At 44.5% G+C, this 54,811-nt stretch overlaps 1 protein-coding gene and 3 long non-coding RNA genes across 6 annotated transcripts in view; 3 read left to right on the top strand and 1 right to left on the bottom strand.

The window, feature by feature from the left end:
• Positions 1–736: 736 nt before the first annotated feature.
• ZNF850 (zinc finger protein 850) lies at positions 737–28,216 on the bottom strand. 3 transcript variants are annotated; one of them, XM_016935782.4, is made up of 5 exons: positions 28,121–28,216; positions 18,025–18,105; positions 17,735–17,861; positions 17,075–17,170; positions 737–6,221 (listed from the first exon to the last, which is right to left on the bottom strand). In XM_016935782.4, the coding sequence occupies exons 2-5, from the start codon at positions 18,034–18,036 to the stop codon at positions 3,184–3,186; spliced, it is 3,273 nt and encodes a 1,090-aa protein (XP_016791271.2). In that variant the 5' UTR covers positions 18,037–18,105; positions 28,121–28,216; the 3' UTR covers positions 737–3,183. The 3 variants fall into 3 exon arrangements, with proteins under 3 accessions (XP_016791271.2, XP_016791272.2, XP_016791273.2); XM_016935783.3 differs by lacking the exon at positions 28,121–28,216 and adding an exon at positions 27,988–28,076; XM_016935784.4 differs by lacking the exon at positions 17,075–17,170.
• On the top strand, positions 26,020–30,921 carry LOC746563 (uncharacterized). The gene is made up of 2 exons (XR_008541004.2): positions 26,020–28,705; positions 30,792–30,921. It is a non-coding gene; the product is annotated as an uncharacterized LOC746563 (long non-coding RNA).
• On the top strand, positions 30,919–33,747 carry LOC129138059 (uncharacterized). Its single transcript, XR_008541005.2, has 2 exons — positions 30,919–31,543; positions 33,569–33,747. It is a non-coding gene; the product is annotated as an uncharacterized LOC129138059 (long non-coding RNA).
• Positions 33,748–51,823: 18,076 nt separating this feature from the next.
• LOC129138058 (uncharacterized) overlaps positions 51,824–54,811 on the top strand; it is a 7,604-nt gene continuing 4,616 nt past the window's right edge. The window contains exon 1 of the long non-coding RNA XR_008541003.2: positions 51,824–53,255. This is a non-coding gene — a long non-coding RNA (uncharacterized LOC129138058). The remainder of the gene's footprint in view (positions 53,256–54,811) is intronic.

Raw genomic sequence — 54,811 nt, 5'->3', positions numbered from 1 at the left:
CCAGCCTGGGCAACACAGCAAAAACCTGTCACACATGAAAAAGACAACTGTGAACTGTAAAAAGCACTCCTCCATCTTCACCTTCTCTGTATATATTTATGTTTAAATATCTCCAAGGAAGCAGTTACAAAAATATGGAGAATAATAAATGACAGAGTAAGAATTTGAGAACAAACATTTGATTTGTTTCCATAAATTGAGACAAACCTCAACTGACTACAAATTGAGACAAAAGAATCAATTGAGCCGGGCGAGGTGGCTCACGCCTGTAATCCCAGCACTTTGGGAGGCCGAGGTGGGCGGATCATGAGGTCAGGAGATCGAGACCATCCTGGCTAACATGGTGAAATTCCATCTCTACTACAAATACAAAAAATTAGCCGGGCGTGGTAGCGGGCACCTGTAGTCCCAGCTACTAGGGAGGCTGAGGCAGGAGAATGGCGTGAACCTGAGAGGTGGAGCTTGCAGTGAGTCGAGATCACGCCACTGCACTCCAGCCTGGGCAACAGAACGAGACTGTCTCAAAAAAAATCGAGACAAAGCCTCAATTGATTAACCTTAAAATAACCTTCTTAAAAGATATGTGTGTGTGTGTGTATATATATAAATCATCCATAAGCATATTAGTAAAAGTACAAATCAACAGATATGTTTTAGAGAAGTGTTAAATTTTTATAACGCAAGTGTAATTTAAATAGAATGAAATACAACAATCTGAAGTGCATAGACGATGAGGTAAGATTTTTTTCATCAACTTTATTGAAGTGTAATTTACATATAATAAAATGCAACCATATGTCTACATTCATGCAAATACCACCTTGTAAGAAATGCCTTTCCTGACTACCTTATCTAAATTAGCCCTGCCCAGAGTTCAGAGACCAGCCTGACCAACATGGAGAAACCCCGTCTCTACTAAATAATACAAAAATTAGCCGGGCATGGTGGAGCATGCCTGTAATCCCAGTTACTCAGGAGGCTGAGGCAAGAGAATCGCTTGAACCCGGGAGGCGGAGGTTGCAGTGAGCCGAGATCGTGCCATTGCACTCCAGCCTGGGCAACAAGAGCAAAACTCCATCTCAAAAAAAAAAAAAAGAAAAAAGAAAAAAAAAGTCCCAGGTGCAGTGGCTCATGATTGTAATCCCAGCACTTTGAGAGGCCAAGGTGGGCCATTCTTTATATTCATAAGGTGGGAAGATTGCTTGAAGACAGGAATTCAAGACCAGCCTGGGTAACAAAGCAAGACTCCAACTCTACTGAAATAAAAAATAAAAACTTAGCTGGGTGTCATGGTGCTGCTGGGAGTATAGCAGTGAGGACGACCAGAGGTCACTCTTGTCACCATCTTGGATTTGGCCAACTTCTTTACTGCAAGATGTTTTCTCAGCAAGGTCTTTATGACCTGTATCTTATGCTGACCTCATATCTCATCTTGTGACTTAGAATGACTTAACTGTCTAGGAATGCAGTCCAGTAGGTTTCAGTGTTACTTTACACAGCTCCTATTCGAGAAGAAGTTGCTCTGGTTTACACGCCTCTGACATAACCATGCAGTGAACAAGTCTATTGGCTCCATTTATTCACCAGCATGTGCTCACTTTGTATCTGTGTCATATTTGGATGATCCCAACAATATTTCAACTTTCTCATTGTCATTATATCTGTTATGGTGGCCTATGATTATCTTTGGCACCACTACTTGTTTTAGGGCATCACAAACTGTGTCCATATAAGACAGCAAACTTAATTGATAAACATGGTGTGTGTTCTGACTACAAACTTAATTGATAAACACTGTGTGTGTTCTGACCGCTCCACTGACTGGCTCACTGCAACATCCGCCTCCCAGGTTCAAGCGATTCTCCAGCCTTGCCTCCTGAATAGCTGGGATTACAGGCATACGCCACCACGTCTGGCAAATTTTGTATTTTTAGTAGAGATGGGTTTTCAACATGTTGGCCAGGCTGGTCTTGAACTCTTAACCTCAGGTGATCCACCCACCTCAGCCTCCAAAAGTGCTGGCATTACAGGCGTGAGCCACCACGCCCGGCCTGGAATTTCTAATATAAATTGCCCACTAGATCCAAAGGAGAAGGTGCGCACAGACTTTAGTTTTGCTTGCTTTCTTTCCAGCAAGGACTTTCTTAGCCACCTTTGCAGTTATGGGCTAAAGTAGACAGGGAAATAGACAGGGAAGGTGAAGCTTAAAACAAAGTCAGTAGTCAAACATGAAAAATATAGTCACACTTATTTATTACAAAAAAACTATTACTAGCCAGGCGCGGTGGCTCACACCTGTAATCCCAGCACTTTGGGAGGCCGAGGTAGGGGGATCACGAGGTCAAGAGTTTGAGACCACCCTGACCAACACAGTGAAACCCCGTCTCTACTAAAAATACAAAAATTAGCTAAGCATGGTGGTGCATGCCTGTAATCTCAGCTACTCAGGAGGCAGACGCAGGAGAATCACTTGAACCCGGGAGGCAGAGGTTGCAGTGAGCCAAGATAGCACCACTGCACTCCAGCCTGGGCAACAGAGCAAGACTGTCTCAAAACAAAACAAACAAACAAACCAAAAAATACACAAAAACAACTATTGCCATCAACATTTTATCAATTAGTAATTTTGGCACAGAGAATTTACATAACTAGCCTAATGTCACGTAGGTAGTAAATGGTTGTCTTTTGTCATTGACCACATTCTCTAATATGAATTTGTATAACTTCAATAAGCTTTGAATCATGATAGAAAACTCATCTACATTCATTATCAATTTCTTTCAGTATTAAATGTCCTAATTTTGGTGGGTGGATCACCATGTCAGGAGATCGAGACCATCCTGGCTAACACAGTGAAACCCTGTCTCTACTAAAAATACAAAAACAAAAAAATTAGCCAGGCGTAGTGGCAGGTACCTGTAGTCCCAGCTACTAGGGAGGCTGAGGCAGGAGAATGGCATGAACCCAGGAGGCAGAGCTTGCAGTGAGCTGACATAGCGTCACTGCACTCCAGCCTGGGCGACAGAGCAAGACTCCGTCTCAAAAAAAAAAAGTCTTAATTCTGGAAAAAGTGAATATGAAGTAATACACATCCACTGTAATACACATCCATTGTATTTGACCCACATATGGAATCTGCTGATGATCCATGACAAATGGCATGAAAACAGTTTCCTACATTAATTATGTTAGGTCATGAATTCTCTGATGTCGAGTAAGCTGTGTAAGCTGTTTAAAGGCCTTCCCACATGTCTTACATTCATAGGGTTTCTCGCCAGTGTGAACACTCTGATGTCGGCTGAGTCCTGAGGCATAGAAAAAGGCTTTCCCACATTCCGGACATTGATAAGTTTTCTCACCAGTATGGATTCGTTTATGTTGACTAAGTTGTGAAGGACATCTAAAGGCCTTCCCACATTCCTTACAATCATAAGGCTTCTCACCAGTGTGAGTTCGCTGATGTCGAATTAGTTCTGAGCCACAAGTAAAAGATTTCCCACATTCTTTACATTCATAAGGTCTGTCACCGGTATGAATTCTCTGATGTAGAGTAAGGTGTGTACGCTGTCTGAAGGACTTCCCACATGTCTTACATTCATAGGGTTTCTCGCCAGTGTGAATACTGTGATGTTTGGTGAGTCCTGAGAAACGGACAAAGGCTTTTCCACATTCATGACATCGATAAGGTTTCTCACCAGTATGGATTCGTTGATGTTGAGTAAGTTTTGAACGACGTCTAAAGGCCTTGCCACATTCCTTACAATCATAGGGTTTCTCACCAGTGTGAATTCGCCGATGTTGGATTATTGCTGAGCGAAAAGCAAAAGATTTTCCACATTCCTTACAATGATAGGGTTTCTCACCAGTGTGAATTCGCTGATGTTCAATTAGTGTTGAGCGAGAAGTAAAAGATTTCCCACATTCTTTACAACTGTAGCGTTTCTCACCAGTGTGAACTGGCCGATGTTGAATTAGTGCTGAGCGAAGAGTAAAAGATTTCCCACATTCCTTGCAATGATAAGGTTTCTCACCAGTGTGAATTGGCTGATGTTGAATTAGTGTTGAATGAGAAGTAAAAGATTTCCCACATTCCTTACAATCATAGAGCTTCTCACCAGTGTGTATTTGCTGATGTTGAATTAGTGTTGAGTGAGAAGTAAAAGATTTCCCACATTCCGTACAATCACAGGGTTTCTCACCAGTGTGAATTTGCTGATGTTGAATTAGTGTTGAGTGAGAAGTAAAAGATTTCCCACATTCCGTACCATCATAGGGTTTCTCACCAGTGTGATTTTGCTGATGTTGAATTAGTCCTGAGCAGAAAGTAAAAGATTTCCCACATTCTTTACATTCATAAGGTTTCTCACCAGTATGAATTCTCCGATGTTGATTAAGGTATGTACGCTGTCTAAAGGCCTTCCCACAGTCCGGACATTCATAGGGTTTCTCACCAGTGTGAATTCTGTGATGTTGGGTGAGTCCTGAGACACTGACAAAGGCTTTCCCACATTCCTGACATTGATAAGGTTTCTCACCAGTATGGATTTGTTGATGTTGAGTAAGTCGTAAACGAAGTCTAAAGGCCTTCCCACATTCCTTACAATCATAAGGTTTCTCACCAGTGTGAATTTGCTGATGTTGAAGTAGTGTTGAGCCAACAGTAAAAGATTTTCCACATTCCTTACAGTGATAGGGTTTCTCACCAGTGTGAATTCGCTGATGTTGAATTAGTGCTGAGCGAGAAGTAAAAGATTTTCCACATTCTTTACAATCATAGGGTTTCTCACCAGTGTGAACTGCCTGATGTCCAATTAGCCCTGAGCGAAAAGTAAAAGATTTTCCACATTCCTTACAATGATAGGGTTTCTCACCAGTGTGAATTCGCTGATGTTGAAGTAGTGCTGAGCCAGAAGCAAAAGATTTTCCACATTCTTTACAATTATAGGGTTTCTCACCAGTGTGAATTCGCTGGTGTCGATTGCGTGTTGAGCGAAAAGTAAAAGATTTTCCACATTCCTTACAACAATAGGGTTTCTCACCAGTGTGAATTCGCTGATGTTGAAGTAGTGCTGAGCCCGAAGCAAAAGATTTCCCACATTCCTTACAATCATAGGGTTTCTCACCAGTGTGAGTTCGCTGATGTTGAATTAGTGTTGAGCCAGCAGTAAAAGATTTTCCACATTCTTTACAATCATAGGGTTTCTCACCAGTGTGAATTGCCTGGTGTCCAATTAACCCTGAGCGAAAAGTAAAAGATTTCCCACATTCCTTACAATCATAGGGTTTCTCACCAGTGTGAATTCGCTGATGTCGAATTAGTGCTGAGTGAAAAGTAAAAGATTTTCCACATTCCTTACAGTCATATGGTTTCTCACCAGTGTGAATTCGCTGATGTCGAATTAGTGCTGAGCCTGAAGCAAAAGATTTTCCACATTCCTTACAATCATACGGTTTCTCACCAGTGTGAATTTGCTGGTGTCGAATTAGTGTTGAGCCAACAGTAAAAGATTTTCCACATTGCTTACAATGATAGGGTTTCTCACCAGTGTGAATTTGCTGATGTTGATTTAGTGTTGAGCCAGAAGTAAAAGATTTCCCACATTCTTTACATTCATAAGGTTTGTCACCAGTATGAATTCTCCGATATTGAATAAGGTGTGCAGACGGTCTAAAGGCCTTCACGGATTCCTGACACTCATGAGGTCTCTCATCTGTATACATTTTCTGGTGTTGAATAAGATGTGAGCCAGAAATAAAAGCTTTTCCATATTCTTTACATGCACAGGGCTTTTCCCCAGTATGAATTCTCTGATGTTTAACAAGATAGGAAAAGTGATGAAAGGCCTTCCCACACTCCTTACATTTATAGAGTTTTTCACCAGTATGGGTTTCTTGCTGTTGTGTAAGTTCTGAGCCATACTTAAAAGCCATACATTCTGTGGATTTATACAGTTTCTCTCCAGGATGAATCCGATGATGCAGAGTGAGAGATGTCTGTAGGCAGAAAGTTGGTGTTTTTTCATAAGTCATTATTGCTTTTTCCAAATATCGCTCCTGATTTATATCTTGGTGCTGAAACTGGCCTTTGCATTCCCAGTCATCTCTGACACTGGAGCCCACAAGGCTATGACATTTTTCCATTCTCACCCACTGAGATGATGTTACTTCATAGATTTCTTTTGGCAAACATGAATCTTTGGTCTTACATCTAAACTCCGAGTCTGAAAAATAACCAGAAAGCAAAAACATAGCATTTCCTTGTTGAGTAGAAATAAAAACATCTATGGTAGAAAGGGGAGACAAACTGAAAATAATGTCCTTAAGAATTAAAGATGTGTTGGGCGTGGTGGCTCATGCCTGTAATCCCAGCGCTTTGGGAGTCTGAGACAGGAGGATTGCTTGAGCCCAGGAGTTCAAGGCTGCAGTGAGCTGTGATTGTGCCACTACACTCCAGCCTGGGCCACAGAGCAAGACCCTGTCTTTAAAAAAAAAAAAAAAATGGTGTACATACATGGTATACATGGTGATAGTATGTACCCTTATATGATGTGATGAGAACAGTATTTTATCTCTGTGATCTTCCTTCTAAAAATACTGAACTCCAGTCTAATCACTGGAAAAACACCAGACAAATCCCAAAATGAGAGACAATCTATGAAATACCTGGCCAGTACTCTCCAAAGCTATTGAGATAATCACAAACAAGGAAAGCCTGACAAGCTGTCAAAGCAAAGAGAAGCCAAGGGAAACATAATGACTCAATGCAATGTGTTATCCTAGCCAAGATCCTAGAATAGGAAAAAAGGACATTAGGTAAAAGCTAAGGAGGCCGGGCACAGTGGCTCACATCTGTAATCCCAGCACTTTGGGAGGCTGAAGCGGGCAGATCACGAGGTCAGGAGTTCAAGACCAGCCTGGCCAACATGGTGAAACCCCGTCTCTATTAAAAATACAAAAATGAGCCAGACGTGTGGCCCATGCCTGTAATCTCAGCTACTCGGGAGGCTGAGACAGGAGAATCACTTGAGCCTGGGAGGCTGAGGTTGCAGTGAGCCAAGATCGTACCATTGCACTCCAGCCTAGGCAACAAAAGCCAGACTCCATCTCAAGAAAAAATAAAAATAAAAAAGCTAAGGAAATCTGAATAAAGTAGGGGTTTCCATTAATAATAATAGATCTCAGCACCATAGGAAAGGTAAATAATAATAACAACATTGCTCCAACAATGTTATTATTGAATAGGATCAACATTCGTTCATTCATTATGACAAATGTACAAATATAAAATGTTAATGGGAAACTACATGTGATGTATATGGGAAGTCTCTGTACTAACCTCACAACTTTTCTGTAAGTCTAAAACTATCCTAAAACCTAAAGTTTACTTTTTTAAAGTGAGAAAGTAACATCTCATTAGCAAAAAGGCCAAGCAAATTTTTGTAAAAGACACAAATTGGGTATCAGTATCTAAAAATTAAAAAATGAATCACTGAAACTTAAAATTCAATGAATGAATTTGAATTGGCAGTATAAGAGTGCAATCATGATTTTTAAAAAATACTTTCCATCTTCATCCATTGAAGCCTTAGAAACAACCAATGTGGCAGCAATGAACACACTAATGACAGATTACTGTCTCTAAATACCATTTCTTACTACACAGAACCTAGGCTCCTTGGAGCATCTTGGGATTAGAACAGAAAGTGTGCATTATGAGCATGGAAAAAGCTAGCATATTAGAAAAGCAAAGAAGCTTATTCAAGACTCCTAGGGTCATGTCAAAAAGACTCAGGAACCATTGTGAAGAGGGTCCCATTGGCCAAAGATGGGACAAGTTGAGCATGAATTCAAGAATAATAACTGTAATCGTAATGTAATTACAATAAATCACATCAAATATTTTTTAAATCTGTGTGTTCATAAGGAGAATTTTAAAATTACCTAGTAATTTTTAGGGGATGAGATGAGGAATGGCTGCTAACATCACAAAAACAGAAACAACCAGATATGTGCTTCTTGATGAAATACACAATACTAACATCACATAGTCTGTTTATAGGAAAGAAAGGAGTAAAGGGAGGGGAGCTAAATGTTAAATGACAGATGATCCAGTTTCTTCAACATATAAATTTCAAGGAGAAAAAGAGAAAGAAATCAACAACAAAACCTCACTGGAATAGTTAAATAATTGGAAATGCAAAAGCAAGGTTAAGTCATAAAGAAAAGTCAAAGAATTCATTTGTCTTCCTGAAAGTAATACTGAAAGAACAGGGAGCAAACTGTATTCAAGATGGAACAGCTAAAATTTATTCAGAAGTGATGAGGTTTTCTAAAAAAAATCTGAGGTGCCATGAGTGCCATGGATGGTAAATTTTAAAAGTTCTACGGGGCCAGGTGCGGTGGCACACGCCTGTAATCTCAGCACTTTGGGAGTCTGAGGCAGGTGGATCACCTAAGGTCAGGAATTCAAGACCAGCCTGGTCAACATGACAAAACCCCGACTTTACTAAAAATACAAAATAAGCCAGGCATGGTGGTGCACGCCTGAATTCTCAGCTACTCAGGGGGCTGAGGCAGAAGAATTGCTTAAACCCAGGAGACAGAGGTTGCAGTGAGCCGAAATTGTGCCACTGCATTCCAGCCTGGGCGACAGAGCGAGACTTCATCTCAGGAAAAAAAAAAAAAAAAAAAAGTAAAAGTTCTATAAGCCAGGCATGGTGGTTCATGGCTCTAATCCCAACACTTTGGGACGCCAAGACTGCAAGATTACCAGAGCCCAGGAGTTCAAGACCAGCCTGGGCAACAGCCTGGGACACTGTCTCAAAAAAAAAAAAAAAAAAAAAAAAGCCGGGTGTGGTGGCATATGCCTGTAGCCTCAGGTACTCGGGAGGCTAAGGCGGGAGGATAACCTGAGCCCGGAAAGTCAATGCTGCAATGAGCTATGGTCAAGCCACAGCACTCCAGCCTGGGTGACCACGGGAGAACCTGTCTCTTGAAAAAAAATTATGCATGATGAAATCCCAATAATAAGAACAAAATGGACAGGAAAAAAAAAATAGCTTACACACCATGCTTGCTATATGCCAGGCACTATTTTCACTGCTTTACACATTTACTATATAAGCTCATTTAATCCTCAGAAGAATCCTGTGAATAGCATATATATTTGCAAATGAGGACCAGAGAGGTTAAGTAAATTGCCAAAAGTCATAGAGGTATTAAATAGCAGAGCTAGGATTTGAATGGAGGCAATCTGGCTCGAGAGTCCATGCTTTCAACTTCCAAATCAGTGGAATCAAACTAAGTATGGGCATCAGATTTTTTTAAAACCTCAAATCTAAAACAGTGTAAAATAAAACAGGCAACAGAAGACAGGAAAAGTGAGACAAATAGAATAAGCTGGTTAAAAAAATTCAAACAGGCCAAGAGAGGTGGATCGTGCCTGTATTTTCAGCTACTCGGGAGGCTGAGGTATGCAGATTGCTTGAGCCTAGGGGGTTGAGGCTGTGGTGAGCTGTGATTGCTCCACTGCACTCAGCCCGGGCAACAGAGAGAGAGAGACCCTGTCTCAAAAAAAAAAAAAAAAAAAAAATCCAAATACATCAGTAATTATAAGGAATGTAAACAAAGAAAAAGTAAATTTCAACCCTTTTAAAATAAGTGACTAAAAACATGAGGACACAAAAAAGTTGAAGTAAAAACTAAGAAAATGAAAATCAGGCAAGTATTCATGAATAGAAAGCTAGGGTCTTAGCACTGGAAAAAAATAGACTTTAAGGTGAAAACATTCTTGGGAATAAAGAGGATTACTACATAATAAAACGTTCATTCACCAAAAAGATATAACAATTCTAAATTTGTAAGCATCCAGTAAAATAAACTCTAAATATGCAAAGTAAAAATTGAGAAAATACAAAAAGTTTAGGCTTCATCTTGATTGTGGGAGATTTCTTTTTTTTAGTTATTTTTTTTTTGAGACAGAGTCTCACTCTGTCACCCAGGCTGGAGTGCAGTGGCACGACCTCAGCTCACTGCAACCTCTGCCCTCCGAGTTCAAGCGATTCTCCTGCCTCAGCCTCCCAAGTAGCTGGGATTACAGGCGCCTGCCACCACGCCCGGCTAATTTTTTGTATTTTTAGTAGAGATGGGATTTCACCATCTTGACCAGCCTGGTCTTGAGCTCCTGACCTTGTGATCCACCCACCTCGGCCTCCCAAAGTGCTGGGATTACAGGTGTGAGCCACCACGCCCAGCTGATTGTGGGAGATTTCAATATACCTCTTTTAATAACTGAGAGGTCAAGCACCCAGAAAATATAAAAGGATACAGAGGATCTTTACATCAAATTAACAAGCATGATATGTTGAACATGTGAGAATTCTACACGCAGCAATTAAAAGAAAGCACAGGAACACGTGAATCCCCACCCCAACAAAAACACTGACAATTCAGCAGTGCGTGAAGTAAGTCTGAACACACTTCCAGAAACTGGTCTCATACTGACCATGTAAATATTGACTATAGTGCAATTAAAGTTGAATTCAGGAATAAAACATGGGAAAAGAATTTAAATGCAAAACATTTACAAAAGCTTATGGGTTAAAAATGGCATCATGCAAATTAAAAAATTCTTTTTCAGTTTTTTTGAGACAGAGTCTCGCTCTGTCACCCGTGCCGGAATGCAGTGGTGCAATCTCGGCTCACTGCAACCTCCACCTCCCAGGTTCAATCAGTTCTGTGCCTCAGCCATTTGAGTAGCTGGGATTACAGGCATGCAACACCACACCCAGCTAATTTTTGTATTTTTCGTACAGAAAGGGTTTCGCCACGTTGGCCAGGCTGGTCTCAAACTCCTGGCCTCAAGTGATCCACCCACCTCGGCCTCCCAAAGTGTTGGGATTACAGGCATGAGCCACCGCGCCTGGCCTAAAAATTACTTTGATGCTAAGTGATGACAATAAAAATTGTATCATGGGCCGGGCTGTATCTTCGACAGCAGGCAAAAAGCAAACACAAAACCTCTGTGGATGAAATCAATCTCAACTCAACCCTCAAAATATTCTCACAAAGTTTCAAGGAAAGAGAGAGCACTTCGTAATAAAAAAAAAAAACAAAAAACAAAAAAAACTAACACATACAGGGAAATGAGAAATCACATGAAGAAAAAAAACAGAAACAAAACCAAAAGGCTTCAAATACTAATATTAAAGAGAATTATTATGTTTAATAATGCTTAAAGAAGTTAGAAAGTCTTGACACCACTAGTAAATAAAGTAACTACATAGTTTTTTTATATATCTAGTTTTTAGCCTTTTTTTTTTTTTTTTTTTTTTTTTTTTTTTATGGAGTCTCACTCTGTTGCCAGGCTGGAGTGCAGTGGTGTGTTCTTGGCTCACTGCAACCTCCGCTTCCTGGTTTCATGTGATTCTCCTTCCTCAACATCCCTAGTAGCTGGGATTACAGGCGCCCACCATGACACCCAGCTAATGTTTGTGTTTTTAGTAGAGACGGGGTTTTACCATGTTGGCCAGGGTGGTCTCAATCTCCTGACCTTGTAATCCACCCACCTTGGCTCCCAAAGTGCTGGGATTACAGGCATGAGCCACCGCACCTGGCCTTGAGCCAATGTTTTAAGTGCCATATCACCTACTTGTTCACTAAGATCTCAACTATACTTTCAGCACACTACATAACCTTATTTCCAGGAAGATGTGTATTTGCAAATGTTTATTTCTATTTGGAACACATGATTTTCTACCCCCAGAGGAATGCATTCTTGTCTGGAGTGTTTCTTTTCCCAAGTTGATGCACATCCACATATTCACCCATTCATATATGATGTATGTGTATCTATGTGTGCATTTTCTTCTTTTTATAAAAATAGAATTGTCCTATACATATTGATGTGCAACTTTTTCCCCCAGATAACAACAGATAAAGGATAGTTATAAAGTTACTATTTATAGATTTACTTCATTTCCTTGAATAGCTGCATAATATCCCATTATGTGGATATACCATAATGTCACTTTTTTTTCCCCCTCAAGACAGAGTCTTGCTCTGTTGCCTAGGCTGGAGTACAATGGCATGATCTTGGCTCACTGCAACCTCCACCTCCCAGGTTCAACCAATTTGCCTGCCTCAGCCTCCCAAGTAGCTGGGACTACAGGTGTGCGCCACCACGCCTGGCTAATTTTTTGTATTTTTAGTAGAGATGGGGTTTTCACCATGTTGACCAGGCTGGTGTCGAACTCCTGACCTCGTGATCCACCCGCCTTGGCCTCCCAAGGTGCTGGGATTACAGGCGTGAGCCACCGAGCCTGGCCTGTAACAGTTTTTGTTAATGCCCATTTAGATTGTTACTGCTGTTCCAGGAAATGTGTTTCTGTATATATCAGAATTAGCTACTTCTTTTATTTCTGTAGCAGACAGTCCAAAAAGTGAGATTACTCATTCCAAATGTAGGCACATTTTCATTTGACTGGCTAGTTTGATGCTTCCTGGCAGTGTCAGAGATGGTCTGTTCCTAGCCAGCAATGAATATTCCCATGCTATATAGTGTTGAATTTTTGTTTATCCGAGGGGCAAACTTTGGCAGGGGTCCATTGGGATATGCTAACAATAAGATAACTAGTAAATAGAAGCTTTTCTTAACCCAAATGGGTAGATCCGTCGTGATTATGTTGGAATTTCAGGAGTTCTAGAAATGAATGTGCAGATGGTTGCACAATATGAATACAATTAAAGATGGTTAAAATAGTAATACATTTATGTTATGTATGTTTTACAATAATTATAAATAAATGAAAAAAATGAATGAATGAGTCACTCCTAAAAATTAGTAAGAAAATAAAACCAAATAATGAAGTAGAAAAGATGAAACATAAAAAGGAAGCACAAACAGGAAATATAGTTTCTTTCTTTTTTTTTTTTTTTTTTGAGACAGAGTCTTGCTCTGTTGCCTAGGCTGGAGTGCAGTGGTGTGATCTTGGCTCACTGCAACCTCCGCCTCCTGGGTTCAAGCGATTCTCCATCCTCAGCCTCATGAGTAGCTGGGATTACAGGTGACTGCCACCACACCTGGCTAATTTTTTGTGTGTTTGTTTTAGTAGAGATGTTGTTTCACTATGTTGATTAGGCTGGTCACCATGTTGACCAGACCACTCCTGACCTTAAGTGATCTGCACACCTCAGCCTCCCAAAGTGCTGGGATTTACAGGTGTGAGCCACTGCGCCCAGCCTCTTTTTCTTTTTGAGACAGGGTCTTGCTCTGCCACCCGGGCTGGAATGCAGTGGTGCGATCACAGCTCACTGCAGCCTTGAACTCCTGGACTCAAGCGATCCTCCTGCCTCAGCCTCCCAAAGCCCCGGAGTTACAGGTGTTAGTCACTGTGCCTGGCCAAGAAGTGAATTTTTCATTTTAATTTCAATTACTTTACAGTTAAATCTAATTAGCCCCATATAGCTAGTGGCTACTGTATGGAACAGCACAGCTTTCATGAACCATCTGTTGAAACTGGATTGCAAGAACCTTTGTGTTGTCCCTTCACATAAAAAACTAAAACCTTAAATGACGACTCATGCCTTACAGGTGTAGTATGTATACAAAATGAGGCAGAACTCCTAGCAGGGTGCCCATTTTCAAACAAAATGCTTTGCCCTGCTATCAGAGACTAGTAAGTAAGTAAATAAATAAATAAATAAATAAATTCAGTAATAAAAACAACTATTAAAAATGGGAAAAAATTAAAGGCAAAACATTTACAAAAGCTCATGGATTAAAAATTGTATCATGAAAATTAAAAAGTTCTTTTTTTGTTTTCTTGAGACAGAGTCTCACTCTGTCACCCACACTGCAGTGCAGTGGTGTGATCTCGGCTCACTGCCTCCTCCTCCTCCTCCTGGATTCAATCAATTCCGTGCCTCAGTCATTCAAGTAGCTGGGATTACAGGCATGCAGCACCACACCAGGCTAATTTTTGTATTTTTAGTACAGAGGGGATTTTGCCACATTTGCCAGGCTGGTCTCAAGTGATCCACCCATCTATGATTAAATGCTCTCATCTAAAATCATATGGTTGTGGCATATCAGATCTTTTCACTTTAAACTTTTAAATTAACTAACCAGCTACAAATACTTGTCTGAACTGAGTTGGATGAGGCAGCTCCAGTGGATCATGCATTTCTGTCCTAGACTGTCATGAGCTTTAAAAAGTTAAAACCAGGCCGAGTGTAGTGGCTCACGTCTGTAATCCTAGCATTTTGGGAGGCCAAGGCGGGCAGATAATGAGGTCAGGAGATCAAGACCATCCTGGCCAATGTGGTGAAACTCCATCTCAACTAAAAATACAAAAAAAAATTAGCTGGGTGTAGTGGCGCATGCCTGTAATCCCAGCTACTCAGGAGGCTAAGGCAGGAGAATCACTTGAACCAGGAAGTCGGAGGTTGCAGTCAGCCAAGATCGTGCCACAGCACTCCAGCCTGGCAACAGAGCAAGACTCCGTCTAAAAAAAAAAAAATATATTGGCCCAGGCATCTCACATCTGAAAGATTAAATATGAAAATGTCCATTTGAATAAAGATACATCAGAGCAGTCATTTTAAATAGAAGAAACAGCTGGGCACAGTTGCTCATGCCTGTAATCCCAGCAGTTTGGGAAAGTGAGGCAGTGGGAGGACTGCCTGATCCCAGGAGTTCCAGACCAGCCCGTGGCACACAGGGAGAACCCATCTCTACAAAAAAAATTAGAAATTGACTGGGTGTGGTGGTGTGTGCTTGTAGTCTGAGCTACTCAGGAGGCAGAGGTGGGAGGATCACTTGAGTCCTGGAGGTCAAGGCTGCAGTGAGCTGTGATTGTGCCACCGTACTCCAGCATGGGCAACAGAGAGACCCTGTCACAAAAACAAAAAAAGAAGAAGAAACACTGAAAAGCCACCTATACATTTAATAGTATTGAACTCATGATATCCAGGACTTGCTTTAACATAGTTAAGGGAAGGTGCAGAGGTCAACAGGCATAGATCAAGTAAGATTGGAAACATGGAAACTCATTGATAACTACTGCAGCTAGGAAATGGATTCGGGGGATGTCCATTACACCATCCTTTCTACTTTTGTGTATGTTCAAAGACCTCCGTAATCAAGTTAATAATTAAAAAAAATTTTTTTGTAATGTTCTATGGATAAAGGGAAATAAAGTCATCTATATCCTACAATTAAAACGCTTTTTAAAATGGATAGTTTGCATTACTTAAAAGCACATTTTGAAAAACAAAATGCCTTATCTTTTCTACTTCAAAAGAAAAATCCCTCAGTCTATGCTACTTACAGCCCAATTTTTGTCCATGTTAACATTGTCACCAACTTATTGAAAATGGATCACTCCCTTTTCCTTGACACTTAAGTCTTCTATATTTAACTTATTGTCCTCTTTTATACACAATCATTTCTGTGTACCTTTTCCTCCTAAAAGCAGGCATATCCTATTCCTTCACATTTATATCTACAGTTCTTTCTTCTAAGCACCATATTAGAAATCTCCTGGTTGAGTCTACTTTTTAGAAAGTGATTTATACACATGATTTAGACCCTTTATTAGGCTGGGTGTGGTGGCTCACACCGGTAATCCTAGCACTTTGGGAGGCCGAGATGGGCAGATTGCCTTAGCTCAGGAGTTCAAGACCAGCCTAGGCTATGTGGCAAAACCCTGTCTCTACTAAAAATACAAAAAATTAGCCAGGTGTGGTGGGGCGTGCCTGTAATCTTAGCTACTCCGGAGGCTGTGGCACGAGAATTGCTTGAATTCAGGATGCAGGGGATGCAGTGAGCCAAGATCACTCCACTGCACTCCAGCCTGGGCAACACAGTGAGATATTGTCTCAAAATAAATAAATACATAAACCCTTTATTAGACTGTAATTCTGATAGCTTATATCTTCCATAACTGTCACCCACCAAGAAAAGAAGGCTTTATGATTTTTTTTTTAAGTCAATAAATGTTGACTAAAAGTGAATGAGGTCAGACGTGGTGGCTCACACCTGTAATCCTGGCACTTTGGGAGACCGAGGCAGGTGGATCACCTGAGGTCAGGAGTTCAGGACCAGCCTGGCCAACATGGTGAAACCCTGTCTCTACTGAAAATACAAAAAGTAGCCAGTTGTGGTGATACATGCCTGTAGTCTCAGCTACTCAAGAGGCTGAGGCAGGAGAGTTACTTGAACCCGGGAAGTGGAGGTTGCAGTGAGCCAATATTGCACCACTGCACTCCAGCCTGGGTGACAGAGTGAGACTCTGTTTCAAAAAAATAAAGTGAATGAATATCCACTGATGCATGAAATGTCTGCATCAAAGGAAAACTAGACAAGACAACACACACAAAAAAGTTAAGGATCAGTATGAAAAATAAATATATTTTGAAAAAAAAATTTTTTAAAGCAAGAACACAGGTTTAAATTTCAAAGGGAAAGAAGTAGCTTGAAGACAGAGAAAACAGGATGGCTCCCGAAGAAGGGAACTTTATTCTTTGAAATGGGAAGAAATTATGACAAGAGGGTAGCACAGACTGAAGAGGTGGAAGTAAAAGGGGATTCTTGGCCAGGTGCAGTGGCTCACACCTGTAATCCCAGCACTTTCAGAGGCCGAGGCAGGTGGATCACTTGAGGTCAGAAGTTCGAGGCCAGCCTAGCCCACATGGTAAAACCCCGTCTCTACTGAAAATACAAAAATTAGCTGGGCATGGTGGTGGACGCCTATAATGCCAGTTCCTTCAAAGGCTGAGGCAGGAGAGTCGCTTCAACCTGGGGACGGAGGTTGCAGTGAGCCGAGATCATGCCACTGCACTCCAGCCTGGGCGACAGAGTGAGACTCCATCTCAAAATAAATAAATAAATAATAAAATTTTAAAAAGTGTGTGTGGGGGTGTATCGTGACTTCTCTTCATGTGTCTTAGGCCACCAGCCTTACATGGGACCTTGAAGAAGAGACTCCTCAACCAATACTTGTATGGTGCTGTCTCCCTGACAGGCTGGCTTCTAAACAGCAGTGTCTTCCCCATGTGCTCAGTCCTTACTCACCTCGGCACCATCCTCCCAGCACGTCCCTTGAAACCATCCAGGGCTCTTTCCCTTGCTCCAGTAAGGAAATCACATCAGGCTTTGGGATAGAGAGACCTGTTTATAAGAAAAGAAGTAAGATGGCCAGGCATGGTGGCTCACTCCTGTAATCCCAGCACTTTGGGAGACCAAAACAGGTGGATTGCTTGAGGTCAGGAGTTCAAGACCAGCCTGACCAACATGGTGAAACCCTGTCTCTACTAAAAATACAAAAATGGGCTGGGCATGGTGGCGGGTACCTGTAATCCCAGCTACTCAGAAGGCTGAGGCAGGAGAATCGCTTGAACCCGAGAGACGGAGGTTGGAGTGAACCGAGATCATGCCATTGCACTCCAGCCTGGGCGACAGAGTGAGACTTTGTCTCAAAAAAAAAAAAAAAGAGAAGAAGTAAGACATACTCCTGCTGTTCCTGAATTCAAAGTTAGTCCCTTAGTCCTCATGAAGGACTAGAGGAAGGTGTAAAGATCTGAAGCATGGAGAAGATGGAGTGACCCCAAAGAGCTGCCCATCTATTAATCTACAAAACACAAAACAATTCCCTAGGCAACAGGTGAAAAGTCACCCAGACAATTGAAAGCTACACCCAAAATTCATGAGTTATTTGTGGATAGACATCCTTACCTAGTGAGACCAGGCTGCTGTAGTTCTCCATCATTACATCTCTGTATAAGTCCTTCTGAGCAGCGTCCAGGCACTCCCATTCCTCCTGAGAGAAGTCTATAGACAGATCCTGGAACATGACCAACCCCTGAAATGACAAACCCATGCAGCGCTGTTGAAATTAAAGGAAAGGTTTTTAAGATGAAGGAAGAGATGGAAGGGTGCTGAAGGATGGAGAGAATACAGTGAGCAGACCAGCTAGGATGAGAGTGGGGAAGAGTAAAAAAATTAGTGTAACTTCAACAAAGTACCTCCATGTTCATGAATATTCCTGTTGCAGCCAGCAATCCTCCTTCATAGAATGGGACATTCCGAATATTCCATGGTTAGAGCTGGGAATGAATAAAACACATTGATATATTATTTCCCAAATAAATGAACTAGAGTACAAAAGCACACAGCAAGCTGTAGGCCTAGCAAAGCTGAAAGAATATTACAGTAAACATCTGATATGCAAATTACTATTTACAACAAAAGCTTAATAAACAGGCACTCCTCCCTTACCACTTTCTTTCTTGTTATTTTTTTTCCTCTTGTTTCATTTTTTTGTTTTTGTTTTCGTTTTGAGACAGGGTCTCGTTCTGTTGCCCAGGCTGGAGTGCAGTGGCATGATCACAGCTCACTGCAGCCTCAACCTCCTAGGCTCAGGTGATCCTCTCACCTCAGCCTTTGTGTTAGCTGTGACTATAGGCGTGCACCACCATGTCCAGCTAATTTTTTGTATTTTTAGTAGAAACGAGGTTTTGCCATTTGGTCAGGCTGCTCTCAAACTCCTGGGCTCAAGCAATCCACCTGCTTTGGCCTCCCAAAGTGCTGGGATTACAGGCATGAGCCACCACACCCAGCCTTTCCTCATTTCTTAAAGGAAGACAGGATCTTTCAAAAATATCTACAAAAAGTTTAAAAACCTCTATTGGCTGGGCGCGGTGGCTCACACCTATAATCCCAACATTTTGGGAGGCCAAGGCGGATGGATCACCTGAGGTCGGGAGTTTGAGACCAGCCTGACCAACATGGAGAGACCATTTTAGTCTCTACTAAAAATACAAAATTAGCTGGGGGTGGTGGCGCATGCCTGTAATCCCAGCTACTTGGGAGGCTGAGGCAGAAGAATTGCTTGAACCTGGGAGGCAGAGGTTGCGGTGAGCCGAGATTGCACCACTGCACTCCAGACTGGGCAATAAGAGCGAAACTCTGTCTCAAAACAAACACAACAACAACAACAAAAAACCTCTAATGCACTTCACTAATTAGTACTTCCATAAAATAGTATAGATAGCACTTCGATAATTAAATGTACATTGGCTGGGTGTGGTAACCCACACCTGTAATCACAGCACTTTGGGAGGCCAAGGCAGATGAATTGCTTGAGCTCAGGAGTTCAAGACCAATTCTGGGCAACATGGCAAAACCCCATCTCTACAAAAATACATATCATATACAAATTAGCCAGATGTGGTGGGACATGCCTGTAGTCCCAGCTACTTGGGAGGCTGAGGTGGGAGGATTGCTTGAGCCCAGGAGGTCGAGGATGCAGTGAGCTGTGATCCTGCCACTGCACTCCAGCCTAGGCACCAGAGCAAGATCCTGCCTCAAACAAACAAACAAACAAACAAACAAAGGCCAGGTGCGATGGCTCATGCCTGTAATCCCAGCACTTTGGGAGGCTGAGTCGGGCGGATCATGAGGTCAAGAGATAGAGACCATCCTGGCCAACATGGTGAAACCCCGTCTCCACTAAAAATACAAAAATTAGCTGGGCGTGGTGGCACGCGTCTATAGTCCCAGCTACTCGGGAGGCTGAGGCAGGAGAATTGCTTGAACCCAGAAGGCGGAGGTTGCAGTGAGCCAAGGTCATGCCACTGCATTCCAGCCTGGTGATGGATCAAGACCCCATCTCAAAAAATAAAATAAAATAAAATGAAATAAAATAAAATACAAGAGTGAGTATCATGGTATAAACTGCACACAGGTCAGACAAAAGTTACAGGGGCATCTGCCAGTATAAGCAAGTTTCCTGTGAGACACCTGGTCATGGGTCAGACACTTGAGCATTAGGCTGTGGGCCAGGAAAAATAAATGTCTGGTGAAAGGCTACTGTAAAGACCCACAAGCCCCTCCCCTAGAGCCCCATTAGGGTGAGGCTAGAGTTTATTATAGCCATTCTCCTGAGAGACCTCAAGACCCAATTAGAAGAAAACTACAACATTTGTTACATAGAAGGCATTTTCCAAAGAGTAATTCAAAGATAGTCTTCCTTTGGATATAAAACAAAATCTCAAGATACGCCAAAACTGTTTTGTTTTTACTGAATAATTTTTGTGCATGTGTGTTGTTGCTTTAGCTGCAAGTGGCTAACAAGCTGTGATTTTCTTTTCTTTCCTTTCCCATTTTTTTTTTTTTTTTTTTTTGAGGCAGTCTCGCTCTGTTGCCCAGGCTGAAGTGCCTGATCTCAGCTCACTGCAACCTCAGCCTCCTTTAGCTGGGATTACAGGTGCCTGCCACCATGCCGAACTAATTTTTGTATTTTTATTAGAGACGGGGTTTCACTGTGTTGCTGAGGCTGGTCTCGAACTCCTGGCCTCAAGTGATCCACCCACCTTGGCTCCCGAAGTACTGGGATTACAGGCGTGAGCCACCATGCCCGGGCAACTCTGATTTTCTAACTTGCCCCATGTATTAGGGTCATACTAGGAAAAAAACAAGTCAGAACCACTGGAGCCACGTGTACAGATGTGCAGTAGCCCTGCTAGCAACATTGCTGCTTGCTTTGGCTCTTAGGAGAGATGAGTTCAGCACGTGTCTCCCCTTGCTCTAGCTGTCTCTGATTCCCAACAGATGCACAATCATTTCACTCCATTAGTTTCACTTTGGATATCCCATCATTAGATTAAAACCAGCAGGCCAAAAAGCTAACTTGAAGAAATGCTTTCACATCCACAGCGTTCTCATAGGGTCAGTATCATTTAGACATGACAGGACCGTGGTTGCAGGGGACAGAATGAAGTGTCATCCTTAACTGGCCATCCAATGTCATCAGCATGAACAGGAGGACTTTATATGATATTATCTGATGTTTTCTGAATATTACCTTACAAATGCTGCTTTATTTATAACTAAAGAATAGGGACCCTGTCTTTTAAAGCTTTATATATCCTCAAGTAAATGTTTTTCATATTAAATCCATTAATAATATCTAGTGGCTGACCTGGAAATTCCATTTCTAAGTACTTATCCAAAGTAAAGATTTTTTTTTTTTTTTTTTTTTTTTGAGACGGACTTTTACTCTTGTTGCCCAGGCTGGAGTGCAATGGTGCGATCTCGGCTCACTGCAACCTCCTCCTCCTGGGTTCAAGCGATTCTCCTGCCTCAGCCTCCCGAGTAGCTGGGATTACAGGCATGTGCCACCACGCCTGGCTAATTTGGTATTTTTAGTAGAGATGGGGTTTCTCCATGTTGGTCAGGCTGGTCTCAAACTCCTGACCTCAGGTGATCGGCCCTCCTCGGCCTCCCAAAGTGCTGGGATTACAGGCGTGAGCCACCACGCCCGGCCAATAATTTTTTATTTTTATTTTTTGAGACAAGTCTCAATCTGTTGCCCAGGCTAGCGTGCAGTGAGGTGATCACAGCTCACTGCAACCTCTGCCTCCTGGGTTCAAGTGACTCTTGTGCCTCAGCCATCAAAGTAGCTGGGAATACAGGCACACACCACCACACCTGGCTATTTTTTTTGGTATTTTTGGTAGAGACCGGGTTTCACCATGTTGGCCAGGCTGGTCTCAAACTCCTGGCCTCAAGCAATCCACCCAACTCGGCCTCCCAAAGTGCTGGGATTACAGACATGAGCCACTGAGCCAGGCCAGAGAATTTTAAAAGTATGAAGTTGTATGCAGAAGAATGTTCCTTGAAGACAAAACCAAAAAATCTGAAACAAATGTCTTGTTGGTAGATATATAATACAATACTTTTAAATGGGAAAGATATGCAATATTGAGGGAGACAGGGAAAAGAGAAAGCAGAAAAAAGAAAAGAGAGAAAAAGAAAATTACTATTAGGGCTTAAAGCTATTTCTCCCCAGTCTGTTTTCCATACACAGAACAATACAGATGTGACCGCAGTACACATATAATTTTGTATTCTCCTTTACACTTTGATTTTTTCTTATCAAAAACACTTTATACATGGCATTTAAATGGCTTATAACTTTCCTAAATGGCTACTGCACTGTGTACTTAACCATTCTGTTTCCTTCTACTTATGATTTTTGCTGCAAACCTTTCCCCTCCAATCTGTCCACATTTAAATTCCTTTAAGGAAGGGGGCTGTATAGAAATTTTAATTTATGTGCATTTTACTGAAGCCTACCTTTTTCTTTATGGGTTCTTATTTCTAAACGCTAATCTATTTGAATGTGGTCAACCATTCCTTAAAATGAACACAAACACACAGGAAAAAATTGGGGAACTATGTCCTTCAAAATATAAGTATTTTGGCCACGTGTGGTGGCTCATGCCTGTAGTCCCAGCACTTTGGGAGGCCAAGACGGGTAGATCATTTGAGGTCAGGAGTTCGAGACTAGCCTGACCAACATAGTGAAACCTGGTCTCTACTTAAAATACGAAAAAGGCCAGGCGCAGTGGCTCAAGCCTGTAATCCCAGCACTTTGGGAGGCCAAGGTGGGTGGATCACCAGAGGTCAGGAGTTCGAGACCAGCATGGCCAACATGGTGAAACCCTGTCTCAAATTAAAATACAAAAAGTAGCCAGGCGTGGTGGCAGGTGCCTGTAATCCCAGCTACTCGGGAGGCAGAGGCAGGAGAATCGCTTAAGCATGGGAGGCAGAGGTTGCAGTGAGCCAAGACCGTGGCACTGCACTGCAGCCTGGGCAACAGAGCGAGACTCCGTATCAAAATATAAATAAATACATAAATAAATAAATATAAAAATACAAAAAAGCCGGGCACAGTGGCTCATGCCTGCAATCCCAGCTCTTTGGGAGGCTGAGGCGGGCAGATGACTTGAGGTCAGGAGTTCCAGACTAACCTGGCCAACATGGCAAAACCCTGTCTCTAGTAAAACTACAAAAATTAGCCGGGTTTGGTGGCTCACATCTGTAATCCCAGCTACTCGGGAGGCTGAGGCAGGAGAATCGCTTGAACCCAGGAGGCAGAGGTTGCAGTGAGCAGAGATTGTGTCATTGCACTCCAGCCTGGGCAACACGAGTGAAACTCCATCTCAAAAAAAAAAAAGAATACAAAAAATTAGCAGGCTGAGGTGGCGCATGCCTGTAATCTAGGCTACTCGGGAGGCTGAGGCAGGAGAATTGCTTGAACCTGAAAGGTGAAGATTACAGTGAGCTGAGATCACACCACTGCACTCCAGCCTGGGTGACAAGAGCGAGAATCTGTCTCAAAAGAAAAAAGAAAATAAAAAAGAACTTTTATTTGGGAAAAAAAAAAAAAAGAACTCCAAAAAAACAAAAATGGAGTGAAAGGGATTTAAGGAAATTGAAAGTCAACAGGCTAATAATGCCAATAAATAAATAATGATGGAGCAAAGAAATCCATGTTGGCCAAATAACACCAATGTGTTTTTAAATAGTTTTTCAAAATTTAGACAGTTTTCCAGTACACTGAGACACTTCTACTATCAAGACTATAATAGTGGCTGAGCACAGTGGCTTACGCCTATAATCCCAGCACTTTGGGATGCCAAGGCAGGAGGATGGCTTGAGCCCAGAAGTTCAAGTCAAGCCTGGGAAATATAGGGAGACCCCGTCTCTGCAAAAATAAAATAAAATAAAATAATAAGCCAGGCATGGTGGTGTACATCTGTGAACTGTGACCACCCCACTGCACTCTAGCCTGGGTGACAGAGCAAGACCCTGTCTCAAAAAAAAAAAAAAAAAAGAAAACAAACAAACAAAAAACTATAATATAGAGTAAATGACATTCAGGTAAGTGGAATATTAGGTGTTCAATAAACATAGGTTATTCCCTCCCTATCTCCATAGAATCATCAATTTTTTTAAAAGAGAAGTTTTGATTAGAATCTTTAAAAATATCAATACTTCTCTTTCCAAAAAAGGAGGGAAGATTTAAATATAACAATTTCTCGAGTATTTCTATTTATTTTCATTGTTGCTTAATATTACTCATAATAATGAAAATGCATTTGCTGTCTTTCAAACATAGTTTTAATTAGTTGCACAAAATGCCACCTTATAGTCTGATGTACTTCAAATTTCCCTATCTATGAAAGCTAAATTTGGATATTTTCATCTCAAGTATATTGTAATCTCTGTCTTTAAATCTATCTAGGGTTCTACCTTTTCTGTAATCCTTAGTGAATCTCTCTATAGTCCTCCTTCCCTTTAAAAATGCAGTGATAGGCCAGGTGTGGTGGCTCTTCCCTGTAATCCCAGCACTTTGGGAGGCTCAGGTTGGAAGATTGCTGGAGCTCAGGAGTTCGAGACCAGACTGGGCAACATGGCAAAACCCCGTCTGTGCAAAAAATACAAATATTAGCCCAGCATGGTGCCATATACCTGTAACCCAGCTCCTTGGGAGGCTGAAGTGGGAGGATCCCTTCAGCCCTGGAGGTCAAGGCTGCAGTATGCCATGATCCTGCCACTGCACTCCAGTCTGGGTAACAGAGTGAGACCCTGTCTTTAAAAAAAAAAAAAAAAAGGCCAGGTGTGGTGGCTCACACCTGTAATCCCAGCACTTTGGGAGGCAGAGGTGGGTGAATCATCTGAGATCAGGAGTTCATGACCAGCCTGGCCAACATGGTGAAACCCTGTCTCTACTACAAATACAAAAATTGGTTTGGTGTGGTTGTGGGCACCTGTAATCCCAGCTACTCAGGAGGCTGAGACAGGAAGACTCACTTGAACCCGGCAGGCGGAGGCTGCAGTGAGCTGAGATTGTGCCACTGCAGTCCAGCCTGGGCAAGGCGGAGTAAGACTGTCTCAAAAAAAAAAAAAAAAAAAAGAAAGAAAGAAAGAAAAAGAAAATCAGTGATAGGTGAGGCAGCTCAGGCCTGTAATCCTAGCACTTTGGAGGCAGAGGTAGGAGGATCACTTGAACTCAGGAGTTCAAGACCAGCCTAGGCAACCTAGTGAGTCTTTCCTAGTGAAAATTATTTGTAATTATGCCAGAGTGCTGGTGTGTGCCTCTGGTTTCAGCTTATTTGGCAGGCTGAGGTAGGAGGATCACTTGAGCACAGGAAATCAAGGCTGCAATGAGCTGAGATCGTGCCACTGCACTCCAGCCTGGGAGACAGAGTGAGACCCTACCTCAAAAATAAAAATAAATAAATAAATAAAAATTCAGCGATGGAGTTGATGGATTCGAGGTTGAGAACCCCCAATGTGAACCCGTTTGGAAAAAACTCAAACTATGTTCTTCCTCTGCTTCACAACAAAACCACAACAATCAAACCAGAAGACTTCTGTGGCCTCAAAATCCAAGGAGATTTCTCCCCATCGGCAAGCAAGGAATCAGTTCTGCAGCAGACACCAGCTGGGTGTCCACCAATTCGATTCTGACACTATCTACCATGAGATACTGTCATCCCACAGGCTGAGGGCTCGGCCCCCAAAACTGGTCCCCTTTCAGACACCAGTCACAAGTCCCAGCCTCTACAACTTCTGACTGACGGGTTCAATTTGGGGTTCCTACGACCCCCTCTTTGGGTTCGATTAATTTGCTAAAATAAAATGGCTCACAGACCTCAGGGAAACACATTTACTGGCTGATTATAAGGATATTCCAAAGGATACAGATGAAAAGATGCCTAGGGCGAGGTATGGGGCAAGGGGCACAGAGCCTCCATGCCCTCCCTAGGCACGACCCTCCAGGAACCGCCATGTGTTCAGCTCTCTGGAAGCTCTCCGAATCCACTCCTTTTGGGTTTGTAAGGAGGCTTCATTACATAGGCATGATTGATTAAACCATTGGCTACTTGCCATCAACTTAATCCTCAGTCCCCTCCACTCCCCAGGGGTGGGAGGGTACGGGCTCAAAGTCTCAACCCTCTAATCCTGCCTTGGTCTTTCTGATGACCAGCCTCCATCCTGAAGCTTTCGGTCAATCGCTAACATACAAAAAGCCAAAGGCTGGGTGCAGTGGCTCACGCCGGTAATCCCAACACTTTGGGAGGCCGAGGCAGGCAGATCACCTGAGGTCAGGAGTTCGCGACCAGACTGGCCAGCATGGTGAAACCCCGTCTCTACTAAAAAAAAAATACAAAAATTAGCCGGGCGTGGTGGCGCGTGCCTGTAGTCCCAGCTACTCGGGAGGCTGCGGCAGAAGAACTGCTTGAACCCGGGAGGCAGAGGTTGCAGTGACTGGAGATTGCGCCACTGCACTTCAGTCTGGGCGACAGAGAGAGACTCTATCAAAAAAAAAAAAAAAAAAAAAAAAAAAAGAAGCCAGCACTTAGGAGATTCCAAGGACTTTAGGAGTTGTCTGCGAGGAAATAGGGACAAAGACCAAATCTGTATTTGAGAAAATCACAGAACCGTATGAGTATTTAATTCAATACAGACATGGAAACTGGCCCAAGCATTTACTCACAGATGACTGGGCAAATCCCTGGTCTTATTGGTACAAACTATTGATCAAGCCCCCAATCTCATTCCTACCCCTAAAATATAGCAAAGTGAAAGATCTTATCACTTATTTGGACTGAGATTAACACCATCCCATAAACTGCATGGCTTTCAATCCCAGGGCTATGGCGTGTGATGCCACATAGAATATGCACTAATCTCTCCAGCAATTGATTTGTTAGGGTAAAGGCTCTTGTTTTTGCCTTCTTTCTCTCACGGCCAAGAAAATTAAGGAACAGGGACACAAAGGATGAGGTCGGAGCGGAAGTTTAATAAGCAAAAGAAGAAAGCTCTCCCCAGTGGAGGGACCCAAAAGAGGGTTGCCAACTAGGAGGCTGAATCTGGGGGTTTTATTAACTGGGAAGAGGAGGAACGTGGGCTGTCTTGGAGAAAGCACTACCCAGCTTGGCCCTGGGACCTTAGCCCGGGACCAATCCCAGGCTGAAGTGAAAGTTTGGCCCAGGACCAATCAGGGGCTGAAGTGAAAGTTTGGCCCGGGACCAATCAGGGGCTGAAGTGAAAGTTTGGCCCGGGACCAATCAGGGGCTGAAGTGAAAGTTTGGCCCGGGACCAATCAGGGGCTGAAGTGAAAGTTTGGCCCGGGACCAATCAGGGGCTGAAGTGAAAGCTTGGCCCGGGACCAATGAGGGGCTGAAGTTATGATTCAAAGAGGCCGGGCTCACAGTCTAAAGCATGTCCAAAAAAGGAAAGTGGCCGCCGGAACCTGTTAGTCCAAGCTGCACCGTTTCGTAAGCCCCCACCATTTCACAGACCCTGGTCAGAGGACAACATTCCACTCGGGTTTGGGCTGTGCGAAACATCCTTCCCAACCGCCTGACCTCCTTATCACATCCTGCTGGGCAAAGGCCCAAGAAACATCCTTATCAACTTTCTCCCAGGCAACAAGCCATACCGCCCAGACCCCTCCTGCCCAGGCCTGTAATTACCCCAGCCTGGAAGCGGCAGTGGGCTCTGGCATTTAGTTGGTCCCCGCCATAGAGCCGCCAACTCTCTCTCTTTCTTTAACCCTCGCCTTCCCTTCAAAATCTAACAGAGCCCACCGTGTACATGCCCACAAAAGAAGCGACTATTTCGTGGAAGCCCGCTGGTCACACAAAGGACAAAGGCGTTTCTATGTTGGGCCTCGGTCCCTTATCAGTGCAGCTGAGGAATGTCTTCAGGACAACCCCCCTGTGGAGTTTTCCTTATGTATGCCTGCAGCCTGATTTTTCAGGCTGTTTCTCTGTTTAAAGGACTTTTACCAAGGTCCCACCCTAACTGCCTAAAGAGTTTTTTCTCTCAAGGGGACACACAAAGTCCCAATCGCACACATGCCTCCGCATATCCACTTACCCACTGCCTCACAGCCAATCACACTCTCCTCTCTCACATACACCAAGGGGCCACACAAGTTGCACTTGCACAGCCACAGACCTGCAACTCACGCACACAAGGTACTGCACAGACACGCAAAGTCACACACCCACCCCGGGACACGCAGTCCAACCACACAGTCACCGGTTCTTCACATCCGCACGCACAACGAGGCTCGTCCAAGACACACACACCCACTCCGGGCGCGCACAGTCACAAGCGCCTACCTGATAACCCAGAGTCAGCACCACACAGCCACAGTCACAGACCACGGAGACCCACGGCAACCATCGCGATCACACACGCAAACTCCTCTCCTCAGCCCTCCACACACAAAAGGACCGGAGCCGGATTCCTCACCCTCAGCATTCTCTGGTTCCGCTCGGGGCCAGCCTAGCCAAGTTCCTCAGGACTCCAAGGCGCGGCGGCAGCTAAATCGGCACAGCAAACGGTCCCGCCACCTGGCTAAGAGGAAGCCAAAATCTCGCGAGACGTGGCGTCGGCCTGCGGGATCCTCTGGGAAATGTAGTCCAGAGCCCGACTGCGGGCTTCCCTATGCCTCTCATTTCCAAGCCTGGCTTGTTTCCATTTACCGCTCCTCTCCAACGAGGATCGCAGAGCCCTCATGCCGAGCGGCTCGCTATGGGGCCGGCTCGCCCGCTAGAGTGGTCAGGCCTGATTATCCCTGGCAGCTCTGTTATCTGGGGTAAGACACAGGAAAACGTGCTTCCGGTTCTCGGCGGAAGTAGCTCCGAACGGTAGAACCGATGGGAAATGTAGTCCAGGGCAGAAAAGCGGTCAACCCAGCCACGATGCGAGCCAAAGGATTCTTGGCTCCAAGCCTGGTCCTGGCTGTTAGTTTGGAACTCACGCACCCAGATGCTAACTCGCCCTCAGAATGCAGAGGGGATGAAACACTGACCGGACAATTCAATCTGTATATGGGTGAGTCCAGGGCTCAGTCTGCATTGCGCGGAAAATGAAGGTGAAGGTGGAGGTGGGACCTGATGGTCTCGTCCCGGATCGGGTTGAAGAAGTGGGAGAAAAGGAATCAAAATCGTGGATGGGATGAGATTGTGCGCGAATGCTCTCTGGGAGCGGATCGTGGCCGACGAGGGCCCGAAGATGCTGCCTTGTGATCGCAGGTGTGAGTGGAAGCTGTGTGAGTGTCAATGTGAGTTGCCTGTTTGGGAGACCAGCATTGTATTTTTGTATCAGGTAGTAACCTTGGAGGCAGGTATTTGTAAAATTATGATAAGAGGGCATCATTCTGGAGCATCGATTTTATTTGGAGGTTGACAGGAGAGGGAAAAAAACCCCTAATATCTGATAAACAACATAAATAGATTTTTATGTTAAAGTAGTTATATTTATTACGGTCTAGAATGCAAATCCAACATGGCTTTTAAAGCAAGAAAGATTTCTTTTTTTTATACAAAGTCAAAGGTATTATTTTTATACACTTACTACAAAACATACAAATAGTATACCAAGCCTAAGAATATAAAGAGTCTAGCTTTAATTAATTGAATGTAAATTTAAAAACAAGCATCTAATAAGTAGTCCTTTTAACACATCGAAAAGCCAATTTCGGAATTTAAAAAAAAACTCAAATTACAAAGTAACAAATATCTGGTGTCTTAGTAACTTGAAGATCAGTACTAATGATTAAGCCAGCTTATATGCTAATATGATACATGAAAAAGCCTGTATTTTACAAATAGCAAACCACTAAAACTTTAATTTTCCACAGAAGCCATTGTTTTACACCAATAATTATGTTAAAGATCAAGACAGGCTAAAAGTTTTTAATGAGCACTGAATCCATTAAAACTTGGCAAATTTTTCCACGAAGGTAGAATTTTAATTTCTGTTTAAACCATGGGTAGATGGTACACCCTTGTGAGGGTGTACTGTAAGTACTTCTAAGGAGCTTTATCAGACTTCATCCCAAATTAGGTACCTAGTAAAAGATGTACCAATGTCTACTTTGGAATAAGAAATTATTCCTTGTTTGAGCAAGGATTAAGCAGAAACTGAAAGAAGTGTAGTTTATAGCTTCTTACATAAAGTAGATGGGCACCCCTCAAAAACAAACCAATATCCTGGCTCCTTAAATATCAACATTAATCTAAATAATGTATAGCATGCTCCTGTCCAATCTTTCCCGCTCATTTGTAGTCTTCTCAGATCGATGCTTCATTTTAGTCACACATTTCTATCCTGCAAGACTGGGTACCTGGGTTTTTTGTCTGGTTTTGTAACACTAGGCAGGTTTGGCCTTACTCAAAATATAAGACTGCAAAAGGCCTATGTTTTACCTCAACCATACGGCTTCAGGAAATGGTCTGTATTTCCAACAGAAAAGTGGTATCTAACTCTTAGGATGGTTTCTAGCAACTGGATAGATACCTGGGTCTTTGCGGCCTGTGATGCAGCCTAACAATACAGGACCTTGTGTGATCAGCTAGGTCTGCTAAATAAGGGGACATCCATGTTCTAGATTTTTTTTTTTTTCTTTTTTTTTTTTTGAGACGGAGTCTTGCTCTGTCGCCCAGGCTGGAGTGCAGTGGCGTGATCTCGGCTCACTGCAAGCTCCGCCTCCCGGGTTCAAGCCATTCTCCTGCCTCAGCCTCCTGAGTAGCTGGGACTACAGGCGCCCGCCACCACGCCCGGCTAATTTTTTGTATTTTTCGTAGAGACGGGGTTTCACCGTATTAGCCAAGATGGTCTCGATCTCCTGACTTCGTGATCCGCCCGCCTTGGCCTCCCAAAGTGCTGGGATTACAGGCGTGAGCCACCTCGCCCGGCCCATGTTCTAGATTTCTTATTCTGGTTTAGCAGGATCCAAACTGCCTGTCCTGAAGAGACTCTCTTTCTCTTCCATACAACGGGTGGCCTCTACCAAGTTAACTGCTTCGTGGGGGGAAAAATATTGCCTTTCCTTTGGTCTGCATGTTTTAAGGGAAATACCAAATACACCTACAGGAGCTTATCAATAATAGACAAGGCTGATTTCAAACTCTTTCAGGAAATAAACTGGAGGGGAAGACGAATGGCAGGAGGGTGAAGAGGAAGCTGAATTACTGTGCAAACACCCGCCACTCAAATCCGGGTGGTTACTGCGGAGTGAATAACGATAGGTACTATTTCGTGTAAGTCAAAGTCCTTTGAAAGGGCTCCTAGAGCTGATCAAGGCCTCCACCTGATGAATGAATGAGTCAGGCAGGCCCAGCTCCACTTCACGGATGGGAAAACTGAGGTACGAGGCCTCGCTGAAAGATGCGAGGCAGAGCGGAGAACCAGAAGCACCACTTCTCTCAGGCTGATGCTCTAATCTCGGCTCCCCCGCCCCGACGATGGCGTAGACGGCCTCCGCCGGCCGACTCACACACACCCTCCCCCGGGAACGGCAAGTCTCCTCGGGTTCCAAGGACGGGGTCAAAAGACAAGAGGCCCGAGGCGCTCCCGCCGTGATTTGCAGCCAGAGAGCGTTGGGAGCGTGCGTGCCTCCAGCCCAACATGGCGGCGGCAGCGGCCGCCCCCGACCCCAAGCCCTCCCTCAGGGCCCGAGGCTTCTCCTCAGGGCCTTCCGGTGGGCGGGAAGACAGCGCAACCCCGCCAGGCCTTTCTCGTCGCTGCGCCTGCTCGCTGAAGGAGTCACCTACCCGACGAGACTAACGGCCGCGGCGCGGAAGCCCCACAGCCCGCCGAGAACCAGGAATACGAGAGCCAGGCGGCGCGGCGGCGGGAGCTGTACTGAGCAAGAAAGAAGATTTCAAAGTAATTTATTGTTATGAGATCCGTGCTTTTATCTTGTCTCAGACTCCCAATGATAGGCACATACTCTCCTCTGTACATTTAATGAAACTACTAAAATATTTCGATTTAAATCTTCCACCTATTTGTTTTCTGTGTATCCTACCTGTTCCCGACCTTGACATTTTCAAAGAATACAGGTTACTTATTTTGTTTTTTGGTGGTGGTGAGTTTTTTGGGGGTTTTGTTTTTTGGTTTTTGGTTTTATTTTTGGAGACAGGGCTTTGCTGTATCGCCCAGGCTGGAATACAGTGGCGCGATGATAGCTCACTGCAGCCTCGAACTCCTGGGCTCAAGGGACCCTCCTGCTTCAGCCTCCCGAGTAGCTGGGACCACAGGCCTGCGCCACCATGCCCGGCTAATTTTTTATTTTTTGTGGAGATGGGGTGTTCCTATGTTGCCCAGTGTGGTCTCAAACTCTTGGGCTCAAGAGATCCTCCCACTTCTGCTGCCCAAAGTGCTAGGATTACAGGCATGAGCCACCGCGCCGGGACAGTTATTTTGTAGAGTGTTCTTTAATTTGGATGTACCTCATCTTTTATGTATCTTTGGGAGGAATACCACATAACTAATGCGGTTTATCCCATCAAGAGACACACGTGTCAATGTGTTCCATTCTTGGTGATGTTAACTTTTATTACTTAGTGAAAATAATTCTAAGAGATTTCACCACTGTAGAGTGAATAAATGAATATGTGGGATTCATCAATGAATAAGTAAAAGGAAGCCAACTGGCAAAAGAACTGAGTTGGGAGGATGGCTTGAGCCTGGGAGGTCGAGGCTGCAGTGAGCCGTGATGGCACCACTGCCCTCCAGCCTGGGTGACAAAGCAAGACCCCGTCTCAGAAAAAATTAAATAAATAAATAAATACCCAGCACCTGAACATCTCGGGCATTTCCTGTGCCTCTTATATTGGGTCCCTGGTTTCTTGGAGCTTATGTCTTTTTTTTTTTTTTTTTCTTGGTTTAGCTTCTCATTTTTGTAAAAAACACGTTCTTATTTTGTTTACCATTTTGACAAAGGCGAATTTGGGTTAAAACTTTGGGACCCTTATAAGCTTGACAGTGTCTGTATTCTACCTCTTTTGGATGACACCTTAACTAGGTTTGAAATTTTAGGTTGAATGTGGTTTTCACTTAGAATTTTGAATTATATAACATTGTCTGCTAGCTTACAGTGTTTATCTTAAAATATGACAATTTGATTTGTGTTCTGTTACTGTTGTTTGTCTTTCAAAGCATTTAAAGGCCAGGCTCAGTGATTCATGCCTGTAATCCCAGAATTTTGGGAGTCCGAGGCAGGAGGATTGCCTGAGCTCAGGAGTTCAAAACCAGCCTGGATGACATGAGGAGACCCTGTTTTCATAAAAGTAAAAATAGGCCGGGCGTGGTGGCTCACACCTGTAATCCCAGCACTTTGGGAGGTCGAGGTGGGCAGATCACCTGAAGTCAAGAGTTTGAGACCAGCCTGGCCGACATGGTGAAACCCTGTCTCTACTAAAAACACAAAATATTAGTTGGGTGAGGTGGCATGCACCTGTAGTCCCAGGTACTCAGGAGGCTGAGGCAGGAGAATTGCTTGAACCCAAGAGGGCGTGGTTGCACTTGAGCCAAGATCACGACACTGGACTCCAGCCTGGGCAATGGAGTGAGACCCTGTCTCAATAATAATAATAATAATAATTTTAAAAAACATTTAAAATTGTCTCTTCATACTAGTTTTCTGAAATTTCACAGAAATGTGTTTTGGTGTGGTTCTCGTTTCTTTCGTTGTACAAGGTACTCAGTGGACCTTTGTATTAATATTTTGAAGACTCATGATCTGTGTTTCTAGAAATCGCCTTTTGTTTGTTCTGTGAAGTTTTCTTCCATTCATTTTTCTTCTCTCTTTCTGAAATTCCTTTTAGTTGGATGTTATAATTTCTGATTTCATCTGGTAGTTTTGTCATCTTTCATCGCTTTTATTTTTATTTATTTTTATTTTTTGAGATGGAGTCTCGTTCTGTCGCCAGGCTGGAGTACTGCAGCGCGATCTCGGCTCACTGCAACCTCCGACTCCCTGGTTCAAGCAATTCTCCTGCCTTAGCCTCCTGAGTAGCTGGGATTACAGACACCTGCCACCACACCTGGCTAATTTTTGTATTTTTAATAGAGACGGAGTTTCACCATGTTGGCCAGGATGGTCTCGATCTCTTGACCTCGTAATCCGCCCGCTTCAGCCTCCCAAAGTGCTGGGATTACAGGCGTGAGCCACCAAGCCCAGCCACGCATTGTCTATTTTCTCATTATTTATAGCATCGTTTTGCAGCATACTTGTTGGAGTCAAACATTTGTTACTATCCAATTATTATTATTGTTATTTGAGATGGCCTTTTGCTCTATCGCCCAGGCTGGAGTGCAATGCTGCACTCCTAGCTCACTGCCGCCTCAACCTCCTGGGCTCAGGTGATCCTCCCACCTCAGCCTCTCAAGTAGCTAGGACCACAGGTATGTGCCACCACACCCAGCTAATTTTTTTATTTTTTATAGAGACGGGGTTTGACCGTCTCCAGGCTGGTGTCGAACTCCTAGGCTCAAGCAATCTGACTGCATCAGCCTCCCAAAGTGCTGGGATTACAGGTGTGAGCCACTGTGCCCAGCCCAACTATCATCATCTTTATTTTTATTATTATTATTTTTTGAGACAGAGTCTCACTCTGTCACCCAGGCTGGAGTGCAATGGTATAATCTCAGCTCACTGCAACCTCCGCCCCCGCCCGGTTCAAGCGATTCTCCTGACTCAGCCTCCCAAGTAGCTGGGATTACAGGTGCTTGCCACCACGCCCAGCTAATTTTTGTATTTTTAGTAGAGATGGGGTTTCACAATCTTGGCCAGGCTGGTGTTGAACTCCTGACCTTGTGATCTATCCGCCTCGGCTTCCCAACGTGCTGGGATTACAGGTCTGAGCCACCACGCCTGGCCACTATCTTATTATTAAATAATGTTACATGCAGTGTCTTTGGGGAGAGAATTCAGTTTTTCAGAGACAGACTTTGCTCATTTCCTGATTTGTTCATTTTAATTCAAATAGTAAAAGCTTTAGAAAGGCATGAGGATTGCTTGACTCCAAGAGTTCAAGACCAGCCTGGGTAACAAAGCAAGACCCCATCTCTACAAAAAACACCTTTTAAATTAGCCAGGCCTTGTGGTATGTACCTGTAGTCTCGGCTACTGGGAAAGCTGAGTTGTGAGGATCTCTTGGGGCCAGGAGTTGAAGGCTGCAGTGAGCTATGATTGCACCACTTCGCTCCATCCTATGCACAGAGCAAGACTCTGCCTCAATCAATCAATCAATAAAGATACTTATCAAAAGTAAGCAGACATGCAGGCAGATCACCTGAGGTCAGGAGTTCGAGACCATCCTGTCCAGCATAGTGAAACCCCATCTCTACTAAAAATACAAAAATTAGCCGGGTGTGGTGGTGGGCGCCTGTAATCTCAGCTGCTCGGGAGGCTGGGGCAGGAGAATCACTTGAACCTGGGAGACGGAGGTTGCAGTGAGCTGAGATCGCACCATTGCACTCCAGCCTGGGTGACAGAGCAAAACTCCTTCTCAAAAAAAAAAGTAAGCAGACATGTCGGCTGCCTACGTGAGGTTTACATTCTAGTCTGGGAGAAAAAAAAGATTTTAAAGTAAAAGGGGAAAATGAGGTAATTTTATATCGTGATCAATACTATGAAATAAATCAATAGGTGGTATAAGCAGTAACTTGAGGGATACTTCCCGTAGCATTGATAGGACAGGTGTCTGAGAGATAACACTTGAGCTTTGGTGGTGAGGAGTCAGCAGTGTGGAAGGGTATTCCAAGCAGAGGCACAGTTACACTAAAGACGCTGAAAAGTCAGAGAGCACTTGGAGCATTCCAGAAACAGCAGCCTGGTGTGACTGAAGCTTAGCAAGTGAGTGGGAAATTAGTTTAGATTTAGGATGCAGAGGTCAGCATTTTCCATATCATATGAGGAAATGATAGTGCTGAGATTACAGGCATGAGCCACTGCACTCAGCCCCAAACCAAGTTTTTACAGTGGTAAGAATAGATGTTCTGCTATGGTCAGTGTCTAAAGATTTTACAAACAATATCTCTTCTTCTAGTTTGCAGTCATTATTGAAATAACAAACACATCCTATTGTCAGGCCTTACTATCACTAACTGGTTTCATTGATCTGAATAGGAAACTTACTTGATTAATCAGCTACTCTTTGGTATTACCTGACATCTCATTAATGCATCTATGAATTGAATTATTGCTCAATAGGAGTGATTGTTAAATAGTGGCAATGTGATACATCACTATTGAAGTTATGGCCTCTAATGTGGGTCCTATGACAGTTTTGCCAACTCTGTAAGCACTACGGGGTTTTACAATGATTTCTGCAATTTTTTTTTTGGCTTTTTTTTTGAGACGGAGTCTCGCTCTGTCAGCCAGGCTGCAGTGCAGTGGCACAATCTCAGCTCACTGCAACCTCCGTCTCCCTGGCTCAAGCGATTCTCCTTGCCTCAGCCTCCCGAGTAGCTGGGATTACAGGTGTGTGCCACCACGCCCGGCTAATTTTTGTATTTTTAGTAGAGACGGGGTTTCACCATGTTGGCCAGGCTGGTCTCGAACTCCCGACCTCAGGTGATCCACCTGCCTCGGCCTCCCAAAGTGCTGAGATTACAGGTATGAGCCACTGCGCCTGGCCGATTTCTGCAATTTTGTAAGGCAATAATTTCATCATAATTTGTTTGCTTATCCTTTTTTTTTTTTTTTGAGACCGAATGTCACTCTATCATCCAGGCTGGAGTGTGGTGCTGCAATCTCAGCTCACTGCAACCTCTGCCTCTCAGGTTCAAGCGAGTCTCTTGCCTCAGCCTCCCAAGTACCTGGAATTACAGGTGCACACACCATGCCCGGCTAGTTTTTGTGTTTTTAGTAGAGACAAGGTTTCACCATATTGCCCAGGATGGTCTCCAACTCCTGGGCTCAAGGGATCCACCCGCCTCAGCCTCCCAAACTGTTGGGATTACAGGTGTGAGCCACCTCACCTGGTCGCTTGTCCTTCTTAAATAAGGAAGTAACAGTGTTACAGTTCAAAATTCTGTTTTAAACTTTTTAAATATTCTGCTTCTCGACTTTATCAGGATGTTTCTTTTTTCGATGATCCACAAATCTTGATGGTTTCATAGCCCTGTTTGTAAAAAAAAAAAAGCAAAAAACGATTATTCATAAGAAACAAGCTGTTTTGAGTTAAATGGGGTTTTCAATAAAACTGTAAGCTAGGTCGGGTGTGGTGGCTCACGCCTGTAATCCTAACTTTGGGAGGCCGAGGTGGGTGGATTGCCTGAACTCAGGAGTGACACAGAGTGAGACTCCGTCTCAAAAAACAAAAACAAACAAAACAAAACCTGTAAGCCAGATATTCATTCATTCAGATGTAGTCAACATTTTTCATTTTCAACACTTAACACAATGCTAGGTTGAATTATTTTCATAATATAAACTATTTTACATAATTCCCAAAGCACTGAGGATCAATCATAAATACTATCCACAAGGCAGCCAATAGACACACACAGACCACCTCTCATGTAACTTTGGGATAGAGCATTCAATCAAGAAAAAGTCTTCCGATTATAGCCATCAATTTGCCATCATTTTGTAGCACTGATCTTGCATAGATTTTTTTTTTTTTTTTTAAGATGGAGGCTCCTTCTGTCGCCCAGGATGAAGTGCAGTGGCATGATCAGCTCGCTGCAACCTCCGCCTCTTGGGTTCAAGCGATTCTCCTGCTTCAGCCTCCCATGTAGCTGGGATTACAGGCACGTGCCACCACTTCGGGTAATTTTTTTGTATTTTTAGTTGACACGAGGTTTTACCGTGTTGGACAGGCTGGTCTTGAACGCCTGCCTTCAGTGATCTGCCTTCCTCGGCCTCCCAAAGTGCTGGGATTACAGGTGTGAGCCACTGTGCATGGCCTGATCTTGCGTGGATTTTTTATCTTCCGTAAAATGTTCAATGCTGCCCATAAGACTTGAGAGAAATTAAATACCAAGGAGTAAAATTATGTGCAATAGGCCAGGTGCGTGGTGGCTCACACCTGCAATCCCAGCACTTTGGGAGGCCGAGGCAGGAGGATCACTTGAGGTCAGGAGTTCTAGACCAATCTGGCCAACATGCTGAAACTCCATCTCTACTAAAAATACAAAAATTAGCCAAACGTGGTAGTGCATGTCTATAATCCCAGCTACTTGGGAGGCTGAGGCAGGAGAATCTCTTGAACCCAGGAGGCAGAGGTTGCAGTGAGCCAAGATTGCACCACCGCTCTCCAGCCTGGGTGACGGAGTGAGCCTCCAACTCAAAAAAAAAAAAAAAAAAAAAAAATTGTGGAAGGCCACAAACCATTGCAACAACTATAATTCATTTTACCTTCAATAACCAATGTTCACCCTCTTAGGGGCAATATCACACCCATTAAGAATGCTTGGCCAGGCACAGAGGCTCATGCCTGTAATTCCAGCACTTTGGGAGGCCAAGGCGGGCAGATCCACTGAGGTCAGGAGTTCCAGACCAGCCTGGCCAACATGGTGAAACCCCGTCTCTACTAAAAATACAAAAATTAGCCAGGCATGGTGGCAGGCACCTATCGTCCCAACTACTCAGGAGGCTGAGGCAGGAGAATCACTTGAACCTGGGAGGTGGAGGTTGCATTGAGCTGAGATTATGCCACTGCACTCTAGCCTACGTGACAGAGTGAGACCCTGTCTCAAAAAAAAAAAAAAAAAAATACTTACAGTAAGGCTAAATAAATATACAAATTAGGTGTGTGTGTTAGTATACATACATTTCCTAGTTCTGCCCACTAAGAGGGCCTAGAAGCAATGACACACCAGTAGCAATGAGCACACTTGTCACCCTGATCTTGGTGATTTTGTTTTTGTTTTGTTTTTAAAAATAGAGATGGGGTCTCACTGTGTTGCCCAAGCTGGTCTCAAACTCTTGGCCTCAAGGGATCCTCCTGCCTCAGCCTCCCAAAGTGTTGAGATAACAGGCCTGAGCCACCTCACCCAGCCCAAGATTTTGGTGGTTTGTAAATAAAACTCTTCAATAAAAGAAACCAAGGATCTTTAAATAAATGGTTTATTCCACGTCTGGATCAGGGAAAATATCAGATGAATCAAAACATTTTATGGTGCCAGAAAGTTGGGAATTAGTCCCGTACCCCAACCCCCTGATAAAGGCATGCTATAAATGGAATACAGGAGCCAACCTAAAGAAACTCCGAAGGCCAATGTTTTTTTTTGTTTTGTTTTGTTTTTTAAGATGGAGTTTCACTCTTGTCGCCCAGGCTGGAGTGTGGTGGTGTGAGGTGTGATCTTGGCTCACTACAACCTCTGCCTCCCAGGTTGAAGCGATTCTCCTGCCTCAGCCTCCCGAGTAGGTGGGATTACAGGTGCCCACCACCACACTCAACTAGTTTTTTGTACTTTTAGTAGAGACAGGGTTTCACCATGTTGGGCAGGCCGGTTTCAAACTTGTGACCTCAGGTGGTCTCCAAGCCTCGGCCTCCCAAAGTGCTGGGATTACAGGTGTCAGCCACTGTGCCCGGCCTACTTTCTTATTGTTTTCAGTATCATAACCATGTACATGTTCAATTGCGCATATACTATGTTCTCTACAAAGGTGCAGTTTGGACCTGACTCATCTCTATCTCCAGCTCCTAGGAACATAGGAGGTACTCAGTTACATGCTTGAAAACTGCTGGGGAACAGAAATATAAGTCCAAGGACCATGAGTAACATTCATTTTCATCTACCACAAACAGATATACAACTCATCTGAGCCTTGGTTTGATTCATTCATTCGTATGTTCATTCTTTAATTTGTGAAGTACTTATAAATGTCAATACACACTTGATAATGTAGTGGATGCTGGAAATTCAGGAGTATCCATTCAACTTCCTTACGAGATCTATGGAATGAAGTATGTACTATGCTCAAGGTTAGCAGCACATGGTTCTAGAAAAATCCAGAGGAAAAGTAGCTCATTTCTGGAAAAGGTGATATCTGAGCTGAAAAAATGTTTTCACGTAGAAGTGAACAAGGTTACTAAAATAAGTACTACTCAGGAGTATGATAATGAGCACGGACGTCTGAGTAGAATAGAGGTAAAGGTCACTGGGATTAATAAAGCAAGGTGTGGCCAAGGCGGGCGGATTACCTGAGGTCAGGAGTTCGAGACCAGCCTGACCAACATGGAGAAATCCCGTCTCTACTAAAAATACAAAATTAGCCCGGTGTGGTGGCGCATGCCTGTAATCCCAGCTACTTGGGAAGCTGACGCAGGAGAATCGCTTGAACCCAGGAGGTGGAGGTTGCAGTGAGCCGAGATCACACCATTGCACTCCAGCCTGGGCAACAGGAGCAGAACTCCGTCTCAAAAAAAAATAAAATAAAATAAAAAATAAAGCAAGGCACACGGCCTGATATTGCCTAGATTTTTTAGCTTCCATGAAATGATTAATGCTGCTCGTAAGACTTGAGAGAAATTAAATACCAAAGAGTACAATTTTATGCAATTGGTCAGGCACGGTGCCTCACACCTGTAATCACAGCACTTTGGGAGGCTGAGGTGGGCAGATCACTGGAGGTCAGGAGTTCTAGACCAGCCTGGCCAACATGGTGAAACCCTATCTCTACTAAAAATACAAAAATTAGCTGTGGTGGCTTTCCTCTAGAGGAGCTGGGCGCAGTGGCTCATGCCTGTAATCCCAGCACTTTGGGAGGCCAAGGCAGGTGAATCACTTGAGCCCAGGAGTTTGAGACCAGCCTGGGCAACCTAGGGAGACCTGTCTCCACAAAATTATTGGGGCATGGTGGCACATGCCTGTGGTCCCAGCTACTTGTGAGTTTCAGGTGGGAGGGTCACTTGGACCCAGGAGGTCAAGGCTGCAGTGAGCTGTGATCATGCAACTGCACTTCAGTTCGGGTGATGGAGGTGAGACCCTGCCTCAAAAATATAAAGTATTGGTACTCTACAACAAGAGCATTGCATTGTCACCCATGTACACAATGAATTGACTCAGAATCACAAATACTTGTATTGGGGACCTGTATGGAGATGTCAAGCCCTAGGAAGAGTGCCAGGTCATCATCTGGGAAAGGAAATATTAGGAGTATTGGGGTGTGAATAGTACTGCATAGAATTCCAATTCATTTCAAAATATATTTCACAGATTATCACAAACCAGGAAATGAGTTTGGGTAATTTTCTTTGTTTGTTTTTGAGGCAGAGTTTTACTCTTGTTGTCCAGGCTGGAGTGCAATGGCGCGATCTCGGCTCACCTCAACCTCCACCTCCCCGAAACCTCTGCCTCCCAGGTTCAAGTGATTCTCTTGCCTCAGCCTCCCGAGTAGCTGAGATTATAGGCATGTGCCACCACACCTGGCTAATTTTGTATTTTTAGTAGAGACGGGGATTCACCATCTTGGCCAGGCTGGTCTTGAACTCCTGACCTCGTGATCCACCTGCCTCAGCCTCCCAAAGTGCTGGGATTACAGGTGTGAGCCACTGCACCCGGCCAGTTTGGGTTGAGACAAAGTCTTACTCTGTCATCCAGGCTGGAGTGCAGTGGCATGATCCCGGCTCACTTCAACATCCGCCTCCCGGGTTCAAGCGATTCTTGTGCCTCAGCCTCCTGAGTAGCTGGGACCACAGGCATGGGCCATGACACTCAGCTAATTTTTGTATTTTCAGTAGACACAAAGTTCACCATGTTGGCCAGGCTGGTCTCAAACTCTGGGCCTCAAGTGATCTGCCTGCCTTGACTTCCCAAAGTGTTGGGTACAGGCATGAGCCACGGCACCCAGCCAGTTGTATGTAGTTTTAATCAAACAACTCCCCAAATTCAATGAAGACACCAATTGTATTCATATCCTGCCCTACTAGTCACCCAAGTGAATATCATTATCCAATAATGAAATACCTCTAAAACAACCACATGCTGGAGGCCTGGGGGTTAAAGGAAGGAAATATATGATTTTTACTATTTGCTTTTTTTTTTTTTTTTTTTTTTTTTTTTTTTTTTTTTGAGATGGTCTTGCTCTGTCGCCCAGGCTGGAGTGCAGTGGTACAATCATGGCACTGCAGCCTCGACCTCCCCGGGCTCAGATGATCCTCCCTCCCCAGCTTCCAAAGTAGCTGGGATTACATGCGCACACCACCATGCCTGGCTAATTTTTGTATTTCTTTGTAGAGGCCACATTCTGCCATGTTGTCCGGGCTGGTTTCAAACTCCTGGGCTGAAATGATCCACCTGTCCCAGCCTTGCGAAGCGCTGGGATTACAGGTGTGAGCCACCAGGCCTGGCCTGTTTTATTGTTTAATACTTTAACATTTGAGGCTTCTAATTGCAAGCAACAGTCCCAGCCTTTGGTAATTAAGCCAAAAAGGTAGGTAGCTCACAGAATGATTGGGAGGGATAGAAATCCAGGCTCCAGGCTAGGCTTCTAGGAGCTATGCCCAAAATTATGCCATGGGACAGGTATAGTGAGTAAGTCACCTGCCTCTCCTGCTGGCACAAGAACAATGGGAATTGCCACTGTTGCCACGCTGATGTGCCGTCTGCACCTGATACACGATATATGAGCAACTACTCTTGCCTGTGAAAGCCGGAACCTCTGCCTCCACCCTTGCACGCAAGATGAATTCATGTGAAACCTTAAGTTGATCAATTTTGAAATATCTTGATATGAGTTTCATTGGTGAAACTTAGACACATGACTTAGTCACGTGCCCTACTTCAAAAGAGCCCAAGGAACTGAAGAAATTTCTAGAGCTGGCAAAAATGTTCAAAAGGGACAGGGAGTGGTGGCTCATGCCTGTGTTCCCAACATTTTGAGAGGATGAGGTAGGAGGATGGCTTGAGCCCAGGAGTCTGAGGCTGCAGTGAGCTGTGACAGCACCACTGCACTCAAGCCTGGACAATGGAGTAAGCCCTTGTCTCAAAAAATTTTTAAAAATGTTCAAAAGGTACCGAGTGGCCAGAAAAACAGAACAAATGCCTCCTATCTTCTATCTTTTGACATCTCGTCAGTAACATACACCTTTGTTCCATAATCAAATTTAACATCTTCATCTACAACAAAATGGTCTTGCCCCATATACTGCCACTACCTCACTAACATAAATGCGAAGCTCCTCCAAGTGTCATAAGTTACTGTGACCATTTTCTTTCTTTTCTTTTTGACATGGAGTCTCGCTCTGTCGCCCAGGCTGGAGTGCAGTGGCGCAATCCTGGCTTACTGCAACCTCTGCCTCCCGGGTTCAAGCAATTCTCCTGCCTTAGCCTCCTGAAGAGCTGTGATTACAGATGTGCGCCACCATGCCCAGCTAATTTTTGTATTTTTAGTAGAGACAGGGTTTCACCATGTTGGTCAAGCTGGTCTCGAACTCCTGACCTTGTGATCCACCCGCCTCGACCTCCCAGCTTTTAGTTTAATTAGGTACCACTTGTCTATTTTTGTTTTTGCTGCAATTGCTTTTTTGGAAACTTAGCCAAAAATTCCTTACCAAGGCCAATGTTGAGAAGAGTATTTCCTAGGTTGTCTTCCTGGATTTTTATAGTTTGAGGTCTTATATTTAAATCTTTAATCCATTTTGAGTTAATTTTTGTATACGGTGAAAGGTAGGGGGCTCAGACTCAATCTTCTGCACATGGCTAGCCAGTTATCCCAGAATCATTTATTGAATAGGGAGTCCTTTCCCCATTGCTCGTTTTTTTGACTTTGTCGAAGATTGGATGGTTGTAGGTGTGTGGCTTTATTTCTGGGTTCGCTACCCTGTTCCATTAGTCTATGTATCTGTTTTTGTACCAGTACTATGCTATTTTGGTTACTGTAGCCTAGCAATATAGTTTGAAGTTGCATATATGATGCCCATCAGCAGTGGACTGGATAAAGAAAATGTGGTACATATACACCATGGAATACTACATAGCCGTAGAAAACAAACAAACAAACCAAAAAACCCAAAAAACCTGTCCTTTGCATCCACATGGATGCAGCTGGAGGCCATTATCCTAAATGAATTAATGCAGTATCAGAAAACCAAATACCTCATGTTCTCACTTGTAAGTGGGAGCTAAACATTGAGTACACATGGACACAGAGGTGGGAACAACAGACACTGGGGCCTGCTTGAGTGGGGAGGGTGGCATGAGGCTATGGGTCAAAAAACTATTGGGTACTGTGGTCACTACCTGGGTGACGATATCATTTGTACACCAAACCCCAGTGACATGCAATTTACCCATGTAACAAGCTGCACATATCCCTTAAACCTAAAAATAGAAAAAACTAACAATAAATGAGGTATGTCTAATTGTTGAACGCTATGAAAGGTAACCAATGGAGCTATTGAACATCGTGAGAGTGGCCTGGCGCTGTGGCTCACACCTGTAATCCCAGCACTTTGGGAGGCTGAGGTGGGCGGATCACGAGGTCAGGAGTTCGAGACCAGCATGGCCAAGATGGTGAACCCTCGTCTCTACTGAAAATACAAAAATTAGCCGGTTGTGGTGGCACGTGTCTGTAATCCCAGTTACTCAGGAGGCTGAGGCAGGAGAATCACTTGAACCTGGGAGGCGGAGGTTGCAATGAGCCGAGATGGCACCACTGCACTCTAGCCTGGGTGACAGAGCAAGACTCTGTCTCAAAAAACAAAACAAAAAAAGAGGAAAATAGTGAGAGCACCATATTTGGAAAGTGGTCCAGGCACTGGGGTGAGGGGTGAGTGTCAGCCAATTCATCAGCTATCAGAACAGGAAGTCATCAGGTAATACATCAAGTGGATATATTGAGAAGGAGCAGGATCTACCTATTATATAACACAGAGATAACCACTCAGATATATAGATTAGAAATAGTTTAGAAAATTCAAACATCTGATTATTCAGGGAGTAGACCTGGGAGCATTGGAGAAACGGTGGGGAGTAGACTGCATGGAAAGCTCTTTCTTAGTATGTGATTTTTCAATTATGCACATAGGTTTCTTATGTAACATGTAAAATTCAATTAAAGAAGAAACAAAGTTGTGTTCTGGGGTCCCAAAGGTTCAGTGATTAATTAGAAGAACTCACAAAACTGAGTCAAGCTGTTATTCTCATGGTTATGGTTTATTACAACAAAAAGATGCAGATTAAAGTCAGCAGCAGCAAAAGGTGCGTAGGGCAGAGACCAGGAGAGACCAAGCGCAAACTTCCAGTTGTCCTCTCCCAGCGGCATCATGTGGACAGTGCTTAATTCACCCAGCGATACGTGGCAGAAAGTACAGAAAATACTCCCCAACAAAAAGCTTACCTGAGCCTTGGTGTTGAGGGTTTTACTGGAGGTTGGTCACATGGACAAGAGCACCCATTTGGATGACCTTAGTTTCTCTGTCTCCACCCTTCCCAAGGTCAAGCTGACACTGCATGGTCCAGGGTCCCCACAATAAATCACATTGTTAACTCCTACAGAGGCAGGATATTCCAAGGACGTAGAGGTTATTTCCTGGGAGATGGGCTAGAGTCAAACCTTTCTTTGGAGTGTGTGGGGTTTGGACAATTCAGGCCTACTTAGTTTCCTTGATTGCACACAAGTGATAGTATGTAGGAAATGAGTAGTCTCATATATTGCTGGTGAAAGTATAGTGTTATATAAACCTCTGGAAAGAAATCGAGTGTGTAGTGCATAAACATTATATTTGGTTTGTTTTTGTTCTTGTCTGAGACAGTCTCACTCTGTCACCCATGCTGGAGTGCAGTGGCATGATCACAACTCACTGCAGCCTCAACCTCCTGGGCTCCAGCTATCCTCCCACCTCAGTCTCCTGAGTAGCTGGGACCACAGGCACGTGCCACCACACCCAGCTAATTTTTGTGTTTTTCGTACAGGCAGGGTTTCACCATGTTGCCCAGGCTGGTTTCAAACTCCTGGGTTCAAACAATCCTCTACCTCAGCTCCCCAAAGTGCTAGGAATACAAGAGTGAGCCACTGCACCCAACCTATATTTGTATATACATTAAATTGTATATGCTAAGCCGGGCGCGGTGGCTTACTCCTGTAATTCCAGCACTTTGGGAGGCCAAGGTGAGTGGATCACTTGAGGTCAGGAGTTCGCGACCAGCCTGGCCAACATGGTGAAAACCCATCTCCACTAAAAAGACAAAGTTAGCTGGACATGGTGGCAGATGCCTGTATTCCCAGCTGCTTGGGAGGCTGAGGCAGGAGAATCACTTGAACCCAAGAGGTGGAGGTTGCAGTGAGCCAAGATGACACCACTGCACTCCAGCCTGGGTGACAGACTGAAATTCCATCTCAAAAAATAACAACAAAAAATTGTATATATTATTGTATGTGTGTGTATATATTAAGTTGTATATACACATATTAAATATATATGCATATATTACATTTTATACACATACATTTGTTTCCTCATGCAATTTGTTTCAGCAGAAGTAAAAATTAAAGATATAAGTAAAAGAATATTTACAGAAGCATTATTTTTGGTGGCAAAAGTACTTTAATATCTTTAAATGCTCATATAATGGAAGATAGTTTAACTCTTACAAAGAACGAGTTAGCTTTTTTTTTTTTTTTTTTTTTTTTGAGACGGAGTGTCGCTCTGTTGCCCAGGCTGGAGTACAGTGGCGCGATCTCGGCTCACTGCAAGCTCCGCCTCCCGGGTTCACGCCATTCTCCTGCCTCAGCCTCCGGAGTAGCTGGGACTACAGGCGCACGCCCCGCTAATTTTTTTGTATTTTTAGTAGAGACGGGGTTTCACCGTGTTAGCCAGTAGGATCTCGATTTCCTGACCTCGTGATCCACCCACCTCGGTCTCCCAAAGTGCTGGGATTACAGGCGTGAGCCACTGCGCCCGGCGAAAAACATTTAAAATCCCTGAAGGAAAAGGAGGGGAGGCCAGGCGCGGTGGCTCACGCCTATAATCCCAGTTTTTTGGGAGGCCGAGGCGGGCGGATCACTTGGGGTCAGAAGTTCGAGACCGGCTTAGCCAACGTGATGAAACCCTGTCTCTACTGAAAATACAAAAATTAGACGGGCGTGATGGCATGCGCCTGTAATCCCAGCTACTCGGAAGGCTGAGGCGGGAGAATCGCTTGAACCCGGGAGGCGGAGGTTGCGGTGAGCCGAGATGGCGCCACTGCAATCCAGCCTGGGTGACAGAGTGAGACTCCCTCAAAAAAAAAAAAAAAAAAAAAAAAAAAGTTTGTGGAACCAATTCCAATCCAGTCCAGGGGAGCACACACTGGCGACCAACATCCCCGCTCAGGTCCCTTCAGGGTCGAGAGAGTGCGCCTGGAACAGACTGGGAAACTCCAGCAGGCAAAGTAAGGTGCCAGGAATAAAGACACCGCCTGACACATTCTCCATGTTCCTTACACCCACCCCTCTCCCCACCACGCTTCCATCCGGCTCCAACCCTGTCCTCTCCCCAGGAGCCTCAGATTGAAATACTGCAAGGAAGACACCGATTCTCAAAGTCACAGGCCTAGGAATCTGAGCTACAAAGAAAAAATGAGCCCCTGCTCCCCCAACTCCCCCCTACTCCCCTCGGCCCCACTGCCCTGCACCTGCCCCCTCCTCCGTAATTTGAACTGTCCTCCCAGAAGCTGGAGAGACGGCCCGCCTGTGAGGAAACAGAGGACCAGCATGCGGCAAATGCCTGGGGTAGGTAGGAGCAGACGGCGAGATTAGCGCAGGGATGTAAGAAGCAAGTGGCTCTCAGACCAAAGAAGACTCCTCGGCAGACGGCACACTAGGCCTTCATAGAGGCGTGCGCTGGACAGGAGCTCGCCAGTTACCGAAAGAATTGTCTGAGAAAGGCTCTGATCTGACCCGAAAGGCCCTTGGTTCCCGCGGCAACGCCTCAGCGTCTGGCAGTAACAGGCTCTGTGCCCGGGCTCTCTGGATCTGCAGGTCCCGCCTCCGCCAGCCTCTCACAGCCCGGAGGCACCTCCCATTGGCGCCTGACTGGTTGGTTAGGGCGGCTTTTCTTCCGGCTGTGACAGATCCAGCCTGAGGAGCGCTCCTGGGTCTTTCTTAGTTGTTCCTTCCCGCCCACCTGCCCCTCAAAGCCACAACCCACTTGCACGCCACCGTGTGGACACCTTAAAGCGACCTTCTAGATCTGAACCGCGCTGAGGGAATGGTCACCTTCGCTCCCATTAGGTGGCTTGGCCCAAAGGACCTAGCGACTGCCCAGACAAAAATTTCTTCCTACAAGCTCCATGTGTCTGTGGTCTCTCAGACTCAAAAACAAACCCAAAAGAAAAAGCCAACCCCCACCCCCCGCAAAAAACAAACAAAAACCCCCAAAACGCCGCCAACCCACCTTTCACGAGAGGAGTCCTTGAGAAGAGCCTCTCCAGCCAGGACCAGGTAAGGGAATCTGTGCACTTGGCCAGACCCAGAACACACAGTGGCAGGGACCTGACAGCCACACTCTTACCCCATAGAATCTCCACCACTGACACACAGATCAGGATGCATCACCATGAGAGATGACACCACAAATCTGGCTCTCACGGATTGATTCCATACTGTCTCATCGATCCCACACACATCCCATCGCTGACACCAGATTCCCTCATCGCTGACCCTACATACCCACAATCATTGATTCCATGGACCTCATCAGTATCCCAAAGACCACCTATCAGTAATCTACAGACCCTCCTCTGTCACCCCAGGGACCTCACAGATTCCCCATCCCCGATTCCAGGATCTATAGAACCTCATCTCTTACCCCCACAGATCTATTAATAAGAGGGTACATTCATGGAAGACTGTGTTGACCATTTTACACACCCACTGCATGTGTGTATGTGTGTGTGTGTGCGCTGATTAATGGACTTAGGTAAACTTTAGCGTTTTGGTAGGCAATGCAGTTTTTCAATGCCTTTTCTTTTTCTTTCTTTTTCTTAACATCTTTAAAAGCCTTACCCCAGTAAGTGTGGATTGCAATTCATTAATGCCTATCCTTTATTGAGTCCTTGTCATGCATATTTATTAATAATAATTCATAATTCTTACAACTCAGAGACACCAGAGACTCACATGAGAAGAATGGCTGTGGATTTTTATTTACTTATTTATTCATTTTGGCTTCTGTAGATTATAAAAGTCATTCATTTGCATCAAGTCACTAAGTGTATACTTTGTTTTCTAAAAAACAATTCTAATTACAAAAAAATTGTTTTTAGACAGGGTCTCACTCTGTCACCCAGGCTGGAGTGCAGTGGTATAATCATGGCCACCATAGCCTCGACATCCTGGGCTCAAGTGATCCTCCCACCTGAGCCTACCTAGTAGCTGAGACCACAGGCATGTACCAATACATCCACCTAATTAAAAAAAAATATTTTTTTTGGTAGATATGTGGGTCTCACTATGTTGCAGAGACTGGCCTTGAACTCCTGGGCTCAACTGATCCTCCCACCTTGGCCTCCCAAAGTGAGATTACAGGTGTGAGCCATTGCACCCAGCTGATAAAATCTTAAAAAGAGTAATTTTGGGACCTAATGTAAAATTTCCACTGAGATGATGCGTCAGAAATTAAGGTAGAATAAGATGGTCCTAGGGCATCTGAAACAACGGAAACTAAATCTTGGGCCAGGCGCGGTGGCTCACGCCTGTAATCCCAGCAATTGGGAGACCGACGTGGTTGACTCACTTGAGGTCAGAAGTTCGAGACCAGTCTAGCCAACATGGTGAAACACTCTACTAAAAATACAAAAATTAGCCTGGAGGTTGCAGTGAGCCAAGATTGCGCCACTGCACTCCAGTCTGGGCAACAGAGGGAGACTCTGTCTCAAAAAAAAAAAAAAAAAGAAGAAGAAGAAAAAACAAAATCTTAATTTCTTCATCAAGTGTAAAAATGTGGACTGGACTCTGGAGGAATAATACATAAAAAGACACACAGGCAATATTTTTTTTGAAGTTTTATTGAGAAATATTAATAACATACCACAGAAGCCACCCATTGAAAGTGTAAAATTCAACGGTTTTCAGTATATTTGCACAGTTGTGCAAACAGCACCACAATAAATTTTAGATCATTTTCATTACCCCGAAGAAAACCCCATATCCCTCCATTTCCCCCCAACTCCCCTAACCCTGGGCCACAACTAATCTACTTTCTGTTTCTATGTATTGGTCTATTTTGGACATTTTATTTAAATGGAATTACATAACGTGGTCTTTCGTGACTGGCTTCTTTCACTTAGCATCATATTTTCAAGGTTTACTCAATGTTGCATGTGCAGAGGGGGCACTTTACATAAGGATAAACCTAGGAGGGAGGTGCTTATTGATTTTGAAACTTCACTCCAATATTGTAAAAGGGAAATGATTGGTTTCAAATAGAGGAAAAACCTGTTCAAGCTAAAATCCTCCGTTTTCACCAGTTTGTAATGTGGGGTTTTATTGCGAAGAATGGCAAGGTTTTTATACATATTTTCTGCAAATTCTCCCTGTGTTTGGGGAACGGTCACAGAATGTGGAGGTGTGGGCTTCTGGACTCAGTGGCTGGAGATTCAAGTCCAGGAGAACTCAGGTCCCAGGTTAGGCAGAGAAAGACAGTCCAAGAGTGCCGATAGAACTCTTTGAAATAGAAAATTTTAAATGTCCCCTCCCAAAGAGTCCCAGATAACCACACAAAAGAGGAGTTTGCTGAGCTGGTCCGTCGCGATTGTCCAATAAGATGCAGACAGACTAGGAAAGAAGGGAGTTTCTTTCTGCAACCGGTTAGACAGAGAAGCCAAGTAACTCACCAGACCAACTCAAAGTTTCAAGTTTTTTTTCTAGTGCTTATATACATCTTAAGCTCAATGCTACGGTGGGACTGCACCTACAAGCAGAAATGTTGCATTCAATCAACATCTAATCTTTAACTAGGGCCTAGGGTCTGGAAAGATTTCTCTAGAGTCTTGGAAAGTTTCTGAATCTTAAGAGGCCGAGGTGAATGTGTAAGAATGCTATTATTATTCGATCAGACTTTAGGGTCTGAGAGGACCCAGGCGGGGTCTTAATGGGTTCGTATTCGCATTCCATCCCTGATACTCAGGCACCAGTTTCTCAATTACTTTAACGTTTAACTTACGCATTCATCAAAATTATAGTAAAGTGTTAATGGAAACTGTCCTGGTTGCTAATGGAAACCTGGCCTGCCACACTGCCGAACTGAAGCCCACTGCAGAACACTGAAAATGCCTGCAAACACTGACTTTACTGACAACTCTTAAATTACAGAAAATCAAGTTCATGCTGCCTCCCCGCTCTGTCCTACGGAATTGCTAGTTACAAACGTGCACATTGTCCTAGGTTCGGTTTTGCAAAGATGGAGCCCTTCAGCGAAAGCATTTATTTGATTTCATGCATTAATGTTTCCTTTATCCATTTCCTTTTTACTTATTTATTTAAAGACGGAGTTTCCCTTACTGCAACCTCCGCCTCCCGGGTTCAAGTGATTCTCCTGCCTCAGCCTCCCAAATAGGTAGGATTACAGGCATGCGCCGCCATGCCCCGCTAATTTTTGTTTTTGTTTTTTTCTTTTGAGACGGAGTTTCACTCTTGTTGCCCAGGCTGGAGTGCAATGGCGCGATCTTGGCTCACCGCAACCTCCGTCTCCCGGGTTCAAGCGATTCTTCTGCCTCAGCCTCCCGAGTAGCTGGATTACAGGCATGCGCCACCACCCCGGCTAATGTTGTATTTTTAGTAGAGACGGGGTTTCTCCATGTTGGTCTGGCTCGTCTTGAACTCCTGACCTCAGGTGATCCACCCGACTCGGCCTCCCAAAGTGCTGGGATTACAGGCGTGAGCCACCGCGCCCGGCCAATTTTTGTATTTTTAGTAGAGACGGGGTTTCACCACGTTGCCCAGGATAGTCTCGAACTCCTGAGCTCAGGCAATCCAGCCGCCTCGGCCCCCCAAAGTGCTGGGATTACAGGCGTGAGCCACCGCGCCCGGCCTATTTTATTTTAAGACGGAGTCTCACTCTGTCGCCCAGGCTGGAGCGCAGGGGCGGGATCTCGGCTAACTGCAACCTCCGCCTCACCGGCTCACTGCAACCGCCGGCTCACTGCAACCGCCGGCTCACTGCAACCTCCGGCTCACTGCAACCTCCGCCTCGCCGATTCACGCGATTCGTGTGCCTCCGCCTCCCGACTAGGTGGGATTACAGGCGCCCGCCAGCACGCCTGGCTAATTTTTGTATTTTTAGTACAGACGGGGGTTTCATCATGTTGGCGGCCGGACTGTTCTCTAACTCCTGACCTCAAGTAATCGGCCCGCCTCGGCCTCCCAAAGTGCTGGAACTACAGGCATGAGCCACCGCGCCTCGCCCCATTTCCTTTATTTTATTTTATTATGTTCAGACGGAGTTTCGCTCTTGCTGTCCAAGCTGGAATGCAGTGGCGCGATCTCGGCTCACCGCAACCTCTACCTCCCGGGTTCAAGCGATTCTCCTGCATCAACCTCCGGAGTAGCTGGGATTACAGGCGCACGCCACCACGCCCGACTACATTTCCTTTATTTTATTTTCATACTTTACTAGCCTGTTTGTTGATCACAAGACTGGCGGTGCACAAGGTTGGGTCTCGGTGTTCACCGGGCGGTGGGCATGGGCGAGGTGGGAGGGTCTCCAGCGCCTGGTGCTAATCTCCAAGAAAGTGCAGGAAACAGCACCAAACGTGATTGCAAAGTTTTGGTTTGGCGCGGCGGGTAGGCGTTCCAGCGCAGAAATGCGCAGGAAAGTTTCTGCTGTGCTTGTAGGATGGTCGGCCCCAAGCGCTTCTTTTGTTTTTTGAAACAGAGTTTCGCTCTGTCACCCAGGCTGGAGTGCAGTGGCGTGATATCCGCTCACTGCAAGCTCCGCCTCCCGGGTTCACGCCATTCTGCGGCCTCAGCTTCCCGAGTAGCTGGGACTATAGGCGCCCGCCACGACGCCTGGCTAATTTTTCGTATTTTTAGTAGAGATGGGGTTTCAACGTGTTAGCCAGGATGGTCTCCACCTTCTGACCTCGTGATCCGCCCGCCGCGGCCTCCCAAAGTGCTGGGATTACAGGCGTGAGCCGCCGCGCCCGGCCGGCCCCAAACACTTCTTATTGGCTAATCTGGAGCAAACCTGCATGTCCATTGGCTGAAAGCTCCATCTATTTGAGGGTGACTGAGAGCGTCCCTTCCTTCTGTGTTGCCTGGAAACGGACTGTCCGCCTAGTAACATCTGATCACGTTTCCCATTGGTCACCGTTTCCGGAAGCCCGCTCTCCCGTTTCCGGAAGCCCGGTACGCTCTGGGTCTGCAGATGGCGTCCTGGGTCTGCAGATGGCGTCCGGGGTCTGCAGATGGCGAGTGTGATTCCGCAGTCTTGGGCTGTTTGGCCAAGCGCCCGCCGGACATGGTACGCCGAAGGGTCATCGGCGTGGAGTCCTCGGTTTCAGCGTCCGCGGCTGGGAAGTCGGCCATCGCTACGGCCGGAACTGGGACTCGGGATGCGTCCCGGCCCTTCCCCATCGGTCCACCGCACTCGTGGGCGCCCGCATTGGTGCTGACATAATATCCTGACCTCTGACCCGTATTGTCTCGCGATTAAAGGTAAAAAACGGGGCTTTTTCATCCCACTGGGGTAAAACGCCCTTTTATTTCTAGCCAGGTGTTTTGTTGCAGAACGCCTCGAAGGGAGGGAGTGACCGGCAGGTTGAGGTTTATTAAATAAAATACATTCCTGGTTTATGTTTATAATAAAGCACTCCAACCTTTAAAAAATCTCACTTTTTGCCAGTTGTATTATATAGTGGACTGTCTCTGATAAGGACAGCCAGTTAAAATGGCATTTTGTTGTTGTTCCTAATTAAACCAATTTTTAGTTTTGGTGGTTTTCCTAACAGCAGCAACTTCTCAGGCTTTATAAAATCATATTTCTTGTGGGAAATTTCTGTGAAAGGCACAGCGAGTTCGGAATTGTTTTAAAGGAAGTAAGTTCCTGGTTTTGATATCTTAGTAGTAGTGTTTTCCCCAATGTCTTTGAAATCTTATTTTTGGAGCACGTATGTAGAGTAACTTTTGTGAAAGAAACAACTTTGATTTTTTTTTTTTTTTTTTTTTTGAGACGGAATTTCGCTCTCGTTGCCCAGGCTGGAGTGCAATGGTGCAATCTCTGCTCACTGCAACCTCCGCCTCCCAGGTTCAAGCGATTCTCCTGCCTCAGCCTCACGAGTAGCTGGGATTATAGGCATGTGCCACCACGTCCAGCTAATTTTGTATTTTTAGTAGAGATGGGGTTTCTTTATGTTGGTCAAGCTGGTCTCGAACTCCCGACCTCGGGTGATCTGCCTGCCTCGGCCTCCCAAAGTGCTGGGATTACAGGTGTGATTCACCACACCTGGCTGATTTCATATATATATCTTTCTAAATCCTTTAAAACGTTAGTGGATCTCTTAACTTTTGTAGGATTTATTTCATAGTGTGAATGCGACACCTGTAGGCTCCAGGTCTCTGTCTTCATGAGGTGTGAAGATTCAGTGCTTTATAAAACAATCCCCACATTCTTCATAGGCCTTGTTCTTAATTCTCAGCACGCTTGTGCTTCTGACATTGTTACTAAAATTAAGCTAAGTTTTTCTGGTTATGTGAGAGCTGTGTAAATGTCCAGCATTAGCCACTAATGTTTCTCCTTGCTATTTCTCCGTATCTTAATACTGACTCTCAATCCATTACTCAGATGGGTGTCTTTTTCCTGGATGTCTGGAAACTAAGCCTGGCTATCCCTCTGACCTCCCTGCCGAGCTACCATTTTTTTCCTCTCTCTCTTTTCTTGTCTACACTTGAGTTGGTAACCTCAGCTCTTTCATGAGCAACCTTGATGCCTTTGACTCCCTCTGAGTTTATTACCCACAGTTCCATCAGCCAAGTTTAGGGGCCCATGAGAAGGGCTCGTGTAAATTTTCACATTCCTCTAACCAAAATGTAATGTTTCCTTCCATCTTGAATATAGGCTGTAGACCCCTCGGGTATGGGGTATTGTTGGCAGTGAGACCACAGCAGGTTTTATGTCATCTGACAGCATCTACAAATAGCCTTCATGGTTGTCACTGCTTCCCAAGACATTTCCAAGTAACAGTTCCCAGTGATGACGTGCTACTCGCTATTGT

This window comes from Pan troglodytes, chromosome 20, assembly GCF_028858775.2.
Source record: "Pan troglodytes isolate AG18354 chromosome 20, NHGRI_mPanTro3-v2.0_pri, whole genome shotgun sequence".
Lineage (NCBI taxonomy): Eukaryota > Metazoa > Chordata > Mammalia > Primates > Hominidae > Pan > Pan troglodytes.
The sequence above is the reverse complement of the archived record's forward strand: the minus strand, read 5'-3'. Positions and strand labels throughout refer to the sequence as shown.

Bases quoted from the DNA above. Each gene is read 5' to 3' on its own strand.
- ZNF850 (XM_016935782.4), bottom strand. The intron at 17,171-17,734 runs GTAAGGATGTCT...TCTTATAAACAG, and splicing joins CAGCAGCCTGGTCTCACTAG to GTCTCTCTATCCCAAAGCCT. The intron at 6,222-17,074 runs GTGAGTAAGGAC...GTTATTTTTCAG, and splicing joins GCTGGGAGGATGGTGCCGAG to ACTCGGAGTTTAGATGTAAG.